The following is a 70,689-nucleotide window of genomic DNA, read 5'->3' as shown; positions in this document are numbered from 1 at the left end:
AATAATAAAATAAAATAAAATACATCTATCTCACTAGTACACATATTTGCTTTCATCTTTATTAAAAAATTTGTTTATTTTTATTTATTTGAGAGGGACAGACAGAGAGAGAGAATGGGCAAGCCAGGGCCTCTAGCCACTGCAAACGAACTCCAGACATGTGCGCCCCCTTGTGCATCTGGCTTACACGGGTGCTGGGGAATCAAGCCTCGAACTGGGGTCCTTAGGCTTCGCAGACAAGCACTGAATGGCTAAGCCATCTGTCTAGCCTTTTGCTTTCATCTTTAATAAATGATACAATTATATATGCCAAAAAATTTCTTTAAAATAAACTTATGGGTTGGGGAAGACAGCTAGTGCTGAAAAGCACCTGCATGGAAAGCCTGCGGGCCCTGCTTCAATTCCCAGGACCACATAAAGCTGCACAAAGTGGAGCATGTGGCTGGAGTAGGCATGTAGACATAAGTGGTCCTGGCACATCTATAGTCTATCTTGCAAAAAAATAAATTAAAATATAGCTGGGCGTGGTGGCACACATCTTTAATCCCAGCACTCAGGAGGCAGTACGAGGATCACCATGAGTTCAAGGCCACCCTGAGACTAACAGTGAATTCCAGCTCAGCCTGGGCTACAGCGAAACCCTACATCGAAAAACCAAACCAAATAAAATAAATGTATAACTTATTATCAGCAAAGATTTGATTTTTACACCTATTTTTATACCTACATATCTGGTGTTACTTTACAATTTCTCAGGCGGGAATGGTTTTAAGTGGAATGGCTGGACTTTACACTGAGGTATACCCTTAAGCTCCCAGTCTCCAGTTTTAAGTGGAATCCTCATGAATATTTTATTTGGCCAGTGTTTTCATAAGTGTATCTTCTTTTATTTGTTTGCTTGTTATTTTTATTTTTTTGGTCTTTTTTGAGGCAGAATCTCACTGAGGACTAGACAGATCTAGAACTCTCTCTAACTTCAGACTGGCCTCAAACTCACTGCAATCCTCCTGCTTTGCTTTTCAACATTTATTTATTTATTTGAGACTGAAGGGGAGAGACAGAGAGTGGGAGGGAGAGGAGGGGGAGAATGGGTATACCAGGGTCTCTTGCTGCTACAAACTAACTCTAAACACATGTGTAACTTTGTGCATCCAGCTTTACATGAGTACTGGGGAACTGAATCCAGCCCAGCAGGCTTTGTAAGCAAGCACCTTTAATCACTGAACCATCTCCCCAGCCCTGTTTGAGGCAGGGTTTTATTCTAGTCCAGGCTGACTCAGAACTCACTCTATAGCTCACACTGGCCTTAAACTCCTAACTCAGCCTCCTGAGTACTAGAATAAAAGGTATGAGCCACTAGGCCTGTTTTTTTGTTTTTTTTTTTTTTAATTTTTTTATAAGGTAGGATCTCACTCTAGTCCAGGCTGACCTGGAATTCACTATGTAGTCTCAGGATGGCCTTGAACTCATGGCAGTTCACCTACCTCTGATTTTGGAGTGTTGGGATTAAAGGTGTGTGCCACCACGTCTGGACTTTTTTTTTTTTTTTTTTTTTTGATACAGGGTCTCACTGTGCAACACTGGATGGTCTGGAACACACTACGGTAGCCCAGGCTGGCCACGAACTTGCAGTGATACTCTTGCCTCTCTTTCCCAAATGGTGGAAATACAAGCATGTACTAACCTACTCAGCCCATATGTGTGTGTTATTTTATTTTACTTTTTACTTTTATTTATTTATTTGAGAGAGAGAGAGAAAAAGCCAGATAGAGAAGAAGAGAATGGGTATGCCAGGGCCTCCAGCAGCTGCAAACGAACTCCAAACGCATCTGTCACTTTGTGCATCTGGCTTATGTAGGTACCAGGGAATTGAACCTGAGTCATTAGGTTTTGCCTCAAGTGCCTTAACCACTGAACCATCTCTCCAGGCCCTAATTTTATTTTGGAAAGGGCCTCATTTCTGTGGCCCAGATTGTCAAGGAAAACACTATGTTCCAGGCCTCGAACTCAAAATGACCTCTTTGCCTCAGCCTTCTAAGAGCTGAGATTACAGCTGTATAGCTCCAATTTTATTTATTTTTTTTCTTTTTTTGAGGTACGGTCTCACTCTGGCTCAGGCTGACTTGGAATTAACTATGTAGTCTCAGGGTGGCCTCGAACTCATGGCGATCCTACCACCTCTGCACCCCGAGTGCTGGGATTAAAGGCATGCGCCACCACTCCCAGCTCAATTTAAATTTTTTTGAAGGAGGGTCTCACTCCAGCTCAGGCTGGCCTGAAACTCATTCTGCAGCTCACACTAGCCTTGAACTCATACTGATTCTTCTACCTCAGCCTTGCAAATACTGAGACTATAGACACATGAGCCATCATGCCTCACTATTGTGCAACTTATTTTAAACTTAATACTTCAAAAGATCATTTTGAGCTAGGTATGCTTGTGCATGCCTATAATCCTAGCACTTGACAGGCAGAGGAAGGATGATCAGGAAGGAGTTCAAGGCCATCTTCAGCTACATAGTGAGTTCCAGGTCACTCTTGGCTACATTAGAGTGTTTCAAAAATAAAACAAGCTAGGTGTGGTGGTGCACACCTTTAGTACTCAGGAGGCAGAGGTGGTAGGGTTTCTCAGGACTAGTAACACAAGAGTAGTGTGGTTAGTGCTGCATACGAATGCCTCTTCAGACCCCATGTTCGAAAAAAGACAGTTTTATTTTATTCATTTTCTATTTATTTATTTGCAAGCCTAGAGAGATGGAGAGAAGAGACACACAGAGAAGAGAATGGTCACACCAGGGCCTCCAGCTGCTGCAAACAAACTCAGTACATGCATCACTTTGTGTAGCTGGCTTGACATGGGTACTAAGAAATCAAGTGCAGATCACCTAGGTTGTTAACTTTGCAGGCAAATGATTTAGTCATTAACCCATCTCTCCAGCCTGTTTATTTATTTATTTTATTTTTATTTTTATTTATTTATTTGCAAGCAGAAAGAGGCAGAAAGAAGAGAGACAGACAAGGGACAATGGGTGTGCCAGAGCCTCCAGCCATTGCAAATGAACTTCAGATGCTTGTGCCACTTTGTGCATCTGGCTTTATGTGGGTATCGGGCAATCAAACCCAGGCTGTTAGGCCTTGCAAGTGCCTTGACCGCTGAGCCATCCCTCTAGTCCTAGTTATTTATTTTTAATTATTTTTATTTTAGAGAGAGTGAGAGAGAAAGAGGGGATGGAGAGAGAAACAGAGGGGGAGAGAGAGAAAATTGGCAGGTCAGGGCCTCAGCACTGTAATAGAACTCCAGACATTTGCACCACCTAGTGGGCATGTGCAACCTTGTGCTTACCTCACCTTTGTGCACCTGGCTTATGTGGAATGCCAAGAGTTGAAAATGGGTCCTTAGACTTTGCAGGCAAGCACCTTAACTGCTAAGCCATCTCTCCAGCCCCTAATCCTAATTATTTTTAAGGCAGGATCTCACTCTAGACCAGGGAATTCATGGTGATCCTCTTATCTCAGCCTCCAGTGCTGGGACTTGGGCCAGGCATAGTGGCACATGTCTTTAATCCCAGCACTTGGGAGGTGGTACATGCATCTGGAGTTCTTTTGCAGTGGCTAGAGGCCCTAGCATGCCCATTCTCTCTCCCTCAAAAAATAAGATAAAATAAAAATGATAACTTGGAGCCAGGCGTGGTGGAGCATGCCTTTAATCCTAGCACTTGGGAGGCAGAGGTAGAAGGATTGCCATGAGTTTGAGGCCACCCTGAGACTCCATAGTGAATTCCAGGTCAGCCTGGGCTAGAGTGAGACCCTACCTCGAAAAAGAAAAAAAAAAAAAAGATCACTTGGCTAGGTATAGTGGTCCACCCTTTAATCCCAGCACTGGGTTGGCAGAGGTTGGATGATCACTGTGAGTTTGAGGCCAACCTAAGACTACATCATGAATTCCAGGTCAGCCTTGGCTAGAGAGATACCCTACTTCAAGAAACAAAATGAGGGCTGGAGAAATGGCTTAGCAGTTAGGTGCTTGCCTGCAAAGCTAAAGGACCAAGGTTTGACTTCCCAGGACCCATGTAAACCAGATTCATAAGGTGGCACATGCATCTGAAGTTTATTTGCAGTGCCTAGAGACCCTGGTGTGTCCCCCCATCCCAATCTGCCTCTTTCTCTCTCTCTCTCTCAAATAAATTAAGAATAATAATAAAATATTTAAAAACACACACACACACACAAAAGACAACTTTAATACAGGTTCCCACTATGTCAAATTTTGTTTCTATATCATCTTTGATTTTGACAATATATTAATATGAAGAAATTGGGAAAATTGGGTATTTATTCAGGGTCACTTCAATAGTAAAATGTACCTTAAATCAAATACAGGTCTATCAAGCCTTAAAAGTAAGAGAGATTTATTAAACATAAAGGCAAATTTAGTACAAAAATCACTGGGCCAAATCTGGCAGTACTTTACATCTTAAAGCCATGAAGGAGGGCTGGTTAAAGGTGCTTGCTTACAAAAACTGCCAACCTGGATTCAACTGCTCAGTACCCATATAAAACCAGATGTACAAAGTGGCACAGGCAGTTGTAGTTCATTTGCAGTGGCAAAAGGCCCTGGCATGCCCATTCTCTCTCTTAGTAAAAGTAAATAAAATAATAAAAACTAACTAAATAGAACCTTGAAGGACCAGTACCTAGTCCCTACAATGGTTATTGGATAAGGACTCAGCACTAAGTCAAATGTCCTAATGTTATTTTTCCATCCAAAAGAGGTCATGCGAGCCGGGTGTGGTGGCACACACCTTTAATCCCAGCACTCGGTAGGCAGAGGTAGGAGGATCACTGTGAGTTCGAGGCCACCCTGAGACTACATAGTGAATTACAAGTCAGCCTGGGCTAGAGTGAGGCCCTACCTCGGAAAAAAAAAAAGTGGATGGAACTTTGTCACCATTGTATTAAGTTTTAGAGAATAAGATGCATGATCTCTCCCTCTCTCTCTCTTTTTTGTTTGTTTTTTCATGGCAGGGTCTCACTCTAGCCCAGGCTGACCTGGAATTCACTATGTAGTCTCAGGGTGGCCTCGAACTCACGGTGATCCTCCTACTTCTGCCTCCCAAGTGTTGGGATTAAAGATATGTGCCACTATGCCCGGCCTTTTTTGGTGTTTTGAGGTAGGGTCTTGCTCTGGCCCAGGCTGACCTGGAATTTGGTCTCTACTCTCAGGGTGGCATCAAACTCACAGCAATCCTCCTACTTCTGCCTCCTGAGTACTGGGATTAAAGGCTTGCACCATCACACCTGGCCACATTTTTTTTGTTGTTTGGCTTTTTTGGAGACCTGATGGAGCCACGAGCATGGACTGTGGGTTGCAGTGGAGACCCAGTGGAGATGCCAGGACCACGAGATGGCTAAGGAGAGCTGCTGAACCCAGATGAGGTTTTCTAAGACTGTGAGTAGCCTAGCTGGAGGGGAAGAATTGGAACTCCACAAATTTGTTGCTGGTTAGAATTATCAGACTGGTTAGAGTTGTTGGACCTGGAGCTACAGAGTTTGCCCTGTTCAAATCTTGTAATGCTTGAGTATTTCTTTGCAATGTCCAATGCCATCTTTTGCAGTCAGTGTGAATGTTTATTCTGTGCCATTATGGCTGGTTTTTTTTTTTTTTTTTTTTTTTTTGGTATTATGGCTCAGTTAAAAGATATAGGACTATGGGGATGTTTTGAACATCACTGGGATTGACAAAAACTATGAGGACTTTCAACACTGAACTAAATGTGTTGTATTTTACATCAGGTATGGTTTTCAGTTTATGGGGACCAGAGGCAGAATGTGATGGTTTGACTCAGGTGTCCCCCATAAACTTAGGTGCTCTGAATGCTAGGTTCCCAGCTGATGGAGATTTGTGAATTAATGCCTCCTGGAGGCAATGTATTGTTGGGGGTGGGCTTATGGGTATTATAGCCAGTTTCCCCTTGCCAGTGTTTGGCATACTGTCCTGTTGCTGTTGGCGACCTAATGTTGGCCAGGAGGTGATGTCCACCCTCTGCTCATGCCATCGTTTGCCCCTGCTATCATGGGACTTTCCCTCAAGTCCATAAGCCAAAATAAACTTTTTTTTCCCCCAAAAGCTGCTCTTGATTGAGTGGTTTCTGCCAGCAATGTGAACCTGACTGCAATACCTTGCTAAGTCTTACCTTTTTTTTCTCTATTTTCTATTTGATATATTTTGTTTGAGAGACAGAGAAAGAGAAAGCAACAGAGAGAAGGGGAGGGAGAGAGAGAGAGTCAAACCCAGGTCATTAAGCCCTACAGGCAAGTGCCTTAATTGTGCTGAGCCATCTCTTGAGAGACCTCCCAGTACCCACATAAAGCCAGATGCACAAAGTGGCGCATGCCTCTGGAGTTTGTTTGCAGTAGCTAGAGGCCCTGGCATGCCCATTCCCTGCCTGTCTCTTTCCTCTCTCTCTCTCTCCGCTTCCAAATAAATATTAAGAAAGGAAAGAAGAAAACAGTGATTTGTAAAAGTGTTGTTTTGTTACCTATGGGTGCTGCTACTACTGGTTGTGCTATTTTCCTTTTCTTCTGTCTTCAGTTCCAAAAGGACTGCTTTCAAGAAACTGAGTTAGATTCTTGTCTCAAAACCTTTCTATCTCCCATCTTGCCCCATTCCTATGCAGACTGGCAAGTGTGATGGCACAACAGGTGGCTAATATTATTTTTAGCTACATGCATCACAAGCTTAAATAAAACCTTGTTTTAAAGCAAACATCCACCATATTCTTGGCAAACTGCTCTCTACTAGTAAGACATCTGCATTTAAAGGAAGTTCAGCTGACACTTTCATTTCTCTTCCTGTCGTTGAATGTTACATTCACAACTATTCCTTACCCAAGGACACATACCTGTAAGTAAAGGGAAGAGTTAGAGCCGTGGGACATCTTTTGCACCAGTCCATCTTTTTGTAGGATGCATTCCTCCAAGTGAATCACATTTGGATGTTGGCTCTTGATACTGCTTAGTGCCCAGAATTCACGAAGGGCCAGTTCAACGTTTTCAGGAGCGTGGCATCGAATTTTCTTCACTGCTACTCTTGCAGAAGTCTTTCTGATGACTGCTTCATATACAACACCGTAACTACCGCGGCCTACCTCCCGTATTAGATCGTACTTTGGCTGGCTACTCACCATCTTCAAGGTCAAGGTTTCTGGAAAAAACAAGAAAGTACTCTGTTAGAATTAGGTATATTTACTGCCTTATATTTCTTATGTATGATTTAGTTATCACTGTCTTATTGCCTACAGTATTTAAAGGATATTTACCATAATTTGGGCAAATCTAACAGCAATAAAGGCAACAGGTAGCACTTACCATGTACCAGGAGCTAACTGTTCCAAGTAATATCAAGTAATATCATTTTTTCAGGCTTTCTAAACTTTTTAAATATTTATTTGAGAGAGAAACTGTGAATCTGGCTTATGTGGGTACTGGGGAATCAAACCTGGGTCCTTAGGTTCATAGGCAAGCACATTAACTGTTCAGCCATCTCTCCAGCCCTCCTTTCTATTTTTAAGACAGCATCTTGCCATGTATCCCAAGCAGAACTTGAACTCACTATCTTTCTGCCTCTGGTGTGCTGGGATTACAGGTATATGCCACCATGCCTGGCTACTATACACAGAAGTTAAGTAAAAAGCCTACGGTCAAATAGCTGTTTGGTTCCTGATATCTATGATTTTACAAAATATTTATTTACTTGAGAGAGAGAGAGAGAATGGACCCACCAGGACCTCCTGCCATTGCAAACGAACTCCAGACACATGCACCACTCTGTGCATCTGGGCTTTATGTGGGCACTAAAAAATTGAACCTGGGTTGTCAGGCTTTGCAAGCAAACACCTTTAACTGCTGAGCCATCCCTCTAGCTCAGATATCCATGATTTGAACCACTAACCTTCACTGCTTCTTATATGAACTGCTTGAAAATGTCAATTAAAAATAAATCCTAGGCCAGGCATGGTGGCGCGACCCAGCACTTGGGAGGCCAAGTGTGGCTAGGAGTAGAAGGATCACTGTTAGTTCAAGGCCACCCTGAGACTACAGAGTGAATTCTAGGTCAGCTTGGGCTAAAGCAAGACCTTACCTGGAGTGGGAGGGGGGGAGCGACTTCAAAATTCACCATTTTTATTTACTGGTCATTAAAAACACAAAGAAAGCAAAACCTCAAGCTTCTCAAGGCAAATACATACATAAAAGCTCACAAAATAGCAAAGAAATTACTCACAGAAATACAAATAGCTGGCTTGTGCTTATGGACTGAAAGTGGACAAGACCACCTTTTGTCTGTTCAGTTTTGATGTTGAGACATGGTGCCATGTAGCACAGGCTGGCCTTGAACTTACTCTGTAGCTTCAGATGACCTTGGATTTCTGATCCTTCTACCACCATTCTCTTAAGTGCTAGAATTACAGGCATGTAGTAGCATGCTTGGTTATTTCCTTATTTCTTTGAACATTAAGTAAGAATAAAGTTTGTTCCCTTAAAATACAGTAAGCTACACAGAATATAGTTACCTTTTTGTTGTTAAACAATAGCTATAAGTTCTAGGTAATTTTTACCAAGAAAAGAGCATCCTACACATCAAGGAGAATTCTCTGACAAAAGTTTTTGGAATTCCACTTTGATAAATCATTTAAAAGCAAGCTGGAGCAAAGGCCCTCCACAGAAATGATCGTGTGTGGAATGTAGAGTCCACAGCGTGTTTTCCCACTCTTATTCTAATTCACTTGAAAACTGTCACCACACCACGGACACGAAAAGCAACCTGAGATTGTCCAATATTTACATTGCACGGTTAGGGAAACAAAAAAGCGACTGCCTCTAGAGTTAGTGGTAGGACCTGGGAATAGCTACTGTAAATTCACAGGGCAGATTTAGTAAAGAAAAATGACAGTTTCTGAGGAATATGTCCAACTTCCCCTAAGGGGTCACCCACTCTTCAGATTCCTACTGTATTTCCTGCCACAGCATCGGAGGCGGACGTTCTTTACCTCCTCAGCTCGGATCACCAGGGACCATACATTGCCAGGCGGCTCTCTTCTCGGAAGCAGTCCCATTTCTCCCTCTTCCTATGGCACCTACAGGCAAGGAGCACCTTCTCGATTAAGGGAGGTGGCTTCCAAGCCCTTGGAATCTGGGATGCAAAGACAGCACGGTGATGCACCCCGTGCGAACCTTCGGTGCTTTACGATGGCATTGCCCAGGCCCTCTTGCCCAGGTGCTCACCCAGCACTGGCCACCACGGACCACGCCATACACCTGCTGGTGCCGGGAAGGGGCAGTCAGGCCAGAGGGGCTGCACACTCCCATGTCCTCCCCGCGCCCCGGGGACTCGGGCCGCCCTCACTGCCCGGCTAGCAGCCCTCCGCCTCCCAGGCCGCAGTCGGATGCAACCCCGTGGCCCTCCACCCGGAAGCGGGTCCTGCAACGGCCGCAACTCCCCACGGCTGCGATGGGGAGGCCCTGGGACCTGGGGAGTGGCCCCCGGCGTGAACAGAGGCCGCAGCCCGGGCCGGTGGCTTGAGCAGAGCCGGGGCCTTCCTGGGGATGACAGGTCCGTGACAAGTGTGTTGGGGACGCAGGCACATCCGTGCGGGGCGTTTGGCTCTGAGGCACCGCGTCCGTAGCACGCCGAAGGGCCAGATTTTTACCTCAGGGCAGCACCAGCCGCTTCTCCCTCCCATGAGCTCTGCAGGCCGCCATTATCGGACAGCTCGCGCCTCTCGCTCCCGCGGCCTCCAGTCAGAGACTGGCGCGCGCCCCCGTGGTGCGCGGACACACCCCCTTACGCCGGGCCCCGCCCCCCTCCGGCTTTCCGTAGCGCGCGCCCCCTGCCGGGAGAGAGCCGCCCAACTGTGCCTGTGGTGCGTGGACACACCCCCTTTACGCCGCCGGGCCCCGCCCCCCTCCGGCTTTCCGTAGCGCGCGCCCCCTGCCGGGAGAGAACCGCTGGCGCGCGCGCGCGCGCAATGTCCCGCCCCGCGCTCAGATTCTGAGGCTGTGCAGATCGGGAAGACGCCCGTGGTGTTGCGCGTCGCAGAGCGCACCACTGTTGTCCTTCCCCGCAGGGGTCGCCAGCCCGGGAACACCCCCACCTTCTACAGCCTGGGACCGTTCGACCTCAGCCGCATTGCGGCCATGCACAGGCTGGCAGAACCCGAGGGAAGCTGCGGTCACAAGCCCGGGCCCCGCGGTCGGCACGCGTGCGGGGCCGCGATGTCTCCCCGCCCCCTTCCGGACCTACCGAGCGGCGGGTAGGCGTGCGGGGTTCGCTGGGGCGGGACACCCGGTGCATCTTCCTCCACGCCTGGTCTGCGGTGCGTGCGGAGGTTCGCTGAGTTCGACGGCGAGCCCGCGGGCCGGCGACGACCGGAGCTGGGAGACCTGGCGGGCGCCCTGCCGGGAAGGAGACTCGGCACCTTTTGTCCGAGTCACTGAGCCATGTTTGCGGGCGGCGCAGTTGCCGGGGCGGCGACGCGGGGCTGAGTGCGATCATCTGGGAAGACGCCGTCCCCTGCCCCACCGGCGCGGTGGTATCTCCCTTAAAGAGGTCGGAGCCTCATTGTTGGTGGCCGCGGGGGATCGGGGCGCCCTGCCTGGTGCGGGAGGGAGGGAGGTTGCGCGTGGCGGACCTGGCGGCGGTGCCCGCGATGCCACTCCTTGGCGGACCTGGAAGGAGATCCGAATCCGGGTAGGAGCACTCACGGACAGGGGATTTGGTCCGAGCCCGACAGGCCTTGACAGACAGCCTGAACTGCGGTTCTCGGGGCTGGACAGTTGGGCGCCTTAGGCCGGGAGTCTTTCGGCTACCCCACGGCTGTCAATCATCGCGGCAGCATCTGCCAGACATCCAGCGTTAGGATTATCGTCACTCGGAGGCCAGGATCAATCAAACACCTGCCAGAGAACGACCGTTCTTTTCTCGATTATTCTGCACCTACTGTGTTAAAGTGGCTGGTTGTTCCTGCCAGTTGCATAGCCCCGGTCACCACTCTCCAAGGATCATTTCATTTTTCATTTATGGGACTTCTTCCATGTCTGGGACTGGGTTAGGTCTTTATATAAATGATCTCAATCCTAACCATACCTCACAAGTAGAGGCTTTATTACTGACCCTGCTCTTTCAAGGGAGAAATCCGAACTCCGCCTCATTCAACCAATAAGTGTTTGCCTTGAGTACCGGCGGGGCTTCAGTGGTAAACCTCCAGCTTCCCTCCCCAAGTAAAAACCCCCGTGAGGGGAAAAAAAAAAATCAGATTTTTTGTTGTGGTTGTTCTCAGTGCCATTCGTGTGCTGTTCTTCACCTGTTTTTTTTTTGGGGGGGGGATACGGACATCAGCCAAAAACTTGTTTCCTGCTCTAGAAAATAGAGGGAAACTATAGAAGGTTCTGTAGACAGCTAGCTACCAGTGTAGGTTAATATGGGATGGAATGGGAATCAGGATAGGTATTTCTTTGGGTCATAATAACCTCCTGGCCTGGCGGGATGGGAGCACGCTTTTAATCTCAGAGGCTGAGGTAGGACAGTTGCTGTGAGTTCAAGGCCAGCCTAGGACTGCACACTGAGGTCCTGCCTCAAAAAATAATAATGATAATAATAAAGTTCTCCCACAGGTAGACTAATCTGTTCAGAAGGGTTCATGTCTTGTGGAGCTTGAAACAACTAATTTGGGGTGTCCTCTTTAGGAAAAAGATTATAAAAATGGCCATGTGGCAGGGAAAGGGTCTACAAATGACTCTGAAGTTTATAAACTTTGTTAAATTCAGGGTGAACCTATCTGCCTGCTGCCTTACATCATTATTTGTTTCCTTTCTGCTGGACAGAGAGTTCCTGGGGTCATGAATCTGTGATTCATCTCTGCAGTCTACTACACCTCTTAGGGAATCAAAATATCCCCAAGGCTGGTGTCTTACATCTCATATAATGCTCATAGGGAGACAAAATGATGTGATGTATCCAGGGAATTTGACAAAATAGCGGCTACATGACCAATGAATTTACCTTTTATCCAGTAACTCTGAGTCAAATCCTAGACTTCTAGGGCTGGAGAGATGGCTTAGCAGTTAAAGCAAGACCCTACCTCAAAAAAACAAACAAAAAAAAAAAACACAAGAAACAGCTTTCCTGTCTTTTATGCTTTATATTCCAGATCACTAAATGAAGAAGCTACTATCTACATAATAATTTCAACTAACAAATGAAGAAAATATTAGATTGAAGCACAGTTTACAAACCCTAAGGAAATAATGAGTCTGAGCAATGAGCATAGAAAGATTCGAAAACGTTTGGGTGAAATTTGCTGGGGAACCGAGTAATGCAGAGTTTAAGCAAACACAGCCTGAACCCACTAACCAAACAAAATCAAACAGTGTTTGGGAAGCAGGGGTAGGAGAATCACTGTGAATTCGAGGCTAGCCTGAGACTACATAGTGAATTCCAGGTCAGCCTGAGCCAGAGTGAGATTGCTACCTTGAAAAACTAAAAAAGAAAAAAAAAATCATATAGGGTGATATAGAACCCTCAGGAAGTTGTGTTTGTTTTGGTTTTGCTTTTTTGAGGTAGGGGCTCACTTCAGCCCAGGCTGACCTGGATGGAAATAGTCTTCTCGTTGGTCCAGAACTCACAGTGATCTTGCTATCTCAGCCACCCGTGCTGGGGAATCAAAGAAAGGTGTTTCACCACCACACCCAGCTCAGGAAGTACTTTTGCCTAAGAAAAGCAAGAAGGCATCCAAACCTAATCAAGCCAAGCTCTAATCCCTGGTTGAGCAAAACTCGAGGAAAGACAAAAGACCATAATCAGTCACATTCAGAATGTGTGAGGCCCTACAGGAAAGCCCCCTGCTTTCCCCAATTCATTCATAGACTGAAAGTAAAAGTATGTGTGCATGGGGGCGGGGTAGGGGGGATAGAGCTAGTATTTCCTGCACTAGGGATGGTGAAGCAGAGCACTTTCAAGTTCAAGGCCACCTTGGGCTGTATAGTGAGACACTAGCTCAACAACAGAAAAAGGGAAGGAAGAACATTTTTCTAGGTCTACAACCTGTCCAGTCTCCTCTGGTCTCAGAAGCTAAGCAGGGTTGGGCCTGGTTAGTGCTTGCATGGGTGAGGATAGGACATTAAAGCATGCGAGCGAGCATAGGCTACAGGAGACTCTGTCTCAGCAGCAGCAACAGGAACTGGGGAGGTGGCTCAGCAGTTAAAGGCACTTGCAAAGCCTGCAGTTCAATTCTCCAGCCACCCACATAAAGCCAGAAGGGCATTCCTTTGCAGCAGCAAGAGATCCTGCGTGTGTACACACAAATTACAAGAAATTCAAGAGACTTACCAAATGCAATACAGTCTTTTAGTTATAATTCAAGTGAGTCAACAGGCAAAAGACGCATTTAATGCTAGGTGTGGAGATGGAATGCTGGCACTTTGGAGGCAGGATCAGGGGTTGAAGGTGATCATTGGCTACATAGTTTGAGGTTAGCCTTGACTACATGAGATCCTGTCTTCAGGAGAGAAAACAACAAAAAAGCAGAGTCTGGGTGTGGTGGTGTACACCTTTAATCCCAGCCCTTGGGAGGCAGAGGTAGGAGGATCATCATGAGTTCAAGGCCACCCTGAGACTACATAGTGAATTCCAGGTCAGCCTGGGCTAGAGGGAGACCCTACTTAGAGTGTGTGGGGGTGGGGTACCTTTCACGAACAGCATAGCTAACAAAAACAAGAAAGATTAGCAGAATATTGTTGGCTGTTGAAATCTAGTGATGAGCACATAAGGTCCATTGTACTCGTTTGCATATTTGATTTTTTTTTTTTTGTGAAGTAAAACAAACGCAGTCAAAAATGAAATACTGGCCGGGTGTGGTGGCGCACGCCTTTAATCCCAGCACTCGGGAAGCAGAGGTAGGAGGATCGCCATGAGTTCGGGGCCACCCTGAGACTACATAGTGAATTCCAGGTCAGCCTGAGCTAGGGTGAGACCCTACCTCGAAAAACGAATAAAAAGAAAAGAAAAATGAAATTCATGGTTTAGACGGGTGGGAACTTGGATGTTACAATCCTGCCCCCTGGTGGCGTGTTCCATGAGCGCGGCTGCTGCTCCTGCCTAAATAAAGCAGGCTTGAATTCGCAGACATGGCCAGAGTCACGTCCTTGGTCTGGGGATGTTGCTGGAGTCACGTCCTTTATCTCACAAGAGGCCTGTCAAGTGGGTCGTGCTGACAGACCATTTTATAGATGAAGAAATGGAGACTCAGTAACCTAGGTTCCTGATAAGTCACAGTAGAGTCAAGGCTCCTGGAATTTTTGGACATGGCTTCACAAGCCCTGTATGAAGAGGCCACGTGGCTCTGAGCTAGGGAAATGATTGAGTGGGATGAGGATCTGAGCTTGTACCCTCAGCACCCACGTAAAAATGCCACCCATAGCAGTGGTCACCCACCACTGAGGTGGCATTCCCAGCACTGAGGAGGCAGCATTCTTACACTGAGTAGGTGGAGATAGGCGGGTCTTTGGGACTTGCTGGTTAGCTAGACTAACTGAATCATGGAGCTTTTGGTTTAGTGAGATCGTATTTCAAAAAATAAAGTAGTTAGGTGTGGTGGCTCACACCTTTAATCCCACCACTCTGGAGGCAGAGCTAGGAGGATTACTGTGAGTGGCCAGCCTGAGACTACATAGTGAATACCAGTTCAGCCTTGGCTAGAGTGAGACCCTACCTCAGAAAAAAATGGGGGTGGGAGATGGCTCAGTGGTTAAAGGCACTTGCTTGCAAAGTCTGCCATTTGGGGTTCAATTTCCTGAAACATAGACACGCAAAGTGGCATAGGTGTCTGGAGTTCATTTGGAGGCCCTGGTATATATTCTCTCTCTCTCTCTCTCTCTCTCTCTCTCTCTCTCTCTCTCACACACACACACACACACACACACACACACACACACAAATAAGTTTAAAAAGAAATCTCACCAAAAAATAAAGTTGTTAAAACTTAAAGAATAATTAGGGCTGGAGGGATGGAATAGTGGTTAAGGCAATTTCCTGCAAATCCAAAGGACCCAGGTTCTATTAGCCAGATGCCCAAGGGGGCGCATGCGTCTGGAGTTCATTTGCAGTGTCTGGAGGCCCTGGCTCATGCATTCTCTCTCCCTCTTTCTCTCTTTCAAATAAATAAATAAATAAAAATAAAATATTTTAAAAACAAACAAAAAATAATTTAAAAGGGCTTGGGAGCTGGAGAGATGGCTCAGCGGTTAAGGCTCTTGCTTGCAAAGTCAAACCAGCCCAGTTCAATTCCCCAGTAACCACGAAAGCCAGATGCAGAAAGTGGCACATGCGTTTGGAGTTTGCAGTAGCTAGAGGCCCTGGTGTGCCCATTCTCTCTCTGTTACTCTATCTTCTTTTTCTTTCTTTCTTTTTTTTAACTTCTCTTTTTTCTTTTTGGTTTTTCAAGGAAGGGGGCAGTGCTTGCCTAGCATGCACAAAGCCCTGAGCTTGATTCCCAGAACTGCATAAAACCCGGGCATGGGGCTAGAGAGAAGGCTCAGAGGTTGAAGGTGCTTGCTTACAGGAGGCCCAGGACAAGTGGGACTGCTTATCTCCTCTCCCTGAGATCCACCTTCTTCCTGGAAGACTTCAAACACTGAAGCACCTCAGGAGGGCAGCAAGGAGGCAGATCCAAAGAGCCTGGAAGAGAGAAGGCCCTTTCCTCTGCCTGCAGTGCTATGTCATCCCTGGGCCGGGGCAACTGCTTCCAGCACCTGATTCCCCACCCAAGAAGCCTGGGGAGGGCCCCTTTCCCAGCCTGGCCCTGTCCCCGACCCCCTGGGGCTGTCTGAAGGCTTGGGCCAATATGCCTGGCCCTGCTGTCCATCCACTGGAAAGGCACTTCCTGGAAGTTCATCTCCACACCCACACCCCTGCTTGCCACATCGGTCCCCTGGGTTCCTGGAAATTCAAGGATGTGTACTGCTCAGCTCTGGGTTCTCCAGGGCTGGACACAGAGACAAGGGCTTGGTGTTGCTAGCAATGGGATCTGGGGATCTACTCTGCTACTTGACCTTGATCTCACTTGACCTCTCAGGAGCCTCAGTTTCCCCAAAACTGGAAATTCTAGAAGTATCTGAAGGGACAACCATGGGAGTGAATGAGACAATGTGGGTGGCACCTTTTGGCATTCATAACAGGGTTACCATGGTGACATATTGTGCCCTGCCGGAAGGTCTGAGAGTAGGCAACTCTCAAGACTTGGCTGCCAGCGGATGGATGTCTTTCTTATCAGCACAAGCTCAGAGCCCAGTTATTAATACCCACAGGGCCCCACAGCCTGGGAGCTAGCATTCCAGCCCCGAGGTGCAGAGGTGGGGAGGGTGGGGCGGCGGAACAGGTGGGAGTGATCCTTTCCAGCCTCAGCAGGCAGCACTTGGCTCCTTGTGCTGCCAGACACCCTCCACCTGCAGTCTAGGGTCTGGAGAAGTGTGAAATTCCTGCAGGAAGTCAAGCTCAGGGCAGGCATCTTCCTAGTGTCCTTAGGGCAGAGCGCTGTCCTTCCAGGGATCCAAGCTCATGAGCACAGCGTCAGGTCAGGCCCCCAGGAGGAAGCCCACTCCTGGAACTGTAGGCTGTCAAAGTCAGAAGGGGCACAGAGAAGCCCCGTAGCAGGTTAAGGCTCAGAGTGCAGCCTTTGGACTCAGACCAGTGACAGAGGAAATACGCCCTTCAGCTTGTTTCCACACTGTCACCTGGGAGGAAAATGATTTTGAGGGCTGGAGAGATGGCTCAGTGGTTGAGGTGTTTGCCTGCAAAAGCAAAGAACACAGGTTCCATTCCCTAGGACCCATGCAAGCCAGATGCACAAGGGGGGCGCATGCGGATGGAATTCGTTTACAGTGGCTGATGGCCCTGGGGCACTCTCTTTCTGCCTCTTTTTTTTTTGGTCTCTTTCTCAAATAAAATAAATAAGTAAATTTTTTTTAAAACTGTTTTTTTCTTTATTTTTATTTATTTATTTGAGAGCGACAGACAGAGAAAGAGGCAGAGAGAGAGAATGAGAATGGGCATGGGTGTGCCAGGGCCTCCAGCCACTGCAAATGAACTCCAGATGTGTGTGCTCCCTTGGGCATCTGGCTAACGTGAGTCCTAGGGAATCAAGCCTTGAACCAGGGTACTTAGGCTTCACAGGCAAGCGCTTAACCACTAAGCCATCTCTCCAGCCCCCCAAGAAAGGTTTTGAATTCTTCTATGTAACCTAAATCTGTTAGTTTGGCATGGTGGCACATGCCTATAATCTCAGCACTCTGAAGGTTAAGGTAGGAGGATTTGAGTTTGAAGCCAACCTGGGTTGTATAAGACCCTGTCTCAAGAACAAAAATAAAGTTTTTAAAAACCTAAAAGAAAACTTACTTTGGGCTTTTGAAAGAGCAAATTAAATAATCTGTATAAAGCACAAGAGTCATTGGGAAATGTGTCTAGTGAATAGTGGGTGTGGTAACCTAGCCTTTCTTTCCTCAAATACGGGGCAGTGCACCCAAGGACCAAAAACCTTTAGTAGTTCTCCTCCCACCTACAGCAGTACTTATGCTGGATCACATCTTCCTCATATTAAGTATACAATTTAGTAGGCTTTATTTATTTTTACTATTAGGTGGCATTGAAAATCTATTATACAAAGTACAACACTAGATGGGCGTGGTCGCTCACACTTACAATCCCAGCATTTGGGAGCCTGAGGTAGAAGGAATGCTGTGAGTTCAAGGCCAATTTAGATTTTAAATTTTTATTTATTTTTATTTGAGACAGAGAGAAAGGGAGGGAGAGAGAATGGGCACACCAGGGCCTCTAGCCACTGCAACAAACTCCAGATGCATGTGCCACCTTGTGCATCTGGCTTATGTGGCGATCTGGAGAATCAAACCTGGGTCCTCGGGCTTCACAGTCAAGCACCTTAATCACTAAGCCATCTCTCCACCCTTAAATATTTTTATTTATTCTCTTGCAAGGAAAAAAAAGGGAGAGGGAGAGAGACACACACAGAGAGAATGCTAGGGTCTCTTGTCACTACAAATGAACTGCAGATGTATGTGCCATTTTGTGCATTTGTTTTGTGTAGGCACTGGGAAATTGAATCCAGGCCAACAGCGTTTTCAAGCAGGCACCTTTAATCAGCCCCAGCCTAGGCTTTAGAGTGACTTTCAGGTCTGCATGGGCTGGAGTGAGACCCTTCCTCTAAAAACAAGCAGGGAATGGGGATATGGCTCAGTAGTTAAAAGCACTTGTTTGCGAAGCCAGCTGGCCTGGTTTTGATTCTCCAGTACCCACAAAAATCCAGATTTACAAAGTGCCATATGCATCTGGTGTTTGTTTGCAGCCACAAGAAGCCCTAGCATGTCATTCTTTTTCTTTCAAATAATATATATATATAATTTAGGCAGGAGAGATAGCTTCATGGTTAAGGCACTTGCCTGCAAAGCCTAAGGACCCATGTTGGGCTCCCCAGATCCCACGTAAGCTAGACGCACAAGGTGATACATATGTAAGGTCTCACATGCTCACAAGGTGGCACAAGCATCTGGTGTTCCATTACAGTGGCTAGAGATCCTGGCATGCCAACTCTCTCTCTCTCTCTTTCATAACAAAAAAATATTTAAATTAAAACTAACAAAAAAAAAGCCGGGTGTGGTGGCTCACACCTTTAATCCCAGCACTCGGGAGGCAGAGGTAGGAGGATCATTGTGAGTTCAAGGCCGCCCTGAGACTACATACTGAGTTCCAGGTCAGCCTGGGCCAGAGTGAGACCCTACCTGGAGGGGGGGGGGGAGAAAAAAAAACTAACAAAACCTCCAAAAGAACACTGTGTGTATATTATCTCTCTTAAACATCACCACGCTCCCTGACAGGACCACTGTGGTTCCATTTTACAGCTGAGGAAACCATGCCCTGGAGGACAATTTGTCCAAAGCCCCCGAAAGCTCCTCCTGGAACATACAGTTCCGGTGACCTGGGGCTGTGTCATGAGCCACAGCTGTGCCAGAACTACCTGGCTTTGGGGACAGTTATCTCTGCCCTTCTTGGCATCAGCCACCTCCAGGATGAGTAAGTGAGCCAACAGAAGAGCCAGGCATTCATATGACTGGCTGATGATGTTGGCTGGAGCCTGGCATCTTCAGGGAGCTAGTGGCTAGGGCACGTTTCTGCGCTATCTTGTGTGCCCACCATGGAGCTTGGGTCCTGATTTCTGAGCTGATCTGCCATTTGCTTTTCACCCCTAGTCTTCTTCCATGTTTTACATACAGTGCTGCATAGATGCACGCTAGGTATCTCACCATCCTGTTCCATGCCACACGCTGGTTAACTAGTGAGACCATCATTCCTTCTATTTCATGGCAGACTTCTCCAGGCTGGGGGCCAACTCCCATGACAGCTCTGGAGGCTGGGGAGTCAACTGTCAAGGCGCTGGCACCTGGTAAGGCCTTCTTGCCCTGTCACTCATCGTGGTGGGAGGTGGCAGGGTAAGGGAACCAGAGCAGCAGTGTTAGAACTGGGGATCAAACTCAGGGCCTGGCACAGATTAGACAAGCACTCTGATACTGAGCTATATCCACAGATAAGCTTCTGTCTCCTTTATTTATTTATTGGTTTTGGTTTATCGGGGTAGGATTTTGCTGTAGCCCAGGCTGATGTGGAATTCACTATATAGTCTCAGGCTGGTCTTAAACTCACAGAAATCCTCCTGCCTCCGCCTCCCGAATGCTAGAGTTAAAGGTGTGTGCCACTACACCTTGCTCAGAGTCCTTAAAAAAAGAAAAAGAGAAAAATGGGTGTTCCTCCCCCCACACCACCACTGAGGTAGGGTTTCCCTCTAGCCCAGGCTGACCTGAAATTCACTATGTAGTTTCAGAGTGGTCTTGAACTCATGACAAGCCTCCTACCTCTGCCTCCCTAGTGCTGGGATTTAAAGGTGTGTGCTACCATGCTTAAAAGATTTTTTTTTATAATTATTATTATTTATTTTTATTTAGGGCTGGAGAGATGGCTTAGCAGTTAAGGCACTTGCCAGCAAAGCCAAAGGACCCAGGTTTGATTCCCCAGGACCCATATAAGCCAGATGTACAAGATGGCATGTGTATCTGGAGTTCATTTGCAGTGGCTGGAGGCCCTGGGGTGCCCATTCTCTCAAATAAATTATGTTTTAAAAATTTAAGAAATTAAAATTTTTAAATTGTTTATCTATTTATTTGAGAGAGAGAGAGAGAGAGAGAGAATGGGCGTGCCAGGGCCTCTAGCCACTGAAAATGAACTCCAGACACGCACCACTGTGCATCTGGCTTTATGTGAGTGCTGAGGAATCTAACCCATGACCTTAGGCTTTTCAGGTAATCACCTTAACCACTAAGCCCCTTTTTTTTTTTTTTTTTTGAGACAGGGTTTCATCTATAGCCCAGGTTGGTCTCAAATTCATAGTGATCCTCCTCCCTCAGCCTCCAAAGTGGTAGGATCAGGGCTGGGGAGCTTGCTCAGTGATTAAAGGCACTTGCTTGCAAAGTGCTAGAATTACAGTTATGAGCCACTATGCCTAGCTAGAAACAGACTTTTAAAAACAGTTATTTTAGACTCCACATACTTGGGCCAGAAGGCCACAGAGAAATCCTGCTGGAACTGAGCTGATAACCTCCTCCATGTAGACCAGCTGACAGAAAGCTTGAAGAAGCAATTCTACATGCAGTTCAATGGGAGAGAGAGAGAAATTACCAGTGAAGATACTCAACAGTGGACACTGCAAGCCTTATATCTGGCCAGCCAGGACAAATGAGCCAACGGGTGCAATAGTGGCACATCTGCCATGGTGGAAACCAACTGCCCTCTAATTGGACTGGAGGCCCGCTCCATGGGAGGGAATACAACCCTGATACTGAAAACTTACAACAGGGGTAGTCATGAGCCCTAGGGGTGTTAACGTCTGCTGCTGTCTGGCTAAATGGATATACTATGCTTATCAAACTGCCCAGTAAGCACTTCTGTTAATGTTCACACCCTTATATTAATGCTATTCTCACTTTTGGTAGAGAATCTTCTCTTTTCAGATGGCAGTGACCTTGGGATGACTCAGAAGGCATCATGGTGCTGGAAAGAAGTGACAGGAGTGCTCAGCACTGCAATATCTCTAACACACTTTCCAAGGCTCAGGGTCTCTTGCGGAAGAGGTGGTGGAAAGAATGTAAGAGCCAAAGGAAGGGTAGGACTCCTTACAATGTGCTCCCCCCAGACACAAAATGGCCTGGATATCCATGACCTTACAGTGCCTTCCTGACACTACCTACACAAGACCATCAAAATAGGAGGAAAAGATCATGACATTAAAGTAAAAGAGAGACTGATTGAGATGGGGAGGGGATATGATGGAGAATGGAGTTTCAAAGGGGAAAGTAGGGGAGGGAAGGTATTACCATGCGGTATTTTTTATAATCATGGAAGTTGTTAATAAAAATTTGAAATAAACAAACAAACAAAAAAAAAAAAAACAGCTAGGCATGGTGGCATGTGCCTTTAATCCCAGCAATTGGGAGGCAGAGGTAGGAGGATTGCCATGAGTTTGAGGCCACCCTGAGACTCCATAGTGAATTCCAGGTCAGCCTGGGCTAGAGACCCTACCTCGAAAAACCAAAATAATAATAATAATAATAATTTGGGAGCCCAGATAGTTAACTTAATGGTTAAGGCACTTGCCTGCAAAGCCTAAGGACCCATGTTTGACTCTCCAGGTCCCACTTAAGCCAGAAGTACAAGATGACACAAGCATGCAAGGTCACACATGTATACAAGATGGCACAGAGGTCTGGAGTTTGACTGCAGTTGTGAAGGCCCTGACACGCCAATTCTCTCTCCTTCTTGCTCTCATTCTCTTGCATTAAAAAAAAATTTCTTTTTTAGCTGGGCATGGTGGCCCATGCTGTTAATCCCAGCACTTGGGAGACAGAGGTAGGAGAATCACCGTGAGTTCAAGGCCACCCTGAGACATAGTGAATTCCAGTTTAGCCTGTGTTAGGGTGAAACCCTACCTTGAAAAAAACAAAACTGTGTGCACGTGCATGTTTATGTATGTGCGCCCCCCCACACACACAGAGGCATGTGCCAGGGTCTGTTACTGGTGAAATTGAATGCCACATGGAGACCATCTGGCTTCTGTGGGTACTGGGAAGTCAAACCTGGGCTGGTAGGTACCAAGCTTTTCTCTTTTTTTGCAAGGTAAGGTCTCGCTATAGTCCAGGCTGACCTGGAATTCACTATGTAGTCTCAGGCTGGTCTTGAATTCACATTGACCTTGCTCCTTCCTCCTTAGCCTCCCTAGTGCTCGGATCAAGACTTTGCGCCACTGGGCTGGAGAGATGGCTTAGCGATTAAGCGTTTGCCTGTGAAGCCTAAGGACTCCAGTTTGAGGCTCGATTTTTCAGGACCCATGTTAGCGTCTGGAGTTCGTTTGCAGTGGCTGGAGGCCCTAGTGTGATCATTCTCTATCTCTCTCTCTATTTCCCTCTTTCTCTCTCTGTTTGTTGATCTCAAGGAAATAAGCAAAAATAAACAAAAAAGCATGCACCACCATTCCTGGCAGAGTAAGCAAGCGTCTTTAACCATGGAACCATCTCCTCAACCCTGGAAGCAGACTTTTCGGCAGAGCGGTCACTGCATGTGTGCCCTGAATAGAATGCTCCAGAGTTGGCTCTCAATGGCAGGCAGAAGACGGTTTGAGGGATTATAAATTCAGATGTCATTCCAGACGGTCTTGAGCTCCATCTTTCTCATGGGTCCAGCTGTACTTTTTCCTCTGCCTGCCGGTTGACCTCACAGAGCAGTCAACTCAAAGACAAAAGTTCTTTCCAACCAACCCCCACTGCACCCCTCTTCCGGGTTCTCTCACTGATCCTGGTTGTTGCTGAGACCCTGGATCCTCCCTCATTCTCTTCCTGTTGTCCCTTCCTTGGCCCCCTTCCTGGTGCTGTGGTACATATTATAAGATATCATGTGGGGCCGGGGAGATGTCCAGTGGGTGAAATGCTTGCTTGCAAAGCCTGCTGGCCTGGGGCTCAATCCCCAGCAGCAGGTACAGCAGAACACAAAGTGGCGCAGGGTCTACTAGCATTCGTTTACATTGGCAAGACTCGTGCACGTGCACGCATGCGCACACATCACACACATGCAAATAAACAACTAAACGCTTTTTTATTTTTTTAAAGTATCTTTATTTATTTATTTGAGAGAGAGAGAGAAAGAGGCACAGTGATAGAGAGAGAGAGAATGGGCAGGCCAAAGTCTCCAGCCTCTGCAAACAAAATCCAGACGCATGCACCACCTTGTGCATCTGGCTTAGGTGGGTCCTAGGGAATTGAACCTGTGTCCTTTGACTTTTCAGGCAAATGCCTTAACCACTAAGCCATCTCTCCAACCTGTAAATGCTTTAAAATATACATACATACCTACATACCTACATACATATATATAATTTTTATTTATTTATTTATTTGACAGAGAAACAGGGAGAGAGTGAGAGAATGAGTGTGACAGGGCCTCCAGCCACTGCAAATGAACTCCAGATGTGTGCACCCCCTTGTGCATCTGGCTAATGTGGGTCTTGGAGAATCAAACCTGTGTCCTTTGTCTTTGCAGGCAAACACCTTAACCACTAAGCCATCCCTCCAGCACCCCCCCCTTTATTTAAAAAAATATTTTATATGTTTATTTGAGAGAGAATGAAAAAGAGGGAGAAAGAGAGAATGGCCACACAAAGAGAGCTGCTGCAAATGAACTCCAGATGCATGTACCACCTTGTAAGCATCTGGCTTACATGGGTACTGGGGAATTGAACCTGGGTCCTTTGACTTTGTAGGCAAGCACCACTAAGCAATCTCTCAGCACTCCTTCCCCCCACACACACTTTTTTTTTTTTTGAGGAAGGGTTTCACTCTAGCCCAGGTTGACCTGGAATTCGCTATGTAGTCTCAGGGTGATCTTGAACTCAGGATAATCTTCTTACCTCTGCCTCTCAGTCCTGAGATTAAAGGCGTGCACCACCACACCATGTGGAAATACTTTCTCAAAAGACTTTGTGGCTAGGGAGATGGATCAGCGATTAAAGGTGCTTGCTTGTAAAAAATAATAAAATAGGGGCTGGAGAGATGGCTTAGTGGTTAAGCGCTTGTCTGTGAATCCTAAGGACCCCAGTTTGAGGCTTGATTCCCCAGGACCCACGTAAGCCAGGTGCACAAGGTGGCGCAGGTATCTGGAGTTTGTTTGCAGTGGCTGGAGGCTATGGTGCACCCATTCTCTTTCTTTCTCTCTCTGTCACTCTCAAATAAATAAACAACAATAATAATAATAACAATAATAAAAGAATTTGCGGGCTGGATAGATGGCTTAACGATTAAGGTGCTTGCCTATGAAACCTAAGGACCTAGGTTTGATTCCCCAGTACCCACATTACCCACATAAGCCAGGTGTACATGGTGATTCATGCACCTGGAGTTCATTTGGAGTGCTAAAGGCTCCTGGTGCGCCCATGCTCTCTGTATATATATCTGTCTGCCTCTCTCTCAAATAAATAAATAAATTAATTAATTAAAAAAGAAGACTGATGGGGGGGGCGGGGAGGAGCCAGGCGTGGTAGTGCACGCCTTTAATCCCAGCACTAGGAAGGCAGAGGTAGGAGGATTGCCGTAAATTCGAGGCCACCCTGAGACTACATAGTTAATTCCAGGTCAGCCTGAGCCAGAGTGAGACCCTACCTTGAAAGATCAAAAATAAATAAATAAATAAATAAAAAATACTGTGAGGGGGCTGGAGAGACGGTTTAGCAGTTAAGCGCTTGCCTGTGAAGCCTAAGGACCCCAGCTCGAGGCTGGATTCCCCAGGTCCCACGTTAGCCAGATGCACAAGGGGGCGCACACGTCTGAAGTTTGTTTGCAGTGGCTGGAAGCCCTGGCGTGCCCATTCTTTCTCTCTCTCTCAGTCTCTCTCTCCTCCTCCTCTCTGTCACTCTCAAATAAATAAATAAACAAAACAAATAAAAAAAATACTGTGAGGGCTGGAGAAATGGCTTAGCAGCTGAGGCACTTAGCTGAGAAGCCTAAGAACCCAGGTTCAATTTCCCAGTACCCACATAAGCCAGGTGCACAAGGTGGCATGATTCTGGAGTTTGTTTGCAGTGACTACAGGCCCTGGCACACCCATTCTCTCTCTCTCTCTCCAATAAATTAAATTAAGTTAAATTTTAAAAGACTGCAGGCTGGATAAATAGCTCAGCAGCTGAGGCACTTGCCTGCAAAGCCTAATGACTCAGGTTCAATTCCCCAGAACCCACGTAAAGTCCGATGCACAAAGTGGTGCATGCATCTGGTGTTTGTTTGTAGTGGCCAAAGGCCCTGGTATATCCATTCTTTCTCTCCCTCTCCCTGCAGAAAAGGAAGAGGAAGTGGAAGAGGAGGAAGAGGAGGAGGAAGCAGCAGCAGCTGGGCGTGGTGGCACTCGGTAGGCAGAGGTAGGAGTTCAAGGCTACCCTGAGACGACATAGTGAATTCCAGGTCAGCCTTGACTAGAGGGAGACCCTATTTCAAACAAACAAACAAATGAACAAATAAACAAACAAACGTGTGTGTGTGTGTGTGTGTGTGTGTGTGTGTGTGGCTTTCACAGCAACACCTGGGAGGTGCTGGGACCCAGGTTCAGAGCTCAGCTCTGCTGTTCAGCTGCTGACATGGGGCCCCTCCTGGGGAGGCACTGGACCTTGCTGGTGGCTGAAGCCTCACACGGGGCGATGACGTCCGTGACAGCCGTTGGCACATGGTGAGTGTTTGAAAAATAGCAGGGTTGCGCCCTTTCCTGATGGACTTAGCGGACTGTCTTGTTTTCTTCATGACCTGGCTCTTTATCTGGGAGACAGAGAAGTGGTTCAGGTTTAGGGGTGAGCACTGGCTCCCTAAATAGCTCTCTGAAAGAGACAGCCACCCCCACCATCCTGGAGTGGAGGAGCCTAACCTGAGGTGTGAGCCTGTCCTGAACTGGGGCTGGGCTGCCCATGGCAGTGCCCAGCCCTTCCTGGGACCGCTTCTCATCTCCTCTCAAGCCGACCCCAGGTTCCATCCTCAGCCTCACTGTGCAGCTCAGGAAACTGAGGCTCAGAGAAGTGAATTGGCTAATTGAAAGTCACATCATTAAACTGTATCATTGAAGGGATAAAACTGAGACTGGAGCTCACATCTTCCCATCACCTAAACCCCATGTGCCAGGTCACCAGGCCACCGCCTCACAGGTGGAGGGAGTCACAAGTCCCATTTCCTGCATGAGCCCAGAGTAGTGGCCAGGCCTCTGGGATTCCTCCAACCAACCCGCCACTAAGCCAAGTGGGTCTGACCCCAGGCCCTCAAGCTAACCTGCAGAGAAAATGGGAGGTCTGAGCCTGGGGGGACGGCCTTCCTGGAGCTGAAGTGTATCCCCACACCCCCAGAAAAGGGTCATAAACAAGACTAGCTCTCTTGCCAGAGCACCAAGCTGAGTCACCGTGTATTTATAGATGAGTCTCCGTGCCTATCCTTGGCTTTGCCAGAGTGTACCAGGTTCACTCGGGGCGTGGATGGAGGGTGACAACCTGTTTATCATCCAAGGTACCCAGGCAAGCTGCTGAGACATCCTCTGAGAACGAGGTCTGGAGACCAGCCCGGATTCAGACCTGACCTGACCCGTGCCCCACCCAGGCTGAGGCAACTCTCCCTACTCCGATTGCTCTCCCTTCTCCCAATATGCTCCATGCATGCCTTGGTGCAACCACACAGACTCAGGGGGAGTTGGCCTCAGGTTAAAATGAGACAGAAATACAACTTCTTCCAGGAAGCCAATGTAGATTAATCTGGGAAGGTTGCAAGCTTTTGCTGGCCTGATTGCTATTGGCCAGATAATCAAATTAATCATATTTCCTGGGATGAGTACCAGATGCCAAAAGGTTGTTGCTCTTGGTTTGGGGCTTTTTGTTGTTTGTTTGTTTCGAAATAGGATTTCATACTAGCCCAGGCTGACCAAGAACTCACGGTGACCCTCCTACCTTAGCCTCTTTAATGTACCTGGCTGAGAGAGGTATTTTTTGTGTTTGTTTTATTGTTGTTTAAACATTTTATTTAATTTATTTGAGAGAGAGACTAGGTGTGCCAGGGCCTCCAGCCACTGCCAAAAATCTCCAGATGCATGCACCACCTCGTGCGTCTGGCTTACATGGGTACTGGGGAATGGAACCTGGGTCCTTTGGCTTTGCAGGCAAGCACTTCAACTGCTAAGCCATCCCTTCAGCCCTTGTTGTTTTTTAAACAGTGTCTAACTCTAGCTTGGGATGGCCTGGAAATCATCCTGAAGCTCAGGCTGGCCTCAAATTCATGGTAAGCAGCTTCCTGAGTGCTAAGATTAAAGGCATGTACCACCACTTGACCAAGGGAGGAATTTTTTGTTTTGTTTTGTTTGTTTTTTGAGGTTGGGTCTCACTCTAGCTCAGGCTGACCTGGAATTCACTATGTAGTCTCAGGGTGGCCTTGAACTCACAACGATCCTTCTACCTCTGCCTCCTGAGTGCTGGGATTAAAGGCATGTACCACCATGCCCTGCTTTGTTTATATGTATATTATTTGCAAGCAGGAGAGACAGACAGAGGGAGAGAGAGAATGAATGGGCATGCTAGCGCCTCTAGCTACTGCATATAAACTCCAAATGCATGCACCACTTTGTTCATTTAGCTTAATTGGGTACTATAGAATCAAACCCAGGCTATCAGACTTTTCAAGCAAATGCCTTTAACTGCTGAGCCATCTCTCCTGCCCTGAGTATTTCACTATTACATTTTTGTTGTCTTTTTTATTTTGAGGTAGGGTCTCACTCTAGCTCAGGCTGACCTGGAATGTACTATGTAGTCTCAGGCTGGCCTCAAACTCATGGTGATCCTTCTCTCTCTGTCTCTGAAGGGCTGGAACTAAAGGAGTGCGCCACCAGGCCTGACTTTTTTGTTGTCTTTTTTGAGGCAGGGTCTCATTCGTACTTAGGCTGATGTGCTGAATTCACTCTGTAGCACAGGTTGGCCTTCAACTTACAGTGATCTTCCTATCTCAGCTTCCCAAATGCTGGGAATAAATATATGAGTCACCATGCCCAGAATTTATTTAACTCTAATTTTGCTTTTTGAGGTAGGGTCTCACTCTACCCCAGGCTGACCTGGAAATTGCTCCGTAGTCTCAGGCTGGCTTCTAGCTCATGACAATTCTCCTACCTCAGCCTCCTGAGTGCTGGGATTAAAAGCATTTGCCACCACACCTGGCTTAGTTTTTTTATTTTGAGACAAGGTCTCATTTAGTGGCCCAAGCTGGCCTTAAACTCTGTACATCTCAGGTCCTGAATTTATGACCTACCTGCCTCAGCCCCACAATAATCTGGAATTAAAGGCCTGCATCATCAGGCCCAGCTAACATTACTTTTTGTAATCTTTGAAATTTTATAACTTGAATATTAATTTAATGTCATCATTATAGATGAAGAAACTGAACCTGAGGAAGATTAAGTCACTTGACCTTGGGTACATAAGACATTTCATGCCAGCCTGTGCTACTTGAGACTGTGTAGCAAAGCAAAGCAAACCTTTAATCTCAGCACTCAGAGGCAGAGGTGGGATGATCACCATGAGTTTGAGGCCAACAGAGAGAGTTCCAGGTCGGTCTGGGCTAGAGTGAGAACCTATATTGAAAAAAACCAAAACAAAAAGAGCTGGGCATAATGGAGTATGCCTTTAATCCCAGCACTCGGGAGGCAGAGGTAGGAGGATCACCATGAGTTCAAGGCCACCCTGAGACTACATAGTGAATTCCAGGTCAGCCTGGGCTACAGCAAGACCCTACCTCAGAAAAAAAAAAAAAAAAAAAAGTCAGGGAAAAGAAGAAGGAGGAGAAGGAAAAGGAGAAGAAATAATGGACTGGAGAGATGGCACAGTAGTTAAGGTGCTTGCCTACAAAGCCTAATGGTCCTTATTGGATTCCTCAGTACCCACATAAAGCCAGATGTGTGGCGCATGCATCTAGATTTCCTTTGCAGTGGCTACAGGCCCTAGTGCGTCCATTTGCTTTCTTTTCTTGGTCTCTCTCTGCTTGCAAATAAATAAATTTAAACAACAACAACAACAAAGAAAGCCAGGTGTGATGGCTCCTGCCTACAATCTCAGCACTAGGGAGGCTGAAGTAGGAAGATTGCAGTGAGTTTGACACCAACCTGGCCTACAGAGTGAGATAAGGTCAGCCCAGCTAGACTGAGAAGCTGTCTCAAACCAAATAAACAACCCTCACATCACTAGACTCAACATGTGGGTCTTCCTGGGTTCCAGTGAGTGAGTTTCTTTCCCACTGATCCTCAGCTTCGACCTGTGTCATGGAGGGAGACACTACCATCTACCTCCCTCCCATAATTGACAGTAGTAGCAGGACTCATTATAATACACAGGAGCCTCAGCCAGGTACCACTGACTTCTCCCCTTCAATAGTAAGTTACTCAGGACAGTGGGCCAAGCTACCTCTCACCCCAACTTCAGGATCTTGAACCCAAAGCCCAGTTCATTCCAGCCACTACAGCCCCATCCTGCTTCTCCCTAGCGGCTGGCCTTCATTTTCCTGGTGCCACCATACCTAACTCAGTGATTTTTTTTTTGTTTTGTTTTGGGTTTTTTGTCTGTTTGTTTGTTTTGGTTTGGTTTTTCAAGGTAGTATCTCGCTGTAGCCCAGGCTGACCTGGAATTCACTATGTAGTCTCAGGCTGGCCTACAATTTACAGTGATCCTCTGCCTCCTGAGTGCTGGGATTAAAGGTGTGTGCCACTGCAAGGTGCATGCAATACTTTGTGTATCTGTCTTTACATGGTCCTGGGGAATTACATGGGTACTGAGGAATCAAACTAGGGCAATCAGGCTTTGAGGCATCTCTCAAGCCCATAGGGTATGCATTTGTATTATTTATTACCTGTTAATTTTGTGACAGGGTCTCATTGTATAGTCAAGACTGTTATTTTACTTGTGTGTATGTGTGTGTACACATGTTAGAATGTTTGTGGGCACGTGTGTGTGTGTGAAGACCAGAGGTCAACATTAGGGGGTCTTCTTCAAATGCTGTCCGTCTTATTCTTTTGAGACGGCCTCTGTGTGAACGTAGTGCGCACAGATTCAGCTACCCTAGCTGGCCACTGAGCCCCAGGATTCACCATGTCCTCCTCCCCAGCTCTGGGAGCACAGGTGCGCACCTCCCTGCCCAGCATGTTTACATGGGTGCTGGGAGTCCACCTTCAGGTGCCCTAATGCTTGTGCGGCAAGCGCTGTTCCCACTGCGCTCCCTGCGGTCCCTGCCTTGCTTGCCTTTCGTAAGCTTTTTCTTCATGTCACATAATCCATAGCATATAGTTCAGGCTACTCTCACATAGTGAGTGTTCATGGCACCCCGTATCTGGATCAAGAACCTGACCACTATCCACACTTCCTGAACCCTGTATGGTTCCCCCTGGGCCCCTCTAGGGGTCACCACTGTTCTGATTTCAAACAGCTCCAGCTTAGTTCGCCTGTTTTGAACATTCTGTAAACAACTATTTGACATGTGAGACCTTCCTCGTCCCTCTGGCTCAGCGCTCTGTGGATGAGACCCACCGCGTGCAGGTAGCACTTGGCTTTCTGTGAAGCATTTCACAAGGTGACTGTGACAATTTGTACATTCGTCCCATCAGTGGGACTTTGGGTTGCTTCCAAGGTTTTGCTACTACAAACAATATTCTTAAAAAAAAGCATTCTTGGGCTGGAGAGATGGCTTAGCGGTTAAGCGCTTGCCTGTGAAGCTTAAGGACCCCGGTTCGAGGCTCGGTTCCCCAGGTCCCACGTTAGCCAGATGCACAAGGGGGCGCACACGTCTGGAGTTCGTTTGCAGAGGCTGGAAGCCCTGGCGTGCCCATTCTCTCTCTTCCTCTATCTGTCTTTCTCTCTGTGTCTGTCGCTCTCAAATAAAATAAATAAATAAATTAATTAATTATTTTTTTAAAAAAGCATTCTTAGCCGGGTGTGGTGGTGCACGCCTTTAATCTCAGCACTCAGGAGGCAGAGGTAGGAGGATCTCTGTGAGTCCGAGGTCATCCTGAGAATACAGAGTGGATTCCAGTCAGCCTGGGCTACAGCGAGACCCTACCTTGGAGAAAAAAAAAAAAAAAAAAAAAAAAAAGGCTTTTTTTTTTTTTTTTTTTTTTTTTTAAATTTTTCGAGGTAGGGTCTCGCTGTAGCCCAGGCTGACCTGGAACTCACTATGTAGTCTCAGGGTGGCCTTGTACTCATGGTGATCCTCCTACCTCTGCCTCCTGAGTGCTGAGATTAAAGGCGTGCACCACCACGCCTGGAGAGAAAAGCATTCTTATCAAAAATATTTCTGTTTATTTATTTAAGAGACAGTGAGTGAGAGAAAGATGCAGATAGAGACGCATACACCACCTAGTACATCTGGCTTAATGTGGACACTGAAGAATCAAATTCTGGTCCTTAGGCTTTCAAGGCAAGTGCACTTAGCCATCTCTTCAGCCCTTTAAAAGATTTTTTTTGTTGTTTACTTATTTATTTATTTGAAAGAGGGATGGGGCAAATATTTAAAAAAAATTCTACTGGGCATGGCGGCACATGCCTTTAATCCCAGCACTTGGGAAGCAGAGGTAGGAGGATCGCCTTGAGTTCAAGGCCACCATGAGACTACATAATGAATTCCAGGTCAGCCTGGGCTAGAGTGAGACCCTACCTTGAAAAGAAAAAAAAAAGAAAAACCAAGAGCTGGAGAGAGATGGCTTAGTGGTTAAGGCATTTGCCTGCAAAGCCAAAGGACCCAGGTTTGGTTCCCAAGTACCCATGTAAAGACAGATGCCCAAGGTGGCACATGTGTCTGGAGTTCTTTGGCAGTGGCTAGAGGCCACCCTAGTATTCCCATTCTCTCTCTCATGTGCCTCTTTCTTTTCTCTCTCTCTCTCAAATAATTAAAAAACAAACAAACAAACAAAAACAGCTATGGCAGTTTCTGTAATCCCAGAATCCCTACCACAAAAGGGAGGCAGAGATAAAGAGATGGGTGAATAATTCTGCCTCAAACAAAATAAAAGGCACAAACCAACATCCAAGGTCGTTTTTTGACCTATGCACATAATTTGGGGCCAAGCATGGTGGCACACACCTTTACCCCCAGCACTCAGGAGGCTGAAATAGGAAGGTCACCATGAGTTTGAGGCCAGCCTGGGCTACAGGGTGAGTTCCAGGCCATCTGGTTTAGAGTGAGACCCTGCTTCAAAATAAACAAAGTTCTTGCATGTAAATAGATGTATATATCTGAATATTTTATATATTTTTGCTTTATTTTTATTTATTTATTTGAGAGTAACAGACAGAGAGAAACAGGCAGAGAGAGAGAGAGAGAATGGACGCATCATGGCCTCCAGCCATTGCAAAAGAATTCCAGATGCATGCGCCACCTTGTGCATCTGGTTTACGTGGGGACTGGGGAATTGAGCCTCTTACTGGGGTCCTTAGGCTTCACAGGCAAGGGCTTAACCACTAAGCCATCTCTCCAGCCCCACATGTGTGAATATTTTATATTTTAATTTTGTCAAATCATACCTCCCCAAGGTCAAGTAGAGCGGCAGTGCCCTAAAACCTATATGTTCCAATCTTTAATATTTTTGTCAATTCTTATTTAGTTAATTTTTTTTTCTTTTTTGGTTTTTCGAAGTAGGGTCTCATTCTAGCCCAGGTTGACCTGGAATTCACTATGTAGTCTTAGGGTGGTCTCGAACTCACAGTGATCCTTCTACCTCTGCCTTCTGAGTGCTAAGATTAAAGGTGTGTGCCACCATGCCAGGCACCTAGTTAGTTAATTAATTTTTTTATTACCATTTTTATTTATTTGAGAGCAGGGAGAGAGAGACTGAGAATGGGCATGAGCATGCCAGAGCCTCTTGCAAAGGAACTTCAGATACACATACTACTTGGTGCATCTGGCTTTACATGGGTATTGGAAATCGAACCCAGGTCAACAGGCTTTGCAAGCAAACATGTTTAACCACTAAACCATCTCCCCAGCCCTATTATTTATCAATTTGATAAAAGAAAAATCATATTGTGTGTGTGTGTGATTTTTTTTGTTTGGTTTTTGGTTTTTCCAAGGTAGGGTCTTACTATATCCTAGGCTGACCTGAAATTCACTATGTAGTCTCAGGGTGGCCTTGAACTCAGGACGATCCTCCTTCCTCTGCCTCCCAAATGCTGGGATTAGAGGAGTGCGCCACCACGCCCAGCTTGTGATTTTGTTTTTTGAGGTAGGATCTTTCTGTAGCCCAGGCTGATCTGGAGTTCACAATGTAGTCTCAGGCTGGCCTCCAACTCATGGTGCTGATACCTCTGCCTCCTGAGTACTTGGATTAACACCTGGCCAATGTGATGTTTTTAATGCGTGAGGATAAGCATGCCTTGCTTCTGATCTTGGGGTGAAGCAGCACCCGTTCCCCTTGGCTCTGTACCCTTCGTCTGCTCCTGCGCTGTGCATGTGCCACGCACACACTCCTACGCTTGGCCATTACACGTGTTTTACTGTCCCCCTCCCCCCCGCCCCCGCCAGTTACTTGTCTTTTAGCTTTGTTTATGAGCAACTGCAGGTTTAAATATAGTCTGTTTTCCATCTGCTCCTGTTTATGATCTGGATAGTCCCTGAGGGGTTGTGTGGCAAGCCCCAGGTACAAATTGGTGAGGATGGGGAGCAGCAGCAGCTGACCCCCCCCCCCAAGACTGGCTCTCTGGGATACGAGTAGAAGGACAATCAATTCACCACAAAGTCCCTAGCCTGGAGGTAGCCCCTGAAGCTTCTTCCGGTCGTGTCTAGACAGGATAGTCTGTCACCCAAGCAGGAGCCAGTAGGAAGCAGGGGAGCGGGACATACAGCAATGTGCACCAGGTAGGAGAGAAGAACAGAGAAAGAGTCCTGCAAGCAGCCCAACTCCCTCAGTTCAAGTCCTGACCCTTGGGTTCTCTGCTCCCTCGGCCGCAGCATCAACCCCACAGATCAGATTTCAACGGCGGACATTGGATTCTCACAGTCCTGTAGGCAGTTAAAGGTGTTTGCTTGCAAAGCCTGCTGGCCCAGCCACGCACATAAAGCCAGATGGGTATTCATCTACAGTGGCAAGAGAACTTGGGGTATAGTCACACACATGCGCACACACAGACATGTAAATCAATAAAAATTAAAAATAATTTTTAGGGCTGGAGAGATGGCTGAGTGGGGCTTAAAGGCACTTGCTTGAATGGCCTGGGGTTCAAATCCCTGGTACCCATGTAAAGCCAGATGCACAAGGTGGCTCATATGTCTGGAGTTCATTTGTAGTGGCACGAAGCTCTGGTGAGCCCATTTTCAGTCTCTCTCTCTCGTTCTCTCTTTCCAAATAAACTTACAAAAATATAAACTGGGCATAGGCACACGCCTTTAATCCCAGCACTCGGGAGGCAGAGGTAGGAGGATTGCTGTGAGTTCAAGGCCACCTTGAGACTACATAGTGATTCAAGGTCAACCTGGGCTAGAGCAAGACCCTTCCTCAAAAAAACAAAAAGAGTGGTTTTGAATGTGCCACCATGCCTAGCCATACATACATACATACATACATATATATATATATATATATATATATATATATATATATATATATATATATATTTAAAGTAATCTCTCTCTCTCTCTCTCTCTCTCTTTTTTTTTTTCCGAGGAAGGGTTTCATTCTAGCAAAAAGATGACCTGGAATTCACTATGTAGTCTCAGGGTAGCCTCAAACTCATAGCAATCCTTTTAACTCTGCCTCCCCAGAGCTGGGATTAATGGCATGCGCCACCACATCTGGCTTTTTTTGAGGTAGGGTCTCACTCTAGCTGAGACCGACCTGGAATTCACTATGTAGTCTCAGGGTAGCCTCAAACTCATAGCAATCCTTTTAACTCTGCCTCCCCAGAGCTGGGATTAATGGCATGCGCCACCACATCTGGCTTTTTTTGAGGTAGGATCTCACTCTAGCTGAGACCGACCTGGAATTCACTATGTAGTCTCAGGGTGGCCTCAAACTCATGATGATCCTCCTACCTCTGCCTCATGAGTGCTGGGATTAAAGGTGTGCACCACCATGCCCGGCTGCCCACTACTGTTTATGTGTGTGTGTATGAGAGAGAGAGAGAGAGAGAGAGAAAGAATTGACACAGAGATTCCAGCCACTATAATTGAACTCCAGACACGTATGTCACCTTGTGCACAGGTGTGACCTTGCACACTTACATCACCTTATATCTGGTTTATGTGGGACCAGGAGAGTCAAACATTGGTCCTTAGGTTTCACAGGCAAGCACCTTAACCATTAAGCATCTCTTCAGACCTCACATAAAAAAAAAAAAAAAGAAGAAGAAGAAGGAAAAAAAGGCCCAGAGATATCGCTACCCAATTTTCCATTTCTCAAGCTCCAATCTGACACACAGAGGTTGTCCAAGGCAACAGAATTTGGTATGTGGGACCCTAAACGTCACCTCCTATCCATCAATTTTCAGTGGTCTCTTGGTTGATACTGGGCTCCCATGGGTTCTCAGGGTAAGGGTTTTACTATCTCACACTTCCTAAAGACCTTTTATATTTAATTTTATTTTTTTAATTAATTAATTTATTTATTTATTTTTGTCTTTTTGAGGTAGGATCTGTGAGATCTAACCCAGGCAGGCTGACACGGAATTCACTATTTAGTCTCATACTGGCCTGAACTCACAGCAATATTCCTATGTCTACATCCCCAGTGCTAGGATTAAAAGTAGGTGCCACTGCCCACTTCAATTTAAAGACCTTTCCCCCACCTTCCCCCCACCCCCACCAGGTAGTGTCTTGCTATAGTTCAGGCTGACTTGGAATTCACCATGTAATTATGTAGTCTCAGGGTGACCTCGAACTCACAGCGATCCTACTTCTGCCTCCCAAGTGCTGGGATTAAAGGCATGCGCCACCACCCCCAGCCCTAATACCTTTTGAGGCAGGTAAGCATGAAGAATAGTTTAGCAACTCGGGATGCCCGGGATGCTTGTTGGCTTATACGGTAAACACACCCTTTTCCTAACAATGCACCTAGAAATCTGTTGGAAACCCAGGACTCCCACATGCATCGGGCTGCAATTATACCCTGCTCTAAACAATGGAAATAATTTGCTCCTCTTAACAACCCCTTAGTAATACTCTGCTTCTATTCAAATATGTACATCTAAGATAAGTTTTGGGTGTATACACAGACAACTATGCTCATTGAGTAAACTTTTAGGGAAAAGCCCCTATTGACTATATATATATTTTATTTTTGAGGTAGGATCTTGCTCTAGCCCAGGCTGATCTGGAATTCATCATGTAGTCTCAGGGTGGCCTCAAACTCACAGCACTCCTATTTCTGCCTCCTAAGTGCTGGGATTAAAGGCATGTGCCACCACACCCAATTCCTATGTACCATGTTATGCCTACGCATAATTGATTAAAATCAGATGCATCATGGGAAGGAGCATGTACAGTAGAGAAAAGGTTATTATAACCCAAATCTGTCAGGCAAACCACAGAATCACCTATGCTACACTTTTCTGTACCTCTGGGCAGTGTACCGAGGTTTAGTTTTAGCTGTTTTACTTTCTGTGTGAGTCTTTTCCAGTTGTTTAAGATTCCATGAACCAAGAAACACCCAGAGACCACTGGTAACACGTTTACTACTTCCTCTCAGGACCATTAGTGCACAGCTGCCTCCAAGCCCTCTCAGCCTCCATGTCCTCCAGGACAGTCCCTACCTTTAAAGAACATCCAACTCCCAGAGTCTTTGTAGCTGTTCATTAATATTGTCCGGACCTGGAGACATTGGGAGGGGTCATGGGGCCCCCGGCCCTGGCTTCACGTGCTGAGGTCCTAGCACACTCTGCTCCCTTCTGCAGCATGTGGGCTATGCCCTGTGGACAGTGTCCTGGTCCCTAGGACACACTGCATCATGCCCCAGAACCATTGGACCTGCCTCTGCCAACTGCTCTAGTTTTAGCCTAGATCAAATGACCATCGTTTTGATCTTGTGCTTTGGGATCATTCATCAAAGCATATATCAGAGACCGCAAGCCCTAAACCAAATAGCCGCTGAGCCTCCGCACCTATCTTCCAGCGCGGAAGTGCTAGGCAGAGGTAGAGCGGGCCCCATCTTCCAGGGGAGGGAACAGGCATGCATTCAAGAAAGAGATCTGCTCTGTGATGTACCAAGACAGTATTTAGCTGGGCGTGGTGGCACATGTTTTTAATCCTAGCACCTGGGAGGCAGAGAAATAGGAGGCCAGCCTAGAATTACAGAGAGTTCCAGGTCAACCTGTGCTGGAGTGAGACCCTACCTTGAGAAGAGCAAAACAAAACAAACAAAATGGCGCAGGTCTTTCATCCCAGCACGCAGGAGGCCTAGGTAGGAGAAGTGCTGTGAGTTCAAGGCCACCTCGAGACCACATAGTGAATTCTAGGTCAGCCTGGACTAAAGTGAGATGCTACCAAGAAACCTCACCCTCCCCACCAAAAAAAAAAGAAAGCAAGCATTGTTTACAAGTCAGAACCAGGAATGTTTAAAAGGTAAGGTGGGTTACAAGCAGCATCAGTGCCCAGTGTCTGAGCTCCCCTAAGAGCTGGTTGCTGGGAACTGGAAGGACCCTTGGGCTCTTTTCCACGCGTTATTCCATTTGGCAGATAAAGACACTGGTGGTGCGTGTGTTTCTCTGGGCACTACATGGCATGCATTCAGCAGAGACAGAGCCCAGGTCTTGGTCCTGGCTAGGGTTCTTGCCCCACAATCTCAAGTTTCTGAAAAGTTCCCCTTCTAATGACAATCAAAGGCAGCATATGGTGCTGGCTTCAGCAGCATATATGCTAAAATTGGAACAATACGGAGAAGATCAGCATGGCCCCTGCTCAAGGATGACACGCAAATTCGTGTAGCATTCCATGTTTTTCAGGTTCTCATGTACAAATAAATTGTTTTTCAAATGTATTTTTATATTTTACTTTTATTTATATTTGAGAGAGAAAGAGGCAGATGGACACAGAGAGAATGGGTGTGCCAGGGCCTCCAGCTGCTGCAGATGAACTCCAGAAGCACACACCACCTTGTGCATCTGGTTTACGTGGGTCCTGGGGAGTCGAACCTGGGTCCTTTACCTTTGCAGGTAAGCGCCTTGCCCACTAAGTCATATCTCCAGCCCACAGATAAATTATTTTGTAAAGAAAAAGAAAAATATATAAGGGCTGGAGAGATGGTTTAGCAGTTAAGGCATTTGCCTATAAGGACTTAGGTTCAACTCTCCACAACCCACGTAAGCCAAATGCACTTGGTGGCACATGCATCTGGAGTTCATTAGCAGTGACTCAAACCCCTGGCATGCTCATTCTCTCTCTCTTTCTCAAATAAGTAAATAAATAAATTAATTAATTTTTTTTTTTTTTAAAAACCCCGCATATGTGCCGGGCGTGGTGGCAGATGACTTTACCCTGAGCACTCAGGAAGCAAAGGTAGCACCATAAACTGCAGGTCAGCCTGGGACTACAGAGTGAATTCCAGGTCAGCGTGAGCTAGAGTGAGGCCCTACCTAAAAAAAATAAAAAAGTACGTCTGGCATGATGGTGCATGCCACCTTTAGTCCCAGTGCTGTGGAGGCTGGGGTAGAGGAATTGCACTGAGTTCGAGGCCACCCTGGGCATGAGTAAGACCCTACCTTGAAAAAAGAAAAGAAAAATAAAGTTCCGGGCCAGCCAGCTGTACTACTGATATGCAGTATGTGTCTCTTCCTTCCCCGGTACCATTCTTTATCGCATGTAATGATGATGGCTTATGATTTCCTGGTGATGATGCTGGCTCTGTCACTCACTGCTGGTAGACCTTGACAAAGTGACTTCGCTTCTCCGAGACTGCAGATCGGTCACTGGAGCAATGAGTGACAAGAAGAATGGAGGGACAGGTCTTAGCACGATGCCCAGCACATAATAAGCACTCAATAAATGCTTTAATGGGGGAGCACAGGTTTGGGAGTCAGGCTGCCTTGGACGCAAACCCTAGCTTGGCTTTGCCACTGGTGGCTGTGTGATTTCAGCCAATTAACTCTCTGAACTTCATTTCCCCCAAGGGGGGAGTCAGCGGGGGTGGGGAACAGATCATAATACCTTCTCTGGACTGTTGTGAGGATTAAATAACAAGTCATGTTTTCATGCCCAGCTTGGCCCACGTGGGAGTTTCCCTGCCTCGCCCCTTGACTTTCAGCAGTGCTGGCCTTGCCAACAATCAGACTGGAGCCCAGCCCACTGTCCATTTGCTAGGGCTCTGCACCTGGCCTGCCCAGGGGTGACTAGAGAAAATCAGCAGGGCCACGTGAACGGCCCCCCACAGGTGACACATCTGTGAGCAGAGACAGATAGCAGCAAGGCCCTCCCACCTTCTCCCGGGCACAGTCTCTGCCCTGTCCCACACAGGCTGATCCAAGCCCTCTCTGCCACTGCTCATGGGCCCTCCTCATCCCCCACCCCCAGCCAGAAGTTGGCCTCAGACGTCTCTTTTTTTTTTTTTTTTTTTTTTGAGGTAGGGTCTCACTCTGGCTCAGGCTGACCTGGAATTCACTATGTAGTCTCAGGATGGCCTTGAACTCTTGGCGATCCTCCTACCTCTGCCTCCCGAGTGCTGGGATTAAAGGCGTGCGCCACCACGCCCGGCGTTAAGACGTCTCTTGCCCATAAAACACAGGACCCTTACTCCCCTCTTCCCAGAACCCCCATGCTCTCTCTCAGCTCCTCAATTCAGAGTTGAAGTGCCCCCACTCCCTTGAGCACAGGACCCTTCTCCCCTTCTCCAGAACCTCCCATGCTCCCTCTCTCAGCCCTCACCTAGAGCCAGAGTGGCCCCACTTCCTCAAGTATCTTCTTCCTTCCCTCCCTCCCTCCCTTCCTTCAGACAGGACTTTAGCCTAGACTGGTCTCAAACTTGCTATGTAGCAAAGGATAGCTTTGAACATCTAAGCCTCCTGCCTCTACTTCCCCAGGACTGAGATTACAGGGGTACACCACCATACCTCTTCCTTTCTTTTTTCTCATTTTGCTTTTTCGAGGTGGGGTCTCACTCTAGCTCAGGCTGACCTGGAATTCACTATGTAGTCTCAGGGTGGCCTCAAACTCATGGTGAGCCACCTACCTCTGCCTTCCAAGTGCTGAAATTAAAGGCATATGCCACCATGCCCAGTCTCTTTTTATCTTTTCTGAGGTAGGGTCTTGCCCTAGTCCAGAATTCACTATGTAGTTTTAGGGTGTCCTTGAACTCACAGTGATTCTCCTACCTCTGTCTCCCCAGTGTTGGGTGAGATTAAAGGTGTGCACTACCAATTTTGCTATGCCTGTGTTTTGGGAAAAAAAATAAACACACACACACACATATATACATATTATACTGTACTTTTAACGAACTCCAGACATATGCACCACCTTGTTTGTTTATCTATCTGGCTTACATGGTTATTGAGGAATCGAACCTGGGTCTTTAGTCTTCACAGACAAGAGCCTTAACTGCTAAGCCATCTCTCCAGCCTTGAAAATATTGTTATTTATTTATTTGGACTAGAGAGATGGCTTAGTGGTTAAAGGTGCTTACTAGCAAAGCCTGACTGCCGGGTTGAGTCCCCAGTACCCATTTAAAGCCAGATGCATCTGGAGTTCTTTTGCAGTGGTGAGAGTTCCTGGTGTGCCCAATTCCTCTCTCTCATTTTCTCTCTCCTTGCAAATATATATATATTATTAGGAGTTCAAGGCCACCCTGAGACTACATAGTGAATTCCAGGTCAGCCTGAGCTAGAGTGATACTCAACCTTGGGGAAAAAATAAATAAATTATATATATGTATGTATGTGTGTATATATATATATATAATCTATTTATGTTATTTTCTTTCTTTTTTTGTTTATTTGAGAGCAACAGAGAGAGAAAGAGGCAGAGAGAGAGAGAGATATTGGGTACACCAGGGCCTTCAGCCATGGCAACAAATTCGACACGTGTGCCCCCCTTGTGCATCTGGCTAATGTGGGTCCTGGGGAATTGAGCCTTGAACTGAGTGAAGTCTTAGGCTTCACAGTCAAGCACTTAACCACTAAGCCATCTCTCCAGCCCTCTTTCTTTCTTTTTTGAGGCAAGCTCAACAGACTGGCTTTTTTTTTCTTATGCGAGTGTGTGTGTGTGTGTGTATGTGTGTGTGTGTGTGCGTGTGTGCGCGTGTGTGCGTGTGTGAGATAGATAGAGAGAGAGAGGGAGAGGGAGAGGGAGAGAATTGGAGTGCCAGGGCCTCCAGCCACTGTAATTGCACTCCAGACGTGTGCACCACCTAGTGTGCATGTGTGACCTTGCGCACTTCTGTGACCCTGTGCACTTGCATCTGGTTTATGTGGGACATGGAGAGTCAAACATGGGTCCTTAGGCTTCACAGGCAAGTGCCTTAACTGTTAAGCTATCTCTTCAGCCCTTATTTATTTCTTTGACACACACACACACACACAGAGAGAGAGAGAGAGAGGGAGAGAGAAATAGAAATAAGTGTGATTACAAGGCGGCTCTGCCGAAACTTCTGCTGGAATTTTAATTTGATAAGGTAAAACCAGAAGCCACTAGGGTTTCACAAGGGGGTTAGTACATTTCCTGTCCCTGTAAATGAGATTTCTGGTGAGATTTCTAGAAAATTGCAGGCTTTCAGCTGGGAAGGGTAAAAGACCTTCAGCAACTGGTAATTGTGCTAGAATTCCTTGCTGGTGAGAGAGGTTTCTCCCAGGCCCTGGGGGAGGGGATGCTTTTCCTTTCCAGCACGTCTTCGTGTAGTAGGTGTGGGGCCCAGGACACTGGCTGGGAGTGCTGAGGAGAACGAGGAGCTACTGGAGCTGTCAGCTTCCTGGTTGTGGGGGGCGGGGAGGTGGGTGGAAGTGTCATTCACGGAGACATGAGATGAATGGAAAGAAGAAGGGCTGGGAGAGGTGGTGTGCTGAGGCAGTATCCTGGGAGCGAAAAGTCCAAGATGGATGAGGGATTTGAGCATCAGCTGGGCATAGTGGCACAGACCTGTAATCTTAGCAGCACTCAGGAGGCAGAGGTGAGAGGATTGCTACAAGTTTGAGGTTAGCCTGGACTAAACTAATAAGTTCTGTCTCAAAAAAAGGGGGGAAGAGCCTGGAGAGATTGTTCAGTGGTTAAGGTGCTTGCCTGCAAAGCCTAATGACCTGGGTTCAATTCCCCCGTACCCACATAAGGCCAGATGCACAAAGTGGCACATGCAACTTTGTATGCAGCTGTAGGCTCTGACATGCCCATTCTGTCTATCTCTCTTCTTTCTATACCTCTCTGTTTGCAAATAAATAAATTGTTTTAAAAATCACTTTTATAGAGCCGGGCATGGTGGCTCACACCTTTAATCCCAGCACTCAGGAGGCAGAGGTAGGAGGATCGCCATGAGTTTGAGGCCACTCTGAGACTCCATAGTGAAGTCCAGGTCAGCCTGGGCTAGAGAGAGACCCTACCTAGAAAAAAACACACAAACAAACAAAATAGTTTTTATAGCTGGGCGTGGTGGTGCACACCTTTAACCCCAGAACTCGGGAGACAGAATTGGGAGGATAACTGAGTTCGAGGCCACCCTGAGACTACATAATAAATTCCAAGTCAGCCTAGACTAGAGTGAGACCCTCCCTCTTGCTCTCAACTAATAAATAAAAATCAAAAGAAAATAATTTTTAAAAAGTCAGATGCAAAGTGCATGCATCTGTGATCCCAGGATGCCTAGTCAACGGGAGGTGGGCTCTCACACCAGCCACTCCAGCAGCCATTCTGCTTGACAGCGGCATGAGACCCTGCCTCATAGAAAGTGGAGCAGACACTTCTGAGATGTCCTCTGATCTCCACACGCATGCCATGACACACACCCATATGCACACAAACAAACAAAATTAAAAAAGGGGGGGGCTGGAGAGATGGCTTAGCAGTTAAGGCATTTGCCTACAAAGCCTAAGGACCCAGGTTTGACTCCCCAGAACCCATGTAAGCCAGTTGCACATGATGGTGCACACACCTGGAGTTTGTTAGCAGTGGCTGGAGGCCTTGGCACACCCAATCTCTCTCTCTCTTTCCCTTTCCTTTCCTTTCCTTTCCTTTCCTTTCCTTTCCTTTCCTTTCCTTTCCTTTCCTTTCCTTTCCTTTTCTTTCTTTTCCTTTCCTTTCCTTTCCTTTCTTTGCAAGCAGAGAGAGGGGGAGGGAGAGAATGGGTGCACCAGGGCATCTAGCCACTGTAAGCAAGTTCCAGATGCGTGTGCCACTTCTGTGCATCTGGCTCTATGTGGGTACCGGGGAATTGAACTCAGGCCACTAGGCTTTGCAAGCAAGCACCTTAACTGCTGAACAGTCTTTCCAGCCCCTGAAGCTTTCTTTTTGCATGTTAGTTTTCAGCATGGAGGAAGTCCTTTATCTTTATCCAACAGATGTTGGGTCCCCATTGACCATAACTGCATCATTAGGCAAAAGAAATAAAATTACCATAATAGTCTTAAATCTGGGCTGGAGAGATGGCTTAGTGGTTAAGCGCTTGCCTGTGAAGCCTAAGGACCCTGGTTTGAGGCTCGTTTCCCCAGGACCCACGTTAGCCAGATGCACAAGGGGGCGCACGCGTCTGGAGTTTGTTTGCAGTGGCTGGAAGCCCTGGTGCGCCCATTCCCTCTCTATCTGTCTCTTTTGCTCCCTCTCTCTCTCTGTCACTTTCAAATAAATAAATAAATAATGAACAAAAATATATTTAAAAAAATAGTCTTAAATCTGTTAGGGTTTTTTTTTCTTTTCTTTTCTTTTTTTTGGTTTTTAGAGGTAGGGCCTAGCAACTTTTAATTTTTAGAGTCAGAGTCTCACGAAATGGCCCAGGTTGGTTTTAGCTTGTGATCCTTCTACCTCACCGCTCTTCCCCCACCCAAGAAGCTGGGATTGCAGGTCTGCTCACTAGGTCTTATATCTAGGCCCTACTACACAGCTCTTTTCAGGTCCTGCATACTCGTAGATGTTCCTGGCTTCTCAGTCTTCTGTACAGCGCCTAGGACCAGATGTACTAAAACATACAGAGAAGAATTAACATATGGGGCTGGAGAGATTTGTAAAGTGCTTGCCTGCAAAGCCTGCCTGCCTGGGTTCAATTCCCCAATTCCCATTTAAAGCCAGATGCACAAAGTGATGCATGTGTTTGGAGTTTGTTCACAGTGGCAAGAGGCCTTGGTGTGCCCATACTTTCTCTCCAGATAAATATTAATTAATTAATTGCGTGCTTGAGAGATGGCTTAACAGTTAAGGTACTTGCCTGAAAAGCCTAAGGACCCAAGTTTGATACCCCAGTACCCACATAAGCCAGATGCCCATGTGTCTGGAGTTCATTTGCAGTGGCTACAGGCCCTGGTGTGCATATGTTGGTTTTTTGAAGTAGGGTCTTGCTCTAGCCCAGGCTGACCTGGAATTAATTCACTATGTAGTCTCAGAGTGGCCTCAAACTCACCATGATCTTCCTACCTCTGCCTCCCAAGTGCTGGGATAAAAGGTGTATCCCACCATGCTTGGTTAATTAATTATAATAGTTAAAAAAAAATGAACATGGGGCTGGAGAGATGGCTTAGCGGTTAAGTGCTTGCCTGTGAAGCCTAAGAACCCTGGTTCAAGGCTCGATTCCCCAGGACCTATGTAAGCCAAATGCACAAGGTGGTTCATGCATCTGGAGTTCATTAGCAGTGGCTGGAGGCCCCAGCACACCCATTCTCTCTCTCTCTCTCTCTCTGTCTGTTGCTCTCAAATAAACAAATAAAAATAAACAATTTTTAAAAAATGAACATGTGTACAGAAAGGCAAGGCGGGGGTGGCCTTTGGCTGGCTTCTAAGTATTCAGGTTGGGCTTCATGGGGCCAAAGGGAAGTTCTGGTCCATCTCCCTTTTGGGCTGTGGGTATCTCAGGCAGTGACATAGGTCACTCATCTGTCATCTTGGCGCCTGATGTACAGTCAGTACACCAAAGATTCCTGGCTTTGTCACATTCTTTCTAGGTGACTTCTGAAAAGATCTCTTCATTGTCTGGACCCTTTTCAAGATATGTCAAGGCCGGGCTGGAAGAGTATACCTTTAATCCAAGCACTCAGGAGGCAGAGGTAGGAGGATTGCTGTGAGTTCAAAGCCAGCCTGAGACTACAGAGTGAATTCCAGGTCAGCCTGGGCTACAGTGAGACCCTACCTCAAAAAACAAAACAACAAAAAGTCAAATGAAGGGGCCAAGGGGTACCAGGAAAGGCTGTCTGGGATGGGGGTCTCCAAGATCTTTAGCAAAAGGCTGTGCACTGGTCTGAGGGAGGGGGATGGGCCCAGAGAGGGGCTACCCTGAGCCCTCATTTTGGAGCTGCCCAAGGCTCCAACAGGGAAATGAGTCAAGTCAGCACAGGGGTGCTATTAACTATTTGACTTGAATCCCAGGAGCCCCCTCTCTAGGTCCCATCCCTTGCTCCTAACTGGGCCAGGGGGAGAGCAACTTCTGCAGGAAACTCTGGGTACCCAGCCCTCCCCACAGTCTGCCTGCGAACAGGCTGTTCTTGTTTACGACCCCCACCTGGGGGGGGGAACAGCGATTGCTCATCCTTTGCATGTGACCCGAGAGGGCCAAGTCTTTGAGGCTTGGAGGAAACTCAAGCCCCACCAGCCGCTTGGCATCGGAATGCTCAGCTGGTCCTGGCCTGGGGCTCATGTGACTGAGGCGCAGCTATAAATATCAGAGGGGCCTCAGACCAAGGCAGAATATTGGGCGCCAGGGGAAGAAGGCGAAGAGGATCCGAGGTGGCTTGGGGACAAAGGCAAGAGACCTCCTGCGTTTCCGCTTAGTGTGAGGTGGTCACACCTTCCTGCAATATGGATTTTAAATCCAGCCTGATCCCAGATGGGAACACCATGGAGAACCTGGAGAAGCAGCTGATCTGCCCCATCTGCCTGGAGATGTTTACCAAGCCCGTGGTCATCCTGCCTTGCCAGCACAACCTCTGTCGGAAGTGTGCCAACGACATCTTCCAGGTCAGTACTGGGCAGGGGCCGCTCCCAGAGCGCAGGTGTTACTCAACTTCCCTTCCTTCTTAACCCGGGGCCCTTGCGACTATCTGATGTTACACGAAACCCCAAGGAAGCCTCTGAACCAGGCTGGGGTGGGGGTGGGGCGGGGGTGAGGAGGACGCTTGGCTGCTCCAGTCCTTCTCCATGACGCAGGAAGCCTGTCCCCACCTGCTCACCGCTCCTTGCTCTGTGCGGTTGGCCCACTGGTGACTCTCCAGTCAAGAATCAAATGCCTGAAGTGATAAGAGGCAGGCAGGCAGAAAAGAGAGAGAAACCAGACCCTGGGGTGGGAGCCAGATCCATGGCAGGAGGCCCAGAGCTTTGGGAGGAGGGTGGCAGAAGGCACTGGGGTGTAAAAGCGCCTTCCCCTCAACGCTGTTTGCGACAATATGGGGACAAAGGGGACTCCAGCTCCCTGCGAAAGGAAAGGAAGTAGATGTGCTGGCTGGGTGGTGGGAATCTAGGGTCCCGCGGTACTACAAAAATGGTCTTTCAGGGGCTGGAGAGATGGCTTAATGGTTAAGGCGTTTGCCTGTAAAGCCTGAGGACCCAGGTTTGATTGTCCAGTACCCACCTAAGCCAGATGCACAAGGTGGCATATGCATCTAGAGTTAGTTGCCTCTTTTTCTCTCTCTCCCTCTCTCAAAAAAAAAAGAAAAAAAAAAGTCTTTCAAAACCAGGTATGATACACATACACTCAGCACTCAGTAGGTTGAGACAGGAAGATGGCTTTTTAAACTTTAAGACCATCCTTAGCTATATAGCGAGTTCAAGGCCAACCTGGACTGCATAGCAAGACCTTGTCTCAAAAAAACAAACAAAACCCCCACAAAATCCAGGGCTGGGGAGATAGCTCAGTGGTTAAAAGAACTTGCTTGCAAAGCCTGCAGGCCCAGGGTTCAATTCCCTAGCACCCACATAAAATCAGATGCAAAGTGATGCATGTAAATGGCATTTGTTTGCAGTGGCAAGAGATCCTGGCGCGTGTGCACACACACACACACACACACACACACACACACACATACACGCACACATGAGCATGAATAAATTACATTACAAAGGGGGGGGCTGGGAAGAGGGCTTAGCAAAGCTTGTTGGTCCATGTTCAATTGCCTAGCGCCCAAGTGGTGCATGTGAGCCTGGAGTGGTGGCGTACGCCTTTAATCCCAGCACTCTGGAGGCAGAGGTAGTGAGTTTGAGGCCACCCTGAGACTACAGAGTGAATTCCAGGTCAGTCTGGACTAGAGTGAGACCCTACCGCGAAAAACCAAAAAAAAAAAAGTGGTGCATACATCTAGAGTTCTTTTCAGTGTCAAGAGGCCCAGGTGTGCCCATACACACACAGTACAAATAAACAATATTTAAACACACACACACACACACACACACACACACACAATGTTCTTTCCATGTGTCTTTTTTATTTTTTATTTTTCGAGGTAGGGTCTCATTCTGGTCCAAGCTGACCTGGAGTTCACTATGTAGTCTTAGGGTGGCCTCGAACTCACGACAATCCTCCTACCTTTGCCTCCCGAGTGCTGGAATTAAGGGCACGCACCACCACGCCTGGCATTTCCGTATGTTTTTAAAGTAGCTGTCCTAGGAGCTGAAATGGTCCATTTCATCAGTGGTACAATGAGAATAAATATGACTTAAACAGGTCTGCTGTCCCAACCTGTTGACTGCTTGGGTGCTTCAACCAAGGGACCCTGAGGGTGGGCTGGGCCTAGGACAGGACCCAGGGTCAGGTCCTTTGGCTGATGTGAGTTTGCAGCAAGCAGGAGATTACAGAGGAAAGACACGTGAGCCTTATTTTTGCCTTGGCTGCCTACAGGCTGCAAATCCCTACTGGACCAACCGGGGTGGCTCCGTGTCCATGTCTGGAGGCCGTTTCCGCTGCCCCTCATGCCGCCACGAGGTGATCATGGACCGTCACGGGGTGTATGGCCTGCAGAGGAACCTGCTGGTGGAAAACATCATCGACATCTACAAGCAGGAGTGCTCGAGGTCAGTGCAGCTGCGTAGCCCACCCCCACTGCCCCAGCTGGGCGGGGCATGCCTCCTCCCCCGCACAGGGCTTGGCCCTTGGAGAGGCTAGCCACACAGGCCAGTTCAGAGAGCCATCTGTCTCATCCTTAAACAGGACCCTGGCTCTCAGGTTCACTCTCAGCATGGAAAGAGGCCCAGAGGTCAAACTTCCCCCTAGGGAGACTGAGTCAGAAGCCAGGGGAAAATGTGAGAGGAACAGAGACCTGCAGCAAAGGAAGTGTTCAGGGAGAGATCAGCCAAGGGGGCTCATATGACAGCCTGAGCTGGGGTCTGGGAACGCCTCGTCCTGATGGATTGAGCCTGACTCTGGTTATCCCGTTCCATAGATGAGGAAACAGTCTCAAAGGGGCGAAGTCAGCCACGTGTGGTGGGTCACATCTGTAATCCCAGCACTTGAGAGTCTGAGGCAGGAGGATCAAGAGTTCAAGGCCAGGCTGGAAAAATTGCTTAGTGGTTAAGGCATTTGCCTGCAAAGCCTGAGGACCCAGGTTCGATTCCCCAGTACCCATATAAACCAGATGCACAAAGGGGTGCCTACGTCTGGAGTTCATTTGCAGTGGCTAGCGGCCTGGCACACCCATTCTCTCTATATCTGTCTCTTTCTCTCTCTCTCTCAAAATAAATAAATAAATGTTTAAAAAAAAAGAGTTCAAAGCCAACCTAGACTACATAGCAGGACTCTGTCTTCCAATAGGAGAACGAGAGAGTGAGACCTGACCTCAAAAACAAAACAAGCCAGGAACAGTGGCGCACACCTTTAATCCCAGCACTCAGGAGGCAGAGGTAGGAGGATGATCGTGAGTTTGAGGCTACCCTGAGACTAGCCAGCCTGGGCTAGAGTGAGAAACCCTAACTAACAAAAAAAAAAAAAAAAAAAAAAAGAAAGAAAGAAAGAAAAAAGAAAAAGAATAGAGGAAAGAAAGAAGAGAGACAGAGAAATAGAACCTCTAAGAGCCAGGTATGGTACACACCTGCAATTCTAGCACTTGAGAGGTGAAGGTGAGAGAATCAGGAGTTCAGGGCTGTTCTTTCCTACATAGTTTGAGTTCATCTTGAGCTATATGAGACCCTGTTTCAAAAATAAAATAGCAGCCGGGTGTGGCGGTGCATGCCTTTAATTCTAGTGCTCGGGAGGCAGAGGTAGGAGGATCACCATGAGTTTGAGGCCAACCTGAGATTATGTAGTGAATTCCAGATGAGCCTGAGCTAGAGTGAGACCCGACCTTAAAAAAAACAAAATAATTAATAATAATAATAACAACAACAACAAAAACATAGGCAGGCATGGTGGCAATGGTGGCACACACCTTCAATCCCAGTACTCAGGAGGCTGAAATAGGGGGATTTCTGTGAGTTCTAGGTCAACCCGGAACTCAACCTGGTTATTATGAGACCCTGCCTCAAAAAAAAAAAACCCCAATCTCTCCAGGAACATGCTGTAGTTACTGGTGCCTTGGGGGGTCTGGGGTGAGCCTTGAGAGCTTCACTCAATGGAGCAGACAGTAAGATCTGTCATGGCAACAGACCTGACATTGCCAAGTCGGATGGTGGTGGGAAGTGGGAACACTACGGACACTCGCTGAGCCCTGACCACGTGTGAGCCCTGCCTTCACTTCTTCCCATGGACGCCCCTGTGTGCCTTCTCCACGACACCGCGAGGTGCCTTCTCCACGACACCGCGAGGTGACTTCTCCACGACACCGCGAGGTGACTTCTCCACGACGAAGTGGAGGTCAGGGAAGGTCGGGGTTTACCAGCAGTGGGAAAGTGGAAGAGGGTGAGACTGGATCCATGATAAATATCTTCCCTTCCTTCTTTTCCTGTGTCTGTGAACAAGAGATTGAATCCAAGGCTTCATTAGACAAGCAGTCTACCAACTAAGTTAATTCCCTGGCCCTTGGATTTTTTTTTCTCTTTTTTCCTTTTTTTTTTTTTTTTTCCTTTTTTTTGAGGTAGAGTCTCACTCCAGTCCAGGCTGACCTGGAATTCACTATGTAGTCCCAGGGTGGCCTTGAACTCACAGCAATCCTCCTATCTCTGCCTCCTGAGTGCTGGAATTAAAGGCATATGCCACCATGCCTCGCTCTTTCTTACTTTAAAAAATGTATTTATTTATTTATTTATGAAAGAGATAGAGAATGGACACACCAGGGCCTCTAGCTACTGCAAAGGAACTCCAGACACATGTACTACCTTGTGCATCTGGCTTACATGGGTCCTGGGGAATCAAATCTGGGTCCGTAGGCTTCATAAGCAAGTGCCTTAACCACTAAACCATCTCTCGGGCCCTTCTTTCTTACTTTCAAAATATGAATTCTTGGGCTGGAGAAATGGCTTAGCAGTTAAGGCACTTACTTGTAAAGCATAACTTGCCTGGGTTCGATTCCCCGGGACCCATGTAAAGCCAGATGCACAAGGTGACCTATGCATCTAGAGTTCTTTTGTAGTGGCTAGAGATCCTGGCCAACCCATTCTGTCTCCCTCTCTCTGCTTGCAAATAAATAAATAAACAGGGCTGGAGAGATGGGTTAGCAGTTAAAGCACATGCCTGTGATGCCTAAGGATCCAGATTTGATATTCCAGGTCCCACATAAATCAGATGCACATGGTGGCTCATGCGTCTGGAGTTCATTTGCAGTGAGCCCCGGTGCACCCATTCTCACTCTCTATCTCCTTTTTTTTTCAAGAAGGCTATCACTCTAGTCTAGGCTGACCTGGAATTCACTGGGTCATCTCATGGTGGCTTTGAACTCATGGTCATCCTCCTACCTCTACCTCCCAAGTGCTGAGATTAAAGGTGTGCACCACCACACCTGGCTCCCACACCCGGCTTTTAAGGCAAGGTTTCACTCTAGCCCAGGCTGACCTAGAACTCACTTTGTAGCCTTAGGATGGCCTTAAATTCACTGCAATTCTCCTACCTTAGCCTCCCAAGTGCTGAGAGTAAAAGGAATGTGCTAAAATATGCTTCTTGTCTGATTTTATTTACATTTTGATTTATTTGCAAGCAGCAAGAGATAGATGAGAGACAGAGTGGTCACACTAGGCCACTACAAATGGGCTTCAGATGCATGCTCTACTTTGTGCATCTGGCTTTACATGGGTGCTGGGGAATGGACTTTGGGTCACTAGGCTTTATAGGCAAGTGCCTTAACTGCTGAGCAATCTCTCCAGCCATAAATTTTTATTTATTTTTTGATTATGTGTGCACATGCATGCACACATGCACACTCATCAGAGCCTCTTGTCATTGTAAATAAACACTTGATGCTGATGCCACTTTTAGCATCCATCTTATGTAAGTAGTTTAGGAATTGAACCCTGAGCCACCAGGCTTTACAATCTAGCACCTTTAACTGCTAAGCTATCTTCCCAGCCCCAGGCCCTTGAATTTTTGAGAGATTTTACTGTGTAGTCCAGGCTGGCTTCGAACTCAAAATCCTCCTGCCTCAGCCTCTCAAGTGCTGGAATTAACAGTAAATATTCTTACATGTTTTCTAGAATGCAGCACTAAGAATATACAATATGTTGTTAGGTGGTACACGCCTGTAATCCTAGCTGCCTAGGAGGCTGAGACAGGAGGATCACAAGCTTGAGGCTGACTTAGGCAAACAAACAAACCAACAACAACAAAAAAAAAGAAACTAACAAAGGCTGTGGATGTACCTTAGTGGTAAAACTCTTGTGTAACCCAAGGCTCTGGGTCTAATCCCAGTTACCCCCACCCCTACCGACAATCAGCAACAAAAACATAATTAGCTAGACTTCATTGAAGCAGAAGAATCGGGGGTCTAAGGTCACCCTCTGCTACCTTGTAAGCTCAAAGTCAGCCTGGGTGGCATATGTGACCCTGTCTCATTCAGCTCTGGTGGTGTAACCAGCTATGCAAGGCCACTGGAAGGTGCATTGCTACTGATAGGGGACAGTCACCATTTGGCATTTATGAAATGCCTGGGGTTGATGGGGCTGGGCATCAGAAATGGTGGCGATGTGATGCACCAGAGAGGTAAGGCTCCATCCTGCAGTTTGGATCTAGGCTGGGAAATAAGTGACTGATGCCCCGAAAACAGCACCACAAGAGAAAGACACCCTAGGACGAGAGCTAGCACAGGGGTGACAAGACTCTGGGTCGTGGAGAGTTACGGTGAGGACCCCCAGGGAAGACCACATGGACACCGAGTGGTAGGAAAGAAATCTTGATTAGCCGGCCGGCAACTGCGTCCAGGACTCGGCAGCCTGAATGCAATGCCAGGCTGGGCTTCAGGCCTCCTTTTATAGGAGAAATCCATAAGATTGCACATCTTAGTTTTATAGTTCAGAAGTTCAATAATCATAATCTTACGAAACCAAGAGTTAATTTTAATTGTTTTAGAAAAAAACAAACTTTTCCAGAACCTCCCCTCCCTGCATTTTCCCTCTCCTGCAACTGCAAGCAAGCAGCAGTTAATACAGAAGCTAAAGATTGCATTTAGCTAATAGGGAGAAAAACATCTTGTCTTGTGGTGACCCATTGTGTTAAAGTAAGCCAAGCATAAAGTTCAAGTGCAGGTGAGACCACATCCTAAGGTACCAGCTAAGGTGAACTTGCTTGTATAAGTTCCCAATATGGAGTCACTTATGTCCTTCTCTAGTTTAGGCCTTTGTCACAGGAGAAAGGAACCCCGTGTGGGGGTCAAGACGTGTGCTAGGTTTCTCAAGAACGGTTCAGGCCACTTACATTCCAGCCTCCTTTCCTGAGCCCCACAGGTACCCCCAGGGTGAAATTATTAATGTTTTCTTTCTACCTGGATTTAATTACTGTGGTTTCCATGTCAGGCACCATTACACTGTAGATTCATGGGGACGATGTAGGCAAGTGTCCCGGCCTGATGGAGGATCCAGTCTGGTGGATTAAATATAGACTTCAGTGAGGCCATCAGTATAAAGTGCTTAGCTCAGAGTCCGGGCTGCAGTCACCAAGAGCTATAGAGACTATAATTAGAGTGAAGGCACCCCAGCTCCCCTGCCTGACCTGCTGGGTGACCTTGGGATGAGTCCATTCTCTTTCCTGGGACCCTGTTTCCTCTTCTCTGAGACATCCTCAGATCTGATTCTGGAATTCTGGGACAAGTACCTGGGTCCTCTTCCCAGGCTAGCTGTAGCACGGGAGACTGAGTCTTAGGCTATGGGGACAGGCTTGGTGTCATTGCCTTCCTTGGTCCTGAGCCCCTTGAAGACAAAAAGCAGATGTTTGGGGCAGTTGACCAATGAAAACTGACCTGTGAAAGTGGCGGTGGGGGGGGGGAGGGACTGTGTTTGGAGGAAGTGAGGAGACAGTGACTCAGGACTCCCCTGACTTTGTGACCCTTCTCCACCTCAGTAGGCCCCTGCAGAAGGGCAGTCACCCGATGTGCAAGGAGCATGAGGATGAGAAAATCAACATCTACTGTCTCACGTGCGAGGTGCCCACCTGCTCCATGTGCAAGGTGTTTGGGGCCCACCAGGCCTGCGAGGTGGCCCCGCTGCAGAGTGTGTTCCAAGTGCAGAAGGTACTGGCTCCAGCCTCCGCTGCCCGGGGATGATCCAGGGGGTGGATTTGATCTGTGGAGACGTGCTGAGAAGACCTTTCAGGAATAGTCCTCCTGGAGGGACTTCCCAGGCCACCAGTCTGCTTTTGCCTCCCTGGGGAAGAGGCTGAGCTCATCGGCTATACTTAGAGCCATTTGAGAGCACCTGGGTGTGGCCCCAGGGGAGAGACCTCTGGGCCCTCCCAGGCTATGGCTTCTCTCTCCTTCATACTTTGGGACTCAGACTCCTCCACCTGAGCTGTGCCCCATCCTATACCTCATATTCTCCTGCTCTGGAGGTAGCTTAGAGCCTGCTCTCCACCACCCTGGCAACCCCTCTTTTCTTCCCTACCCTTCCCCCATCTCTTGAACTTTCTCTTCTTGACCTCGCCAACTCCTTTATTTTTTTTTTTTCTCAGTCCTTTGTCATTCAGTACCTTGCTCAGTTGCCCTCTCTGAGCCTTATCTGTAAATAAAGGATGCAGTATAGTGTCAGAAAGAGGGGTGCCATCCCCACTGAAGAATCTGTCGGGACAGAGCACTATGCCGCTTCTGCCTCAGTCAGCTGCCACTAAGTCTATTTCTGTCTCTCCCCCTCTCCCTCCCCCCTTGTCCAGACTGAACTGAGCAACTGCATCTCCATGCTGGTGGCTGGGAACGACCGTGTGCAGACTATCATCACTCAGCTGGAGGACTCCTGTCGAGTGACCAAGGTGAGGGCACGGGAAGGCCTCAGTGCAGCTGGTCTCTGGGGAAGCTCCCCTCATCCTGAGTTGAGTGTGGAGGTTGGGATCTGGAGTATGGCCAATAGAGATGACAGGGGAAGGGAGCTAAGCCATCATTCCATTCACTCAGAAAGTACCTCCTACCCCAGACCCAGACTTCAGGGCTGTCTTGCCAATAATGGCCAGAATTTGGTTGTAGAACAAGACTTCTCAAACCTTAAAGGCACCCACCTCACCCTCAGGTCCTATGAAAACTCAGGATCTGGTTCAGAAGGTCTACAATGTGATTCTGCTTTTCTTTTCTTTTCTTTCTTTCTTTCTTTCTTTCTTTCTTTCTTTCTTTCTTTCTTTCTTTCTTTCTTTCATTTATTTATTTATTTTTTTGGTGTGTGTGGGGGTTCAAGGTAGGGTCTCACTCTAGCCCAGGCTGATCTGTAATTCACTATGTAGTCTCAGGCTGGCCTTGAACTCACAGGGATCCTCCCCAGAGTGCTGGGATCAAAGGTGTGTGCCACCATACCCTGCTTAAAAATGTTTTTATTTATTTTCAAGAAGAGAAAGAGAGGAGAGAATGGGTATTCCAGGGCCTCTTGCTACTGACAACTCTAGATGCATGAGCCACTTTGTGTATCTGGCTTTACTTGGGCACTGGGGACTTGAACGAGGGCCAGCAGATTTTGTAAGCAAGCACCTTAAATCATTGTGCAATCTCCCCAGCCTCCCCTCTTTTTTTAATTTGTTTATTTTTTATTTATTTGAGAGCGACAGAAAGAGAGAGAGAGAAGCAAAATGAGAGAGAGAGAGAGAGAGAGAATGGGTATACCAGGGCCTCCAGCTACTGCAAATGAACTCCAGATGCATGTGCCACCCTGTGCATCTGGCTTATGTGGGTCCTGGAGAATCGAGCCTCGAACTGGGGCCCTTGGGCTTCACAGGCAAGCGCTTAACTGCTAAGCCATCTCTCCAGCCCCCCCCCCTCTTTTTTTTTTTTTTTGAGACAGGGTCTCATGTAGTCCAGGTTGGCCTCAAATTTCCTAAATTTGAGTACTTGAGAGCAACCCTTAAGTACTGGGACTACAGGCATGCTCCACCTTATCTGGCTTTAATTCTGCATTTCTTCCCCTTTTTGTTTTGTCTCTAAGTACTGAGGAATAAATTCAGGGTCGCATGCATGCTAGAAAAGTACTCTACCACTGAGCCACGCTCCCACACTCTTCCCTTTTATTATTATTACTATCTTTGTGTGTTGTGTGTGTGTGTGCATGCATGCACACACGCGTGTGAGTTTGGACATGTGTCAATTTAATGCCCACGTGAAGGTCAGAAGACAGCCTTGGGTATTGGTCCTCACCCTCTACCCTGTTTGAGGCAGGGTCTCTCGTTCACTGCTCTGCTCTAGGCATCTCCTGCCTCTGTCTCCCATCTTGCCTTGCAGGGATTACAGTGCTGTCTACTGAGACAGGCTTTACATGGGTTCTGGGAATTTGAGCTCAGATTGTTAGGTCTGCACAGCATGCATTTTACCCCTGGCCCAAGATGAGCCTTTCCATCCAGGCTTGGTTTCATTCACCTGTAATCCCAGCACTTGGGAGGCTGAGGCAGGTAGATCCAGAGTTCAAGACCAGCCTCAGCTACACAGTGAAGATGAGACCAGCCTCGGCTACATGGGGCCTTGTCTCACAAAACTTGAAAAGAAGAAGGCCAAGCTTGGTAGGGCACACCTTTAATCACAGCACTTAGGAGGCTAAGGTAGGAGGACTGCTGTGAGTTCAAGGTCAGCCTCAGACTACTGGGCTAGAGTGGGACCCTACCTCAAAAAAAAAAAAAAGAAAGAGAGAAAGCAAGCAAGCAAGCTGGGTGTGGTGGTGCACACCTTTAATCCCAGCACTCTGGAGGCAGAGGTAGTGAGTTCAAGGCCACCCTGAGACTACAGAGTGAATTCCGGGTCAGCCTGCCTGAGCTAGAGTGAGACCCTACCTTGAAAAAAAAAAAAAAAAAGAAGAAGAAAGACGAGGAGGAGGAGGAGAGAACATTCAGGACTACAGTCTGCCCTGTGGAGGGGTGCTAGATATGAAGTGGGGGAGGGGACATGATAGTTGCTATCTGTGGGAAGGTGGGGAAACGTGAGAACCGCCCCTGTCTGAGGCTGCTGCTGTCCTGCCCATTTACACAGAAAGCAGGTGCAGCACATATGTTGGGGAAAAGGGGGTTTCAGCTGGTCTGGGGGTGCAGGAGTGAAGCTCCTTTTACGTCCCACTTGGGATATGAGGGGGCCTTGTGCCATGTGACCCTAGAACTTCTAGCTGTTCCCCATGACACCAGCCTCCAAATGTCCCCAGGAAACTGCTGTAGATCTTGTAGGAACCTGGCCTTCCTTCTTCCCTCCCTCCTTCCTTCCCTCCTTCCTTCTTTCTGCCATTCTTTCCTTCCCTCCTTCATTCTTCTGTTCTTTTTCTTCAAAAAAATATTTTATTTATTTATTTGCAAGGAGAGAGAGAATTGGTGTGCCAGGTCCTCTTGCCACTACAAATAAACTCAAGAAGCATATGCCATCTTTGTGCATCTGGCTTTATGTGGGTATTGGGAAATCAAACCCAGGCCATCAGGCTGTGCAAGCAAAAACCTTTGATAGCGAGCCTTAACTCCAGCCTTTTCTGTTTTGAAACAGGGTTTCATATATCCCAGTCTGGTCTCAAAGTCACTATATAGCTGAGGATGACTATGAATTTCTAATCCTCCTGCCTCCACCTCCCCAGTGCTGAGATCACAGGCATGCACCACCACATCTTGTTTATATGGTGCCAGGGATTGAAACCAGGGATCCAGGCAAGCACTCCACAAACTGAGCTATATCCCCAGCTCCCATCTTTCTTTTCTTTTTCTCTCCTTCCATCCCTCCTTTCCTTCTTGTTTTTATTTTTTAAAATTTTATTTATTTATTTGCAAGAGTAGGGGTGGAGAATGGGCACACCACGGTCTCTCGCCACTGCAGATGAACTCCAGGCATATGCCACTTTGTAATCTGGCTTTACATGGGTACTGAAGAACCGTACCCAGGCTGTTGGGCTTTGTAAGCAAGAGCCTTTAACTGCTGAGCCATCTGTCCAGCCCCTTCTTTCCTTCTTTCTTATTTGTGGTACTAGAGATTGAATGCAAGGCCTTATGAATGCATTCTGCTACTGAGCTACATCCTCAGCTCTCTTTTTACTTTTTACTTTATTTTATTGTGTGTGTGTGTGTGTGTGTGTGTGTGTGTGTGTGTTTAAGCCAGTCATGGTAGCACATGCCTTTAATCCCAGCACTCAGAAGGCAGAGGTAAGAGGATGATTGCGAGTTTGAGGCCACCCTGAGACTACGTAGTGAATTCCAGGTCAGCCTGAGCTAGAGTAAGACCCTACCTCAGAAAAAAATAATGTTATATATATTATATATGTGTGTGTGGAGAGAGAGAGAGAAAGACAGAGAGAGAAAAAGAATGAACACACCAGGGCTTCTAGTCACTGCAAAGGAACTCCAGACACATGTGCCACTTTGGGCATCTGGTTTACATGAGTACTGGGGAATTGAACATGGGTCCTTAGGCTTCACAGGTGATTGCCTTAACCATGAAGCCATCTCTCCAGCTCTATTTTTTTGTTTGTTTGAGGTAGGGTCTCACTCTAGCCTAGGCTGACCTGGACTTCACTATGTAGTCTCAAGGTAGCCTCAAACACATGGTAATCCTCCAACTTCTACCTCCCAAGTGCTGCGATTAAAGGCATGTGCCACCACACCTGGCTTGTTTTTTTTCATTTTGAGAAAGGGTATCACTAAGTTGTCCAAATTAGTTTTAAACTTTCCCTATAGCACAACTAGGCCTTAAACTTTCCATCCTCCTGCCTCAACCTCCCAAGTGCTGGGATTACAGGCCAGTACCACTCTAGGTTTGCTTACATACACTTCTGTCCTTTTATAACCAGTGTTTTCTTTCTATCTGATGAGGACTTCCTAAGATCGTACTATAGATGGCTACTTCCTGGAGCCTTCTGTCCCAGGAACGAGTCAGAACCACACAGTTGTAACTGTAGGATTTCTGTTCCCAGGAAAACAGTCACCAGGTGAAGGAAGCGCTGAGCCAGAAGTTTGACGCCCTCTATGCCATCCTGGATGAGAAAAAGAGCGAGCTGCTGCAGCGTGTCACACAGGAGCAGGAGGAGAAGCTGAGCTTCATCGAGGCCCTGATCCAGCAGTACCGGGAGCAGCTGGAGAAGTCCACCAAACTCGTGGAGACGGCCATCCAGTCCCTGGACGAGCCTGGCGGGGCCACCTTTCTCTTGGTGAGCAGCACTTGAAGGGGCTGGGTGGGTTCAAATTGTACTTTTCACTAGCTTCCCATGGGCCCTTAAGCCATTTAAACCTGGATGAGGGGGTTGGAGAGATGGCTCAGTGTAAGGCACTTGCTTCTAAAGCCTGTAGGCTCAGGTTCAATTCCCCAGTATTCATGTAAAGCCAGATTCACAAGGTGGTGCATGCATCTGGAGTTCATTTGCAGTGATTAGAGATTCTGGCATGCCCATTTCTTGCTCTCTCTCTCTCTCTCTCTCTACTTTCAAATTAAGTAATTAGTTAAGAAAAGTCATGGGGGATATAGAGATGGCTTAGCAGTTAAGGCACTTGCCTGCAAAGCCAAAGGACCCAGGTTCAATTTTCCCCAGGACACATGTAAGCCAGATGTACAAGATGGCACGTATGTCTGGAGTTCATTTGCTGTGGCTATAGAGGCTCTGGTGCACCCATTCTCTCTATCTGCTTCTTTCTCCCTCAAAGAAATAAAATAAAATATATTTTTTTACTCTTGGGCTGAAGAGATGACTTAGTGGTTAAGGTGCTTACCTGTGAAACCTAAGGCCCCAGGTTTGATTCCCTAGTACCCACATAAGCCAGATGCACAAGAAGGCACATGTGTCTGGAATTCCTTTGCAGTAGCTGGAGGCCCTGGTACATGCCTATTTTCTCTCTCTCTCTCTGGGTCTCTCTCTCTCTAACTCTCTCTCTCTCACTCTCTGTCTCTTTCCCTCTCTCTCTCTCTCTCAAATAAATACATAAAAATCTTGCTGGATGTAGTGGTTCACGCCTTTAATCCCAGCACTGGGGAGGCAGAGGTAGGAGGATCACTGTGAGTTTGAGGCCACCCTGAAACTCTATAACTCCAGGTCAGCCTGGGAGAGCAGGTAGAGTAGGGACCTCAAAAAATGAAATAAATGAATAATAAATAAATGAAAACCCATGCCTTCAGCTTGGCCCCTGGTCCAGTTTTGTCCAGACCCTGATCTGAGTAATCGAACTCTGGCCATCAGGCTTTGCAAGCAAGTGCCTTTAACCATTGAACCATCTCTCCAGCCCCAGACTCTGAGCTGAAAAGGCAGGTCATCTGATCCTCATCCAGTTTGCTTCAGGGGTTGGGAGTGTTCTGATACCTCCAGGATCCTGGCTTCCTGCCAGTTCAGCGGGAGGGTCTTGGGGTCTTAGACAAGAACTATGTTGACCACAGACCAAGGGGAAGGGTCTAAGCTTTGCCTAGCTTAGGGCAGGGAGCTGCTTACACCTGCCCCAAGAATGGCACCAGGAGTCCACCTATGACACAGTCATGGGTTTTGCATGACTCCTGGGGTACCTGCCACCTGCAATCCTAACCTCTATTCTCTCTCCCCACAGAGTGCCAAGCAGCTCATCAAAAGGTCAGTGTCTCACAAGGTACTGTGACCCAATCCCTCTGCCCCCGTCCCTGTCCCCAAGGGCTTCTGACATCTGCCCAGTGGGACTCCATGCGTGAGGCCTGCAGCAGTGGGGGACTCTCCCTGGGCTCCCATCCTACCTTCTTGGACCATCCACTCTGCTTGAGACTGGAAAGGAAATACTCCCCCGACCCACTCACCCCTGACCCAGCCCAGCTCAGGGGCCTCCCACTGCAGAGCAGGTGTGGCCTGGCCCAGGGTCTTGCAGAGCTCAGGCCAAGATACCACCACCCCTGCGGGGAGCCCCATGATCTCACTCTGCTTCTCTGTCTCCTGCAGCATTGTGGAGGCGTCCAAGGGCTGCCAGCTGGGGAAGACGGAGCAGGGCTTTGAGAACATGGACTTCTTCACTTTGGACTTGGAGCACATAGCAGACGCCCTGAGGGCCATTGACTTTGGGACAGGTAAAGGAAATGACAATGCCGCTGGCCTGTACCTCTGCACGACCCGTGAAAGACAGCATCCCTCTCTGCCTTGTTGGGAAATAGATCCACAAGGATCCCAGTGGACTGGGGAGATAGCTCAATGGTTAAAGGCCCTTGTTTCTAAAGCATGCTGGCCAGTACCCAGTAAATCCAGATGTACAAAGTGGCACATGCATCTGGAGTTGTTTGTAGTGGCAAGAGGCCCTAGCCACACCCATATTGTCTCTCTGCTTGCAAATAAATAAAAATATATTTAAAAAAAAAAAAAGATCCCAGCTATGAAGCCATCTTTCAGATAAGCCCAGAGCATAGTGTAGTGCCTAGTTCATATCGTTGCTCAATAAATTGTACATGGATCCACCAACTAGACCTGAGTTCAAATCCTGTTTCTGCTATTTGTGTGACTTTTGGCAAATCACCTCTGCCTCCCTGAGTCTTATTTTCTAGCTAGCCTGGAGTCACAGCACTTGGGAAGCTGAGGCAAAAGGATGGTGATATTTGATGTCAGCAGAGTAAGACTCTAAAAATAAACAGTAGCTGGATGTGGTGGTACATACCTTTAATCCCAGCACTCGGGAGACAGAGGTAGGAGGATCACCATAAGTTCGAGGCCACCCTGAGACTACGTAGTAAATTTCAGGTCAGTCTGGCCTAGAGTGAGACTCTACCATGAAAAACTTAAAAAAAAAAAAAAAGTACATAGAGAGAGAGAGAGAGAGAGAGGAGAGGGGCAGATAGAAAGAATGGACATACCAGGGCCTACAGCCATGACAAAGGAACTCCAGATGCATGTGCATGTGGCTTATATGGGTCCTGGGAAATTGAAGAAAGTTCCTTAGGCTTCGTAAGCAAATGCCTTAACTGCTAATCCATCTCTCCAGTCCTTGGCTGAAAGTTTTACTTATTTAAGAGAGAGAGTGAAGTGGCCATACCAGGGCTTCTTGCTCCTACAAACTAACTCCAGGTGCATGTGCTACATTGTGCTTTATGTGAGTCCTGGGGGATTGAACCCAGGCCTACAGACTTTGCAAGGAAGCACCTTTAACTGCTGAACCATCTCCCCCACCCTTGGCTGGAATTTTTGTCATTGTTGTTGTTTTTGAGGTAAGGTCCTGTTCTATCTAGCCCAGGCTGACCTGGAATTCACTATATAGGGTGGCCTCGAACTCATAGCAATCCTCCTACCTCTGCCTCCCAAGTGCTGGTATTAAAGGCATGCGCCACCACACCCGGCTTGAGAATGTGTCTTTGTTGCACTTTCCCTGGGTGACATCTGTCCCTCTGAGATGTGCAGATCACAAAGTGTGCTTCCTCTGAGTCCCTGAAGCCACCGGTGGAAGCCAGACATGGCAGCGCATGCCTTTAATCCCAGCACTCAGGAGGCTGAAGTAGGAGGATTACTGTATATTCGAGGCCAGCATGGGAACGGACAAGTTCCAGGTCAATATCTGCGCAGCTTCCTACTGCAAGCCCAGCACCTTGCTGGCCCGATCCCTGCCATCTCTGGTTGACATAGGGGAACGTGATCCCCACAACCTAAATCCTCTGGGGATAGCTGCTCTGAGAAGCCGGTCCCATCCTCACCCAATCAATCTTTGTCATAGACGAGGAAGAGGAAGAATACTTTGAAGAAGAAGAAGTTCAGGATGAAGAAGTAGCTGCAGAAGGGAAAGCAGGTGAGAAGTCCCCTGTCTCCGTTTGCATGTCATTTCTTCAGGGAAGGTTGCATGTCATTTCTTCAGGGAAGGCACGAGGTACTTCCTGCACAATGCTAGGCTACCCACTGGGGTAAAGGTGGCTCCTATTCCTAGGAGGCATGATTTTTTGTTTGTTTGTTTGTTTGTTTGTTTTTTGAGGTAGGGTCTCGCTGTAGTCCAGGCTGACCTGGAATTCACTCTGTAGTCTCAGGGTGGCCCTGAACTCACCACGATCCTCCTACCTCTGCCTCCTGAGTGCTGGGATTAAAGGTGTACGCCACCAGGCCCGGCCTGGGGCGTGCTTTTTGTTTATCATTATAATTTAGTTAAATTTGATTTATGGGGCTGGAGAGAGGCTTGGCAGTTAAAGGCACTGATTCATAAAGTCTGGCGGCCTCGGTTCAATTCTCCAATACGCAAATAAAGCCAGATGTACAGAGTGATATATGTGTCTGGACTTTGTTTGCACTGGCAAGAGGCCATTCTTTTTCTCTCAAGTAAATAAGTGAACTCTTAAACTTAATTATTATTATAATTGCTATTATTTTGAGAATGTTTTTTGAGCACTCGGGAGGTTGAATTAGGAGGACTGACATGAGCTTGAAGCCAGACTGGACTACAGGGTGGGTTTCAGGTCAGTCAGGACTAGAGTAAGACCCTGTCTCAAAGCAAAAACTAGGGCTAGAGAGTTGGTTTAGCCGTTAAGGCACTTGCCTGTGAAGCCTAAGGACCCAGGTTCAATTCCCCAGTACTCATGTAAGTCAGATGCATAGGTGGCACATGCATCAGGAGGTCATTTGCAGTGGCTGGAGGCCCTGGTGTGCCCGTCATCTCTACCTGAATCTTTCTCTCTCTCTCTAACAAATAAATTAAAGAAATTGTTTTTGGTTTTTTCAGGTAGGGTCTCAGTATAGCTCAGGCTGACCTGGAACTCACAGGGTGACCTCGAACTCAATGGCAATCTTCCTACCTCTGCTTCCCAAGTGCTGGGATTAAAGGGGTGCACCACCATTCCTGGCAAATAAAATATTAAAAAAAAAACAAAAACTAAACTAAACTAAATAACTTCTTAGTCTGGTGACCCTTCTGCCTCATCCTCCTGAATTCTGGGATTATGAGTATGAACTACCAAGCCTGGCTTTTTGCTTATTTATTGATTTATATGCACTTTTTTAGGTTGCTGTTTTATTTGGGGGGGGAGTTGGTTTTTCGAGGTAAGGTCTCGCTCTAGCCCAGGCTGACCTGGAACTCACTATGTCGTCTCAGGGTGGCTTCGAATTCAGGGTGATCATCTTACGTCTGCCTCCCAGGTGCTGGGATTAAAGGTGTGCAGCCACCATGCCTGGCTGCTATTGTGGCTTTTTGTTGTTGTTTTTGTTTCTGTTTTCCTTTTTGTTTTGATACAAGGTCTTCCTGCATAGCTCCAACTGGTCTGGAATTAGCTATGTAGGCCAGACTGGCCTTGAACTTGCTGTGATTCTCCTGCCTCTGCCTCTGCCTCCTGAGTGCTGAAATTACAGATGTGTGTTGTCTTGCCTTGAGGTTAGTATTATTTAGAATAGAAGAGAGATTTCAACTAAGAATTGGCATGGCCACTTTTGTGTGAAAAATTGAAAAGAACTCTCAGCGCTGGTCTGAACTTAGTCCTAGAGAGCTGTGTCTGGGAAGGACGGGCCCCCTTAAATGAGACATGCACAGCCTCGCCACCACCGAGCCTAAACACTGCTGTCATTCACGTTGCCTGCTAGCCTTTTGGGCATTTGAGTTTGCTCTTATGACTTCTTAGTTAAGAGGCTGGTTTCTACTGGGACTGGTGGTACAAAGTCTGCAAGCCCAACTACTGGGGAAGCTGAGATAGGAGCACGGCAAAGCTAAGGGTTCAAGATCAACAGCGTGGCGAGACCTTGTTGCAAAAAGCTGGGCTTGCTGGGCGTGGTGGCTCATGCCTCTAATCCCAGCAGAGGTAGAGGTAGGAGGATTGCCATGAGTTCAAGGCCAACCTGGAACGATAGAATTAGTTCCAGGTCAGCCTAGGCTAGAGTGAGACCCTACCTCAGTGTGTGGGGGGAATTCTAGGTGTGGTGGCATAGGTCTGTAGTCCCCAGTTTGGATTTGGGAGGCTTGAGATAAGAGTATGACCGTGAGTTTCAGGCAGCCTAAATTAGACTTCTAACCTGCCTCAAAACCAAAACAATGGCTGAAAAGATGGCTTAGTGGTTAAGGAGCTTGCCTGTGAAGCCTAAGGACCCAGGTTTGATTCCCCAGAAGCCACATAAACCAGATGCACATGGTGACGCATATGTCTGGAGTTGGTTTGCAGTGGCTAGAGGCCCTACCACTCCCGTTCTCTCTCCTTCTCTCATATAAATAAATAAAATATTAAAAACAAAGCCAGCCCGCATGGTGGTGCACGCCTTTAATCCCAGTACTCTGGAGGCAGAGGTAGGAGGATCACATGAGTTCAAGGCCACCCTGAGACTACATAGTGAAGTATAGGTCAGCCTGGGCTAGAGTGAGACTCTACCTCAAAAAATAAAAAACAAAAAACAAGCCAGGTATGGTGGCACATACATTTTATCCAAGCACTAAAAGGTTGAGGTAAAAGGGTTTCCATGAGTTTGAGGCTGCCTGAGCTACAGAGTTCTAAGCCAGCCTAATCTAGAATGAGACTCTGCCTCAAAAAAATAAAATAAAATAAAATAAAATAGGGTTGGAGAGACAGCTTGGCAATTAAGGTACTTGTCTGCGAAGCCTAAGGACCCAGGTTCGGTTTTCCAAGTCCTATGTAAGCCAGATGCGCAAGGTGGTATGTGCATCTGGAGTTCATTTACAGAGGCTAGAAGCCCTGGTTTGCCCATTCTCTCTCTCTTCCTCACTCCCCCTCCCTCCCTCTCTCTGTGTCTCAAATAAATAAAAATTTAACAAAAAAAGAGAGAGAGCCAGGCATGGTAGCACACGCCTTTAATCCCAGTATATAGGAGGCCGAGGCAAAAAGATCACTGTGAGTTCAAGGCCATCCTGAGATTACATAGTGAATTCCAGGTCAGTCTGGGCCAGAGCAAGATCCAAACAAACAAAAGAAAAAGAACTGGAGATGTGGCTCAATAGTAGCAATTACATGGCATGGAATGGTCTAGGCTCTGGGTTCATTCCCGGTAATTGTCAAAAGACCAAACCAGACAAACAAAACCCACCTGGCTTCTTAGTCTCACGTCTACCTTATGGACAAGCTGTGTGATCCTGAGCAGTTGACAGTTTCTCTGAGTGTTGGGTGACTCACTTGTGCTTGGGGACACAAGTGGACTGACCTAAAGAATTCATAGTGGGGAGTAACAGAGATAGTCGTTTAGCACCTCTCCCAGCACCTGGGAGTGCATGTGTGTTACTGAGCACCTATCAGCCCACGCTACTTCTCCAGTGGAACTAAATTCTAGTCCAACCAAAGAATGGAGTAGGGCTGGAGAGATGGCTCAGCAGTTTAGGTGCTGCTTGCCTGCAAAGCCTAACACCCTGGTTTGATTTGCCGGGTTCCATGTAAGCCAGATGCACAAAGTGGCACATGCGCCAGGAGTCCTTCGTAGCAGTGGAGGGAGGCCCTGGCATGCCAACATCTTCTCTCTCTTTCTCTCTTTGATTGCAAATAATAAATAAATAAATAAATAAAATGATAAAAGAAGAATAGAGAGTAGTTTAAACATTTTGTGCTTCATATATAATGCAGAGTATTTTGACAGCCAAAAGTTCTATTCTAGCTTCCATGGAAGAGCCCAGGCCTGAAATATTCTTGAGTGGCTTTATTTGTCCCTGAAGCTCTGCGGGCCCTCTATCCACCGCCCGCCCCCCCACCGAATCCTTGCCTCATCACTTACCTCTGTGTCTGTTTCTCCATCGCAGGACGCCAGTGAGGAGCTGGATGAGTGAGACACCCTCTGGATGGAGAGACAGGGCAAAAGGGTGGGCTCGGCTGCCATGGTGACAGACCCAGGGTGGGAGGGGCTGGGATCCCTGAAGGGACAAATGGGGACATGTCTTCTCCCTGCTCAGAGAGCAGGGACTCACGGAGGACACCCATCGCTGTGTCCAACAGCCACCGAACCAGAATTGGAAACGTGCTCAAAACAGTCACACAGGACACTTTTCTACATTGGTGCAAAATGAAGTATTTTGTACGTTTTTAAAATGTGATTTTTGTATATACTTGTATATGGATGCCAATCCGGTGCTTTTTGTAAAGGAACTTTTGTATGATCACGCCTGGTCAGTGTGTGGCTGGCAATTGTCACAGAGAGGGAAGGAAGGCAGATTGATAGAGCTACCCACTTCCTTTCTTTGGTGGGAGGGAGGGCTGGGTGGCGCTCAAAGGCCTAGAAAAGAACATTGTACTGTATGCCAGTGCCCATCCTCAAGATGGGGCTGAGTTTGTGTTATATGTTGTTTTAATAAATGCACAATGCTACTTTTCTGTTATCACAAGAGATAAGGGGTTTCACTCAGCCTGGTGTCTGTGTCTGTGTGTGTGTGTGTGTGTTGCCTTGATCATGCTGGATGAATGTTTCACCCATAACCCAGCTGTTATTCAGCTTGATTTTCTGGAAGATAATTCACCGTGAACGAGCAGGACCGATGGGTAGAAGACATGGACAAACAGAGCTAGGTTCACAGCCCCCTAAAGGAGGGCTCTTGCCAGCATTTCCCAGTGTGGGTTTGAGCTCCAAGGAAATCTGGCCCTGACGAATCAGGCTCAAGGAATGGGGAGATGGCTTAGTGGTTAAGGTGCTTGCCTGTGAAGCCTAAGGACCCAGGTTCAATTCCCCAATACCCATGTAAGCCAGATGTACCAGGTGGTGCATGTGTCTGCAGTTCTTTTGCATTGCCTGGAAGCCCTAGCACTCCCATTCTCTCTCTCTCTTCTCCTCTCTCTCTCTCTCTCTCTCTCTCTCTCTCTCTCTCTCTCTCTGTCAAATAAATTAATTAATAAAATATTTGGAAAACAAAAAACAAAGCAGGTTCAAAGTGTTGTTGGCAGTTCTGGTGCACTGGAGGTTGTATCCCAGAGCAGGCAGAGCCAAGGAAAATGGAAGGCAGGCAGGAAGGATCAAATGCGTGCAGATGTTGCCTGACTGAGCTGCCCACAGTTCCCTCAGCGAAGGCTGTTTGCAGTAGGCCAGAAAGACCACATTTGATTGACAGCAGGCAGAAAGGAGACACAGTATGTGGCTCTTTTCGGTCTCTTGTTTGTCCAAGTTGAAGTTTGCCTCCTTGGGTGTTAATTCCTCCTGCATTTCCAGGTGGCTTTCCTTGGTCCCTGGGGGCATCTACTGGGCAGTGAAATGGTTCACCATTGCTCACACACTGTGTTCCTTTGGATATGATGGGCAGAGCCAGAGCCTCGTGGTCCAGTGGGAACAGTGAGGGTGCTGGAGCTCTTTCTGCCTCACAGAATAGAGGCCCTCTGCAGCCCAGACTTACTTCCTCCAGAGAAGGCCAAGGCAGCCTCCTGCGCTAAGGAATGAGGTGACGGCACATGCTACAGCGGCATCAGGCTGGCCAGGGGTCAGAGGCAAGGCTAAGTGCATTTGTACATTAATACGCCATGTGAGTGACTTCAAAGAGTGCCCTGGGGCAGTCTCACCTACAGAACAGGAGCCATTTAAACACTCAAGGCAGCCTGCTGCAAAAAAAGTCTTAGGGTCCGAATTTAGAGAACCGCAATTTCTTTTTTTTTCCCCGAGGTAGAGTCTCACTCTAGCCCAGGCTGACCTGGAATTCACTATGTAGTCTCAGGGTGGCCTCGAACTCACAGTGATCCTCCTACCTCTGCCTCCCAAGTGCTGGGATTAAAGGCGTGCGCCACCACGCCTGGCTTTTTTTTTTTTTAATGAGAGAGAGAATTGGCAGCCAGGGCCTCCAGCCACTGTAATCAAACTCCAGACGCGTGCACCTCCTTGTGCGCATATGCGACCTTGCATGCTTGCATCACCTTGTCACCTCATGCATCTGGCTTATGTGGAACCTGGTGAGTGGAACATGGGTTCTTAGGCTTCGCAGGCAAGCACCTTAAACCACTAGGCCATCTCTCCAGCCAAGTAACAATTTCTTTTTGGGCCTAGAGTATTATTAACACCAAATAGGGTGTTGGTGGGACTCAGAGCAAAGAGAAGAATGGAGAAGGGACTCCGAATCTTCCAGGAAGAGGAGTGAAAGGCTTTTAAGGTCCTCTGGAGAAAGAAGGTAAGGGAAGCACAAAGTGGCGCGTGGGTGTGGAGTTCGCACATGAGTCCGGAGCTCATTTGCAGTGGATAGAGGCCCTGTCCTGCCCATTCTCTCCCTCTGTATCTGTTTCTCTCTTCCCCGCCTTTCTCTCTCTGAAGTAAATAAATAGGGTCTCTGTAGCCTAGGCTGACCTAGAACTCACTCTGTAGCCCCAAGTTGGCTTCAAACTCAGTGATTCTCCCACCTCTGCCTCTCAATTGTTGGAATTAAAGGTGTGTGCCACCACACCTGGATTTTTTTCCTCAATTTTTATTAACATCTTTCATGATTATTAAAAATATCCCATGGTAATACCCTCCCTCTTTTCTATTTTTTTAACTGACAACTTCCATGATTGTAAACACTATCCCATGGTAATTCCCTCCCTCCCTCCACTTCCCTCTTTGAAACTTCACTCTCTGTCACATCCCCTCCCCCTCTCAACCAATCACTCTTTTATTTTGATGTCATGATCTTTTCCTCCTATTATGATGGTCCTGTGTAGGTAGTGTCAGATGCTGTGAGGTCATGGATATCCGGGTCATTTTGTGTCTGGAGGACGACGTTGTAAGGAGTCCTACCCTTCCTTTTGCTTTTACATTCTTTCCGCCACCTCTTCCGCAATGGACCCTGAACCTTGGAAGGTGTGATAGAGATATTGCAGTGCTGAGCACTCTGTCACTTCTTAGCACGATGGTACCTTCTGAGTCGTCCTAAGGTCACTACCACCTGCAAAGAGAAGCTTCTTTAACCAAAAGTGAGAGTAGCATTAATATATGGGTATGAACATTAAGAGAAGTGCTTACTGGGCAGTTTGGTGAGCATAGTATATACATTTAGCCAGACAGCAACAGATGTTACACCCCTAGGGCTCATGACTACCCCTGTTGTAGGTTTTCAGTATCAGGGATGTATTCCCTCCCATGGAGCAGGCCTCCAGTCTAATTAGAGAGCAGTTGGTTTTCACCATGACAGATGTGCCACTATTGCATCCATTGGCTCAATTGGCCTGGTTGGCCAAATATAAGGCTTGCAGTGTCCACTGTTGAATATCTTCACTGGTGATTTCTCTCTCTCCTATTGCATGCAGGGCAGCTTTTTCAACTGTCAGCTGGTCTACATGGAGGAGGTTATCAGCTCAGTTCCAGCAGGATTTCTCAGTGATCTTGCAGCCCAAGTATGTGGCGTCTTCAGCAATAGGGTCTTACCATCTATTCCTGGTGGGAAACCAAGAGCCTCAGCCATGTCCTGTAATGTTTTGGGCACACCCAGATTTTTTGAGGTAGTATCTCACATTAGTCTCATGCTGACCTGGAGTTTACTTTGTAGTCTCAGAGTAGCCTCAAGCTCACAGCAGTCTCCTACCTCAGCCTCTCGAGTGCTGGGATTAAAGGTGTGTGCCACCATATCCAGCAAAGAGAGAGGGACAGAGGACAGAGAAAGAGAGAGAATGTGCATACCAGGGCCTCTAGCCACTTTGTGCATCTAGCTTTACGTGGATACTGAGGAATTGAATTTGAGTCAATAGGCTCTATGGACAAGCACCTTAATTGCTAAGCAATCTCTCCAGCCCTCTTTTCTGATTTGACATCTTATTTATCTATTTATTTTGTTTTTCAAGGTAAGGTCTTGCTCTAGCCCAGCCTGACCTGGAATTCACTATGTAGTCTCAGGGTGGCCTCCAGCTCACGGCGATCCTCCTACCTCTGCCTCCTGAGTGCTGGGATTAAAGGCATGTGCCACCACACCTGGTTTAGTTATAGGATTTAATAAACAACTTTTAACAGGGAACCCTGGGTTACTATCACTCAAACCAAGGAAAAGAACACAGCTAGGCCCCAGAGTCCTGTGTCCCACACCAACACTGCCCTTTCTGTCTCTGATAGCCACTTACCTCCCCCCCCTTTTCTTTTGCATAGAATGTG

General features: G+C 47.3%; 2 protein-coding genes and 1 non-coding gene across 4 annotated transcripts in view; 2 read left to right on the top strand and 1 right to left on the bottom strand.

Moving 5' to 3' along the window:
- Positions 1-9,823, bottom strand: part of Pdik1l (PDLIM1 interacting kinase 1 like) — a 14,476-nt gene extending 4,653 nt beyond the window's left edge. Inside the window, exons 1-2 of one of the 2 annotated variants that reach the window (XM_004657491.2) lie at positions 9,708-9,823; positions 6,903-7,204 (exon numbers count right to left, since the gene is read on the bottom strand). In XM_004657491.2, coding sequence (XP_004657548.2) covers positions 6,903-7,187 — 285 coding nt within the window. In that variant the 5' untranslated portion in view covers positions 7,188-7,204; positions 9,708-9,823. Of the gene's footprint in view, positions 1-6,902; positions 7,205-9,047; positions 9,171-9,707 lie in introns of those variants that run through there. The other variant, XM_045150383.1, reaches the window with a different exon arrangement.
- Positions 9,824-38,019: 28,196 nt separating this feature from the next.
- LOC123461112 lies at positions 38,020-38,126 on the top strand. The gene has a single exon (XR_006637430.1). It is a non-coding gene; the product is annotated as a U6 spliceosomal RNA (small nuclear RNA).
- Positions 38,127-46,007: 7,881 nt separating this feature from the next.
- Positions 46,008-66,986, top strand: Trim63 (tripartite motif containing 63). The gene is made up of 9 exons (XM_004657492.2): positions 46,008-46,257; positions 48,131-48,303; positions 53,705-53,873; positions 54,509-54,604; positions 58,699-58,932; positions 60,311-60,333; positions 60,670-60,794; positions 62,420-62,491; positions 66,407-66,986. The coding sequence occupies exons 1-9, from the start codon at positions 46,099-46,101 to the stop codon at positions 66,415-66,417; spliced, it is 1,062 nt and encodes a 353-aa protein (XP_004657549.1). The 5' UTR covers positions 46,008-46,098; the 3' UTR covers positions 66,418-66,986.
- The last annotated feature ends 3,703 nt before the right edge of the window (positions 66,987-70,689 follow it).

The sequence above is a fragment of the Jaculus jaculus genome, chromosome 5, assembly GCF_020740685.1.
Source record: "Jaculus jaculus isolate mJacJac1 chromosome 5, mJacJac1.mat.Y.cur, whole genome shotgun sequence".
In the NCBI taxonomy this organism is placed as follows: domain Eukaryota; kingdom Metazoa; phylum Chordata; class Mammalia; order Rodentia; family Dipodidae; genus Jaculus; species Jaculus jaculus.
This window is presented reverse-complemented; position numbering and strand designations above follow the sequence as displayed.

Bases quoted from the DNA above. Each gene is read 5' to 3' on its own strand.
- Trim63 (XM_004657492.2), top strand. From the start codon at position 46,099: ATGGATTTTAAATCCAGCCTGATCCCAGATGGGAACACCATGGAGAAC. The intron at 48,304-53,704 runs GTCAGTGCAGCT...TCTCCACCTCAG, and splicing joins TACAAGCAGGAGTGCTCGAG to TAGGCCCCTGCAGAAGGGCA. The intron at 60,334-60,669 runs GTCAGTGTCTCA...TGTCTCCTGCAG, and splicing joins GCCAAGCAGCTCATCAAAAG to CATTGTGGAGGCGTCCAAGG.